This window comes from Pinus tabuliformis, chromosome 1_2 (assembly GCF_031772625.1).
Source record: "Pinus tabuliformis cultivar Carrire ecotype Pingquan chromosome 1_2, CPIR1, whole genome shotgun sequence".
Classification (NCBI taxonomy): Eukaryota; Viridiplantae; Streptophyta; class Pinopsida; order Pinales; family Pinaceae; genus Pinus; species Pinus tabuliformis.
In genome coordinates this window covers 484475464-484547552 of record NC_142298.1, presented here as the reverse complement: position 1 = coordinate 484547552, position 72089 = coordinate 484475464, and positions in this window count along the sequence as shown.

Genomic DNA, 72089 nt, shown 5'->3' with positions numbered 1-72089 from the left:
ATCAGTAGATACTTTTCTGAATAAGGTGGATAGAACTATAAGTGAAATCCACAAGCTCCCATTATTGGATATTTCATTACGTGCATCGCAACACCCTGTGTGAATGTGATAATATCAAGTGAGCCATGAGGGAAATATTTAGACAGGAAGGAGACCAGCCGCAGGAGAAGGTGAAGTATAGAGGAAACTTTGATCCCTAGAAACATCTAGAACACTACATAGAGAATTGGAGAAAATAGCAAGTCCCAAAGGATCTTTGGGTGCACATGTTCATGCAAACCTTGGGTACAATTCCCCAAGAATGGTATATACAAGAGGAAATTTGAAGACAAATGGTAGACTAGGATGTTATGGCTCACCAATTCAGCATCATCTTCTCGTTTAAAGATAGTGATCGATGTTTGATTGAGACCTTGTATACCATTAAAAGAATCTTGTTTACTCCAGGATAGCTACGGGAGGGGTGCATTGATGAGAGATTCCTACAGTATTGCTATGAAGCAGGGTATCCAAAGTGCATGTCTCACGGAAAAGCTAACGTGGATCTGGAGGAGGATGATTTGGAAGGACTTAGACACCTAACATTTCAAGAAACTAAAGGAGAGCAAGATATTCAAGAGGGCCCTTCAGCAGACACCCCCCATTTTCTCCCAATAAAGTTAAGGAAGAAAAAAAAATGGCTTAGAAAATAAACCTAAGATGGCATCCACTGGGATTATTGGGACAAGTAAATAACTAAGGAAATTTTTTATTTGTTTCATGAATATGAAGATTTATTTTCAGCCTTTTGTTGAATTAAAATGAATAAAAGGGGACATCGGGGAGATGAAGATTATGCTGAAGTCAGACACACATCCAGTAAAGCACAAACCATACAGGTTAAACCTGAGGGTAAAAGAGAAGGTCAAGAAAGAGATTAATAATATGTTAGAAGGACTTATATTCTCAATAGATGAAGTGGAATGGATTAGCCCAATTGTAATACATAATAAGAAAGATGCCACTGAATTCAGGGTCTGTGTAGATTACAGGAACCTAAACGATGCATGTGTACATGATCCATTTCCAATGCCATTCAATGATGAGGTCTTGGATAAGTTTGCAAGGAATGAGGCCTACTCTTTCACTAATGGATTCTTATGATATCATCAAGTTCGTATATTCGAAGAAGATAAGAAGAAAACAATGTACACCATAGAATGGGGGTCCTATGCCTATCATGTCATGCCATTCGTTCTGAAGAATGCACCAGCTATTTTCTCCCAGATTGTCATAGCTGCCTTCAGAGATTACATTCACTGATTCTTAGAAGTATATATGGATGACTGGACAATGTACAACTTTCTAAAGAAACACACCAGTCTCCTTCAGGTGATGTTTGAGTGGTGCAGACAACTACAAATCTCCTTAAATCTAAAGAAATGCATCTTTGCAGTTCCATTCGGAACATTGTTGGGCCATATTGTTTGCAAGGATGGCATTTGTGTAGATCTTGCAAAGGTTGTGGCAATTGTAAATATGGATCCACCGAATAATGTGAAGCAACTGTGATTAGCACTAGGCCACACTGGATATTATCACTAATTCATCCGCAACTATGCCTTGATTAAAGCTCCCAAGGAGAAACTATTGAAGAAGACGGAATCCTTCAGGTGGAAAGAGGCTTGTCAAGTAGCACTGAACAAACTAAAGGAAACAATGGTGAGTGCTCTGATCCTTGTATATCTAGATTGGAATAAACAGTTCCATGTACATATTGACGCATCAGGAATTGCACTAGGAGCAGTAATGGCGCAACCTGGTGAAAGAAACCTGGACCACCCAATTTACTTCGCCAATAGGAAACTATCAACAACAGAGAAAAACTACACCACCACAGAAAGAGAAGCATTGACAATGGTCTACTCCCTACAAAAATTCAAGCACTATCTACTGGGAGCACCCTTCAATTTCTTCATAGACCATTCAACTCTAAAATATCTGGTAAACAAGTCAATCTTGGAAGGAAGGATCTCAAGATGGTTGTTAGTGTTCCAAGAATTCACATTTGAAGTGGTTATAAAATCGGGAATGTTGAATGTGGGGCCAGAAGACTTGTCCAGGTTGGAGTCAAGAGAGAATGAAGGACCACTAGATGACCAACTGCCAGACGCCGAATTGTTTTGAGTAGAAGCCATACCAGATTACCTAAAGGAGATTGTTGTGTTACTAGCAACATGAAACTGCCAAGAGGGATACATGATGACGCAAAAAATACACCTAATAGTGAGAGCAACAGATTATCAACTAATTGCAAGACATCTATACAAATTGGGACTTGATCAAGTTCCATGATGTTGTCTGCACCAGCATGAAAGGCAAGATGTGCTATGGGAATGCCACGATGGGGTTGTGGGAGGCCATGTCGGGGGAAAAGCTACTGCAAGTGAAATACTACAAGTTGGGTGGTTGTGGCCTACCCTCCATAAGGATGCTAAGGAGTACACAAAGAGTTGTGATGTTTGTCAAAGAGTTGGGAAGACATCGCATCAAGATGAATTTCCTTTACATCCAGTACACACAGTACAAATTTTCAAGAAATGGGAAGTAGAACTTATCGACCCAACTACGCCATCAGCGCATCATTACCATGCCAGATACATCATAACAGCTACCTAGTACCTTACTTGGTGGGCAAAGTAAATTCCAGTCAAGGACTATACAACTGATATAGTAGCAAGATTCATCTTTGAAAGCATAATATCTAGATTTGGATGTCTGAAGAGCCTAACTAGCAATCAGGGGGCTAATTTCATTAATGAAACTTTCGCTTCTCTCCTAAAGAATTTTTTGATCCAACGTCACAAGAGAAGCCTGTACCATCCTAAATCCAATGGAATTGTCGAATCCTTCAATAAAATACTCGAGAAGGGCCTAACAAAAATTTTATCAACAAATTGAGATGACTGGGACGAGCAAGTTTCGACAACATTGTGGGCTTAGAGAACAACGGTAAAATGGACACACAAGAAAACATCGTTCCAACTAGTATATGGTCAAGAAGCAGTAGTACTAACAGAATTAATTGCCCCAAGCAACTTCATTTATTAGGCCACTAAAATGATAGATGATGCATATTTAAAAGAGAGGTTAGAAGAACTAACTGAGTTGGATGAATCAAGTTTTTTAGCTGAATTCCACCAATCAGTTGAACAACGGAGACAAAAGTCTTGGCATGACAAGAACATCAAGAAGAAAGATTTCATGGTAGGATATCATGTTCTACTATATGATAATAAATTTTAGAAATTCCTAGGAAAACTACAAATGCATTGGTTGGGACCATTCATGGTTGTGGAGATCAAAGACTTTGGTGCAGTGAAGCTAGCGCAACTAGATGGGATAATGTTACCAGGATGGGTGAATGGCGCATGCCTGAAGCCTTTCCACAAGTCCAAATTCATGTCATCAAATTGAAAGGATCTTAGAGATGAGCCCACAAGTAGGTTTATATTCAATAATACATAGTCAATTACATAGTCAGTTGCATAGTCAGTCGCATATTTAGTTACATTCCAATTTATTTTGATTTTTCCATAACGTGTGTCAGTTGGGTTGTGGGAAAAATTCCATGACACCGCAACCCACTTGTGGTCGGGGGGGGGGATAGTCACACATTCTACGAGTCTTTTCCCATTGGGGAAGAAATTAGCTAATAATTATCCACCATTATGGAAACTTTATTAACCATGTGCCCCACTCTATCCTTTCCTGAGCTACGTCATCCTAGCCAGATCCACATTAGCGGACGGTGGCATAACATGATTAAGCTTACATAGGGAAAGTTTTTGTAGTAATTAGTTACCAAGTCTAGTCAGAAACATCATGTCAAATTTGATCTACTTAATTTGCATGGCTACGCAAGAAGTTACAGAGTTTCAAACACAGGTGATAGAAGAACTTGAAATTCAGTCTAAGAACCAACAACAGCAGAGACGTGGAAACTATAAGCCTCCGATAATAGTCTTCTATCAGAGGTGCAACAAGATGACAAAGGAAATTATCTCAGTCCCAGAGGATCGATTGGAAGAACGAATTACAGTTTTGGAAACTCTGTATGGAAAATATGACAAGGCAACGTTAGTGGACAATGATCTCTCAGATTGTTTCCAATTCCCAGCTTTGAAGTGAGAAGTATATACAGAGGAGGTTCCAAAGGGAGATGGCACCATGACCACAAAAGTTAAAGATGATTTCAGAGGCCTCCAGTGATCAACATTGATTAATCTCAGAAGTCTACCAGTCTTTGGTATGCAATTGGCTGCGATGCAATGTACTAAGCTCCTTGCCAGTAGGATGCATGGCAGATCACTATGGCTGGACAGAGAATACCCAATTCATGTCGATGATATCCAACGATTGACAAGACTCTCAGTAGTAGGAAATGCAGTATCTACCGCGTTCCAGGGAGGAACAAAGCGAGCAAAGAAGGAAGGCGACAAATATTACTATGAAAAATACAAGACCAAGCACGGAGGCAAAGGCGCAAATATTGACCTCATCAGCAAGGAAGAAATAAAATTTGTCTGCTATATCATAGCAGGGAAGACAATGAGACATTTTTCCCAGAATGAGTGTACCCTGGACGCAATATCGGTTGCGGAACACTGCTACAAAGGGGAGGTGCTCAACTGGTCAGCCTTCCTACTGAATGAACTCTTCAAAGCTTGTGAAGACATATATAAGAGAAGCACCAATTTCATATTTGGATATATACTCATGATGTTAGAAATGTGGAAATGGCGTCTGCCGACCAGACAAGAAATGGTTCAAATTAGAGTTGATCAACCTATAGCACTCAGGTACAACCCATGGAGAACCTCAGGTGACCCTAGTAGAAAAGAAGTCAATGAAGTATCCTTCAGCGACTGGTATTAAATGATGCTAATTACAATCAGAAAGATAGAGCGAATACCCATAGAGCTATTAGGTGAGTTTTTGTAGGATATCTGGTTTGGGGTTACCCATGGGCACACATATGTTAGGCCAATGTGTGCTCATCCAGAAACGTTCCAAATGAGGCTACAAAAGTTTGCCTTAACAGAAGAAGCATTCCACACTGAAGTTGGTTCATGGCCAGGGGTTGCATGTGAGATCACGGAGGGAAAATATAGGTACCTATTCGAAGGGATGAAACCACAACCATCAATAGGGGAAGCAACAAGAAGCAGCAAGAAGAGAGCAACTGAGGATGATCTAGAGCCTATGTTTATTCAAATGGAGCAACAGATGTCTTCCCTCAAACAGACAATTGCAAATTTCACAAAACCCTCAGGTGAGACAACGCAATCCATATATTTTCAAGGATCTACATTGTTTAATCCAATCATCACCACCCCTTTATCTGTAGAAATTCCTCATGTTGGCCCTCATGCACAACCAAAGCCAACAATTCCTAAGCCGAAATAGAAAAGGGGAACTAAAAATCCAGTCACTAAGAAACCCAAGACAACCCCTATAGTTTTGATTGTCGACCTCATTGGTGAGGCCATCCAATCAATATCCATGCCACCCATAGTCGAAGAGAATCCTCCATCCACATCCACAATCTCACCAGGGTCGCGGGATCCATCGCCACATATAGCCTCCACCTCCGCAACCCTATCTGAATCTATTCCCCCTGGTACACGTGTGGCAACAGAAGAGATGGAAGTAGACTCCACACAACAGTACAATGAGTCTCTCCAAGGAAATGGTGCTCACACATCCTCACTGATATCCCTACTTCTAGGGTCAGGCCCACTACTAAGGGAAGAGTCGATTGTGTCCACACCACAGTCTATGGGAACTGAACATTACCAGACTACCTTCCCAATAAATTTCCCGCTAATCCCAAACCCAGTTATCATTCCACCCACTCCTCAGTTCACCACAGCTTCACAGCCAACAACCTCACCCCCATCCCACTCAGAAAATTCCATTGCCAATAGCCTACCCATTCAGAGTAATTTCTCGGATCTGAACACAAATGCAGGCAGAAACTCTGCAACACTAGTCATCATCGCAGTTGTTTGGATTTATCCAACATGCTGCATATAGAGCATAGAGGATACACGATGACCTTTTCCAAGAACATGAACAGTAGAAAAGAAAATTGAAAGCGGTCACGGAAGAAAGGGATTAACTTAGACAAGAAAACCAGGATCTGCAAGCACACGTAGATCAAGTTATAGATAAGTTTCGGGCTCTCTAGCCGAAAATCTCAGACCTTGTCATTGAAGATCCTAAATATTTTACATCTTGCACATTGGTCAACTGCTGTGAGCACATCCAAGCAGTATGTTTGAGCTTGATAGCCACAACTTCATATATGAAAAAGAAGTTGGAGACATTCAGATTGGATCTGCCTAATCCAATTGAGATTTACGCCCAATTAATCGAAGAAAATATCATCACCATCGCTGCTACAACACAGTCCCTTGCTAAAGCACTTGTAGATGGTTATGCCCGAATGGAGAAAGTGAACCAATGGTCGAGAAGCCTGGTTCAAAAGAATTAGCTTGACCATGCTCTTCATGAATAGCTACAGAGTTTTCGACAACAAGACATGCACAAAATTAGTTCAGTTGCAGAAGATTGATGACGAAATCGCCTCCATTAAGGCACAGGTCCAACTAATAGAGGAAGAGTCTACAAAAACTAAAAAGAAAATTTGTGACCTTAGACCGCCAGTCCGCCTACATGTTCTTTCTCTTAAAGAGGTATGCAACAACAATGAAGCACAGTGGAACATACTACAAAGCAACAGGTTGATTCATCCAACATCCAGCACGATGGAAGAATTCGTCAAGCAGGCTGACTCAATAGTGATTGCATGGAAAATAGTACTCAATGATTACAACAACTACATGCAAGAAATGACCACAGTTGTTCCTGAATCGAGGCCTTCGTTTGGAAAAGAAGGCCAATGTTCAATCAATTTAATGTCTTAAATTGCTAACATAAATTATTGACCGGGGTTACTAAACTGATGAAGTGTGGTGCACAATATGTGCTTAGTTAACCTTGTTTCTTACTTCGTTGAGTATGTTTTTATGTTGTTTTAGGGTTTTGTTTCTTATGCCTAAGGAAATTAATCTAAGAAATGAAAGTTATGCTTCTAGATGAAATCTTCAAATGTTAATGGACAAAATCTAATGAATTTTAATGTTGAAAACTAATTTCTAAATAAGGAATAAAAGGAAATGTTTTCATGAAAGAAACTAAACTAGGAATTATTCTAAATGTAATGATTAAACTACGAAAAAGAAGGAAGAAAAGGAAATGTACTTGAACTAATCTATGAAAAACAGAGCATTAATCTAAATACAATTGCATTCGTATGAAAAGATGAAAATGAAATCACTTCCTTTCTTATCCTTGAAATCCCTTGATCAAAATCAAACTAATCCTATTCATGGACTGAAAGAAAAATAACAATGACAATCTAAAACAAATGGAAAAAACAATTATGATCTATTGTATGATCAAATACCCATGAACCATTCAATTTAGGAAGCAATCTTCTTGAAGTGATTAAGTACTTGATTATACATTAAATGAAAGAAAACATGATCTAGAAAAGCATAAAGAAATCATGTAAAAGACAACATGTAAAAACTTGCAATGACTGTGTAATCTAATGTTTTTAAGAAATCAATTTCGGAAGGTTTACCTTCTTGAAATGTTGAACATGAGATGACACAATAGATAAGAAATTTAATCTAAAAATCATGATAAAAGCATGAGAAAGGAAACTAAATCATTGTCTGTTCTAAATGCCTCAAGAAATCAATTTTGGAAGAACTACCTTCTCGAAATGCTCTACATAAGATTAAACACTGAATGTAAAACTTAATCCTAAGAAAGCATTTTAAAAACATGTAAAGGAAAACTAAGATCATTGCATGCTCCAATGCTTCAAACACAATCCAATTTTGGAAAAAAGAAAATTCTTTTCTTGAGATGCTTTGATTAGCATAAGATTACACAGTAATTAAGAAAGCAATAAATCCTAATCTATGAAAGAAAATAAATCTTAATCTATGAAAAGAAATAAATCTCACACATTGTAAATGGCCAATCCAAAAGTATGAGGATGGAAAGTTGAGAAGCTCCAAATTCAAGCCTTCTTCTTTATTCAAAACATGAGCAATTCCCCAACTTTACACATAAAATGATAGGAGAAAACTTCCCCTATTTATACAAAAATATGAGAAGCTATCTCATTAATTGTTGGGTTGTGTTATATTCTTTCCACATAGTTAACAGGGGGTTTGAAGGGCACACGTAACCCCACTTTAAGGGGTCCGGGGCAACGCCCTAGAAAATTTTGGTTTTGGACCCTATGTTAGGTTGGGCGGACCCACCTATGGTTTTGTGCATGATTTTCGCACATGTTTTTTGGACGCGATGGTTTTCGGTCCATGGTATTGGATGCTTCGGCATGTATAAATATGTATTGTAACATTGAAAGGAACATAATGAAAAATCAAGCTGGTACTCCCGGTTTTGGGATCCAGGGGAAAATCTCTGTGTATATGTGTTATGATCTTGCATTGTTTATTTTCTGTGTTTTATAATTCGTATGCAGGTAATTTCTGTATGGGGTTAAAACCTACATTTGTTATCGGAGTTGTTTTTGCTTCAAGGGGATGCCTTTGTTGTTGAGGGGTTTCGCTCGGGCCTGTGGTGGACCCTGTTCAATGGGAGATCTGCGAGATCGATTCTGGTGGTGAAAGAATATGGCGAACAGTGGAAAGATAGAAATCAAGAAATTTAATGGTCAGAGTTTTGAGTTGTGGAAACTCAAGATGGAGGCCTTGTTGGTGGATAAAGACCAGTGGATCATGGTAGATCTAGGTATTAAACCAACGGGAGTGTCCGATGAAGAATGGAAGAAGTTGGATCGGAAAGCAAAGAGCACAATATGATTGTGTGTCTCAGATTCAGTATTTCTAAATGTATCAAGGGAAGCTACGGTGAAGGATTTGTGGGACAAGTTAGGGACTTTGTACCAATCTAAGTCTCTGGTGAAGAAACTGTTCCCGCGGAAAAAGTTGTATAACCTGAGGATGAAAGATGGAGACTCGGTGACAGAGCATCTGAATGCATTTAATACTGTGGTAAGTCAGTTAGCATCTGTTGATACTAAAATTTCATATGAAGATAAGTGCATCAGTTTGTTGTGTTCTCTACCAGATTCATGGGATAGTCTAGTTATTGCATAGGTAGCAATGCAACTGCCTTGCATTTTGATGAAATAGTCTCATCCTTGCTGACAGAGGAGATGAGATGGAAAAATATGGAGAGCCAAAATGGTGATGCCTTGTCTGTGCGAGGGTAGACCCAGAACAGAAACAAAAATAAGTCATCGAGTGGGAGATCTAAATCTGAAGGGAGATCTAAATCTCCAGGAAAACCTGTAAAGGTGGTGTGCTGGAAATGTGGAAAGGAAGGGCACTACAAAAGGGACTGTAAATCTAAAGCTCCTGACAAAGGAAATGGATCTGATGAGGCTCCTTCTGAAGAGGCGAAAACCACCTCAGATGAAGGTGGGGATGTGTACTTGGCTTCTTCAAGTACACATGTAGATCATGAGACATGGTTGATTGACTCAGGCGCATCCTTTCACTTCAATCCCCATAGAGAGTGGTTCTGCGAGTATGAGAAATATGATGGTGGTGATGTATTCTTGGGCGATGATAAGAAGGCTAGAATCATTGGTCACGGAAAAGTAAAGTTGAAGTTGCAAGGTGGAAGGGTTAGAATGCTTCCAGGTGTTCTACATATTCTTAAATTAGCCAGAAATTTGATTTCTGTTAGCAAGCTGGATGATGCAGGTGTGAAAATAGTGTTCGAGAAGGATACCTGCAAGATGGTTCAGGGAGCACTGGTATTGATACGGGGAGTTCGGATTGGAACTCTATACAAGCTGCAAGGTAGCATTGTTATTGATGGGTGCAATAGTTATGTGGTTCCTGAAAGTGGAGCAGAAAATCTAGTGGTCTCTGGAGAGAAGACCATGCTGTGGCATCAAAGGCTTGGACATATTGGAGAAAAGGGCCTTCGGATACTTCATGGTAAAGGTATGGTAGAAGGTATGAGTAATAGCTCTCTGGATTTTGATTTCTATGAAAATTGTGTATATGGAAAGCAGAATCGGGTGAGTTTCCCCTCTGGTAATAAGAGGGCGAAATAGATATTAGAACTTGTGCACAGTGATGAGTTTGGACCTGTGAAGGTTCCATCACTGGGTAAGTCTGTGTACTATGTATCATTTATAGATGACTTCTCAAGTAATACATGGATATATTTCCTTAAGAATAAATTTGAATTCTTTGATAGGTTTAAAGAATTTAAGGCTCTGGTGGAAAACCAGACAGAGAAGAAGATAAAGGTTCTAAGGATAGATAATGGTGGAGAGTTTTGCAGTAAGGAATTTGAAGAATTCTATAAGAAGTGTGGTATAGCACGGCAGAAGACTACTCCATATACACCTCAGAAAAATGGAGTTGCAGAAAGAATGAATAAGACGTTGATGGAAAAGGCAAGAAGCATGCTCAGTGGTGCCGAGTTAGGACAGGAATTTTGGGCGGAGGCAGTGGATACTGCATGTTACCTGGTCAACAGGTCACCTTCATCAGCGTTGGAGGATAAGACTCCACAAGAGGTATGGACTGGTAAGAAACCCTCTCTTTCACATCTGAGGGTATTTGGATGTGATGCATATGTACATGTTCCAAAGGAGAAACGAACCAAGTTGGATAGTAAATCTGAAAAGTGCATCTTTATTGGGTATAAGGATGGTTTAAAGGGTTATAAGCTTTGGAACCCAATCACATGGAAGGTTGTGTACAACCGAGATGTGGTGTTCAGAGAGGTGAAAGATGTTATTAAACATGAAGTCCAACGAAAGGAACCTGAGAAGATAGATTTTGAGCTAAAGGAGGAAGAATCAAACTCTATAGCAGAGGAGGAATCAAAAGATGAAGAGCCACAAACTCCGACTGTGAGAAGATCAGTTAGAGAAAGAAGGCGGCTTAAAAGGTATAGTCCATCTGCTTTCTGTTCAAATTTTGCTTTATCTATTACTGACGATGATCCCATAACTATGAAGGAAGCAGTAGATTCAGAGGATGGAAAACTCTGGAAAGAGGCCATGGTTGATGAAATGGCATCTTTGCACAAAAATTAGGCTTGGGATCTGGTGGATTTGCTGGCTGGAAGGAAACCCATTGGCAACAAATGGGTGTTCAAAAAGAAGACAAATGCAGAAGGAAAAGTGGAGAAATACAAAGCTCGGTTGGTAGCAAAAGGTTATTCCCAGGTGCCGGGAATTGATTTTGGTGATATTTTTTCTCCTGTTTCCAAGGTAACTTCTATTAGATTACTTTTATCTGTTGTTGTTGCTTTTGATTTTTAGGTAGAACAAATGGATGTGAAGACAGCATTTCTTCACGGGGATCTGGAAGAGGAAATCTATATGAAGCAACCTGAAGGCTTTGCAACGAAGGGTAAGAAAGAACTAGTATGCAAGTTAAAGAAGTCTCTGTATGGGTTAAAACAGTCACCAAGGACGTGGTATCAGAAATTTGATACATTTGTACGGGGACTTGGCTTCACCAAAAGCAAAGCAGATCACTGTGTGTATTTTAAATTAATTGGTGATCGTGTTATTTATCTGGTCTTGTATGTGGATGATATGTTGCTGGTTGGAAATGACAAAGAAGTTATCTAGGATTTGAAGACCCAATTGTCATCCAAATTCGACATGAAAGATCTTAGTGCTGCAAACTATATTTTGGGCATGGAAATTAAAAGAGATCGAGCAAAGAGGAAGCTCTGGTTAAACCAGAGGAAGTATGTTGAGACAATACTGCAGTGGTTTAATATGCAGGATAGTAAACCGATGAAGGTTCCTATTCCTGTAGGTGTGAGGTTATTTGCTGAACAATGTCCCAAGACACAAGAAGAGGAAGAGGACATGTCCCATGTTCCATATATAAGTGCATTCGGTAGCCTGATGTATGCAATGGTCTGTACTAGACCAGACATTGCACATGCAGTGGGAGTATTGAGTAGGTTTATGTCAAAACCAGGAAATGAGCATTGGATAGTAGTGAAGCGGGTTTTCAGGTAGTTGCGTGGCACTAGTGATTATGGTATGTGCTACCAAGGAAGACCAATATTGGACAGAGTGTTGGATATTCATGACTTTGTTGATGCAGATTGGGCTAGAGATCTAGATCAGAGAAGATCTACAAGTGGTATGTGTTTAACCTATTTGGAGGTGTAGTCAGTTGGATGAGTAAGAAACAATCTATAGTGGCACTATCAACTACAAAGGCAGAATACATGGTAGCCACTCATGCAAGCAAGGAAGTAGTTTGGTTGCAAAGATTGTGTTCAAGTATGGGGTTAGTACAGGAAGCTATAAGGATAGACTATGACAGCCAAAGTGTAATTTTCTTGGCAAAGAACCCTACATATCATTCAAAGACAAAGCACATTGATGTTCAGTATCACTTTGTGAGGGATATGATAGAAGACAAAAAGGTGTTGCTGGTAAAGGTGGACACTTTGAAGAATACTGCAGATGCATTGAAAAAATCTGTGAGCTCTGAGAAGTTCTCTTGGTGTAGAGAGACAATGGGCATTTCAGGGCTGGGAAAATGACTAAGCTCTCTTGTGGCCCCCTATGGAAAGAAAACAACAAGTGGGAGAATGTTGGGTTGTGTTATATTCTTTCCACATAGTTAACAGGGGGTTTGAAGGGCACCCATAACCCCACTTTATGGGGTCCGGGGCAGCACCCTAGAAAATTTTGGTTTTGGAACCTATGTTAGGTTGGGCGGACCCACCTATGGTTTTGTGCATGATTTTCGCACATGTTTTTTGGATGCGATGGTTTTCGTTCCATGATATTGGACGCAATGGTTTTCGGTCCATGGTATTGGATGCTTTGGCATGTATAAATATGTATTGTAACATTAAAAGGAACATAATGAAAAATCAAGCTGGTAGTCCCGGTTTTGGGATCCAGGGGAAAATCTCTGTGTATATGTGTTTTATGTGTTAATGATCTCGCATTGTTTATTTTCTGTGTTTTAGAATTCATATGCAGGTAATTTATGTACAGGGTTAAAACCTACATTAATGAGAGTCCATGAATCTCTCCCTATATCTCTAGAGTTACAATCAAAATAGAAAATGATAAGACATATCTTCATAGAGTTTCAATACAAATAGGAAATGAGACACATATCTTTATGATCCCATGATCTTCTCTACTCAAATTCGAATTTGGCCTTAGGAGGCCACATAAGAGTCTTTTAGAAGCTTCCTTTTGACCTACACATGTCAACAATATCATCCCACTTGTTAGGTATAAGCATATGCACATTATTTTCTAATTTGTAACCATAAATTCACTTAAAAATACTAAGAATTAATAAAGTTTGGAAAAACATAAATGTGACCCAATAATGATAATGGTAAGGTAAATGTAATGAAACGGAGGTAAATGTAATGAAATGGAGGTGGAGTGAAGGTGACAATATGGAAATATAAGTGAAAATGTAATGGAAGTGAATGACAATTTCAAGGCCCAACATACTCCCCAGCTGAAGCTATTGCATGTCCTCATGCAATCTATTATATTAATTCTTTTTTATCATTGAGATTTGGCTTAACTTTGCATGATATCGTTTGATAACTTCATACTTCTACAAAGTATCTTAGTTGAATTGCATCATGGTTGGTTCTTGTGTGACAACCATGATTGTGTTTATATCCAATTATCTTTTCAGTACTTTTGAAAAGCTTTTGTATGCTCATAACAATAATGTAATAGTTAATGTCTATTGAAAGTATGCGGGCTTTTGAATGTGGTATGAATATGGATGTATCCCCCCCCCCAACTGATGATATTGGAAATTTTATGAGAAGAGAAATGTTTTTTTTCCAAAAATTATCATTCTAGCTTTTCAAGGAATTTTATTGTAAAAAGTTAGAAAATGACATACCTTAACTTACCCTTTGGAAATGGATAAGTTGCATGTGTGGTGGCTACAAAATTCTGATCATAATCTTCTTCAAGTGGCTAGACAAGTCATGGAGAAAAGAGTCAAGATGATTTTTAATTGCTTTTATTAAAACTTGTTGAATCTGCTGTGGAATGGTGTTGATTCTACTGCTACCATGCGATTCCGCTGTTATTTGTTTCTGCAACTGTTATTGGATTCTGCAAGCTGATTCCATAGCTGCATGTCTTCTACATTTGCTCCAAAATGCTGAAAATTATAGTCTTCATGTCTTCAAAACTCATTGGCACAATTCTTGCTATGTGAATAGATGTTATGATGTCAAACATAGCAGGAAATTGTTGATTTAGTGGCTATTAATGGATGCTGCTAGTCAACACGAGAACTCTCACCATTGTTGGCTACGTGGGGCCTAACCTAGGTTCAGCAGTGAGTTTAGCCAAGCAAATCTCGATACTACTGGCCCCTTCAGCAATAGTGAGTAAAGCGCAGACTGAGTTCTCACCCAAAGTAGTACGGGAGGGTGCTGGAACCAGGTTTCTGCACCCTAGGGATGTTTGGATGAGGGTTCTGAAGGTTCTTGATCCCAACCTATGCGTTGCACTGCCCCGCACAGCTTTCTAACCTATGTGCACCTTCATGAATACAGTATTCTTCCGATCCAATCTTTACTGTGCTATTATATTAGTGTTTAACTTAGTTTGTGCGGGCCCAATGTTCTTATTAACTCATTCAACTTTCAAATAAGCACGCATATTCGAAAACAATATAAATGCATAAAGATAACCAGAAAATAGAAATATAGATCTACAAACAGACACACAATATTCCGAATCAAACTTGTCTTTATTAATACTCAAGTTCAGTTACAGACTGGACTCTGCCCTGTGCACATAGCTGTAGGGGTCCACGCACACAGTTGCAGACTCTACTAGGCCTTCGTGCACTCAACTGCGGAGCCTCTACCTACCACTATGACCCACTACACTTCAAGTTCACTTCTATCTTCTAACCATGCCTTCGCATTTGTCTATTACTTGTCAAAACTCTGAAAAATTGTCTTTACACTTAGAGCCTCGCTCTATTTATACAATCCCATGGTCCGCAAACCATGGGTAGGCCAACACACTTTACATTAAATTATATTATTTTAGGGTGGACAACCCTAGACTCTAGCGCTTCGCGCCCGTATTTCACGGGGTCTTTACATTACATTGACCAGAACCCAAGATTTAAGCCCCAGAAACATGCTATGGGGGGATCTGCTGCCCAACAGGCCCCCAACACAATCATCGTGACTCATCCCAAGTCACTCTACTAGTGCGGCGATCTTTGTGCAAAGTTCTTCCAACTGTGTTTGGGCTGCACGAAGGTCCGTAATGCACTACTCTGTCGTCCTCTAGATCTACTCCATTTCTGCTTCTAAATCATTTGCATCTGACTTGATTCTCTACTTTGATGTCGGCTTCTAGTACCTATGTTTATAGTCCTGCACCTTTGTCCAGCTTTTCGAGTCACAAAGGTTGTGCTTTGGTCGGTTAGTCAGACAGTCGGCCCACCTATGTAGGGCTTCAGGCAACTGCCATTTACTCTTCCTGGGAAGGATTCTCCATTAAGTTTGACTAGATAGACCACACCTCCGACTATGACCTCTTTTACCACATATGGTCCCAACCAATGCATTTTGAATTTTCTAGGAAAATTTTCGAACTTGCTGTCATACAGTAACACTAAATCGTTTACCTTGAATGTGTGCAACTTGATATGGTGATCATGCCAGGATTTCTCGCATTATTTCTGCACTTGTTGATGGAATCCTACCAGAAACCATTTTTCCTCGAGTTCATCCAATTGCGCGAGCCTTTCTTCCAAGGCTTCGCGGTCCGACATGCCTATAAGTGCTACTATCCGCAAATTGGGTACAATGTAGACTAACCTGAAAGGTGTCTGACCTATCAATTTTTTGCACGTGGTTCTGTATGCCCATAATATGGCAGGTATGCACAGGTCCCAGTCGTTTCGCTGTGCATTACATACTTTGGTCAGTGCAGTCTCCAGAATTTTGTTGAATGCTTCTACTGTCCCATTAGCTTGTGAATGGTACGGTGTACTTTGCTGATGATACACCTGGAATTCCTCGGTGAGTGCGCTGATGGTTTCATTCAGGAAGTGCGTCCCACTCTCACTCATTAAAATTTTTGAGCAACCAAACCATGTCAACACGTTGTCGAACAAAAATTTTGCAGTTGTAGTGGTCGTGTAGTCCTTAACCGGCTGTGATTCTACCCATCGAGTTAGGTACTCTGTCGCGGTGATGATATAGCATGCACCCATCTTTCCCTGACATTTGATTGGTCCCACAAAGTCGATTGCCCATTTTTCGAATGGCTACAATGTCATCTGTGGATTGAGTGGCATCTCATCCCTTCGTGATGGTTTCCCAATCCTTTGACATATGTCGCAGGCCCGATAGTGTGCTTTCGAATCTTGATGTAGGGTTCACCACCATCGCCCAGCGTGAAGAATCTTCTGTTCCGTCGCACGTCTTGCATAGTGTCCTCTTGCAGCCCCCCCATGTTCTTCCACGAGGATTTGTCCTTGTTCAAATTTAGGTACATATCTTCGCAATATCTCATCATTTACCATTTTGTAGAGGTGCCCCATGATGATAGAAAATTCGGTCGCGTGCACCACCAATTCCTTCTTCTATTGGACTGAATATTCCTTCGACGCAGTCCTTGTGGTTAAAAAATGGATTATATCTTCAAAGTGGTCGTCCGCGACGCACACTGCAAAGAGTTGTGCTTCAGGTAGTTCTTCTTCCATATTTGTTGGCTCGTTGCCATTCTCAATTCGTGATAAGTGATATAATCCTGCATTTAGGCTTCCCAGCTTTACAATGACCTCAAATTCATATTCTTGAAACAATAACAACCATTGGCATATGCGCCCCCCCAACACAGGCTTGTTCACCAGGTATTTCAACGTGGAATGATCAGTGTACATCTTGAAGTGTCCACCAAGTAAATAGTGTCAGTATTTCTGGAGTGCATATACCATTGCCAACCCTTCGCGCTCAGTAGTAGAGTATTTTTTCGGCTTTAGACAGCCGCCGACTTGCGAATGTGATCGGGTGATCCACGCCTTTTGCGCCTTCCTGCGTAAGTACAGCTCCCAGCGCAATACACGACACATCAACATGTACATGAAATTCTACGTCCCATTTTGGGAAGACCAGGATGGGAGCGCATGCCATTTTCTCCTTGAAAACATCCAAAATTTTCCTACAATCATCATTCCAACAATATGTAGCGTCCCTTTTCAATAGTTTTTCCATTGGCGTTGTTATTTATGCATAGCTCTTGATAAATTTGTGATAGTAACCAGTGTGCCCCAAAGTAGCGCGTAGTTGTTTGACACTTCGCAGCACTTCCAGATTGAGAATAACAACAATATTCGCAAGGTCCACCATCATGCCTTGTTTGCAGGCCACATGGCCGAGCAGGTTTCCAAAGGGGACGAGAAAGGTGCACTTCTTAAGATTCAGCGCAATCTGGTGTCATCAGCAAGTATCCAGCATCAAATGTAAGCTTGTTATATGGTGTTTAACTAACCCAAATACAGTCCAGTCGTCCAGATAGACCTCCAAGAACTTATGGATGTATTCCTTGAATGCGGCCACCACTATGCACGAAGATATCACTGGCGCGTTCTTCAGTCCAAAGGGCATAACGGTGTATTGAAAACAGCCCCATTTGGTTTCAAAGGTTGTCTTGCTCCCATATTCCGGCACGATCTTAATCTGATGGTACCCTGAGAAGCCATTTGTGAATGAGTAAGCTTCCTGACCACCAACATTCTCCAATACTTCATCTGTGAATGGTGTCGGGAATGGATCGTGAACACAGGCATCGTTAAGCTTCCTAAGGTCCATGCATATTCTAATTTCGCCCTTTTATTTTTTCTCCTATACTACCATAGGACTCACCCAGTCAAATTCTTCCACTGGTTCAATAATTCCGGCTACGAGCATTTTGTCTAATTCATCACGGACCTTTTCTTTATATTTTGGATTCAACTAGTAAGGTCGCTGCTTAACTAGCTTCGCATCCAGTTTCAAAGTGATCTTCATCATCCCTAAGTCGCCAATGATCCCCTTTAAGTCCGTGATTTTGGTTGGGAACAAATCTTGATATTTGCGGAGTAACTCGGCGATCTTACCTACCGTGGCATTGTCCCAATAGTCCCCAAGCATCATGTACTTCGGCTCCGCGTCTGTGCCAATGTTTACCTGCTTTGTTTTTAGCGGCGCAATGATGTTGGGATCCTCAGTTGATGGTTCTCGAACTTCACAACAACCTTCAGTTTCTGGAATATTAATATTTCGAGGGTCGTCATCATCCTCCTTTACTTGCACATTATAACATTCTAGGGAACTGCTTAACTGGGTTGCCCATGCTAGTTGACGTACTTGCAGTGGTTCCTGTGGTATTTTGAAGATGGCATCTTTTACTGCTTGCAACGCGTCTTCAATAGGATCCGAACATCGGTCTTCAAATGTGAATTTTAACAAAAATCCCTCGCGCAAGACATCCCATTCGCCCGTACCATGTTGGAGTTTCGTCTCAGTATACCAATTCATGGGTATGATATCCAGGGTATGGTAGAATAAATGTAACCATTCAGGCTGTGGTTCTTCCCCATAGACCTTGGCCCATTTCACGAGGTGCGTGCAAGGGTCATCTCGTCCATCGTATTTATCTTCTATCCATAGTTTAGGTCTCCCAAATCATAAGCGCATCGTCCTTATACATCCACGCTAGTTCTCAAAATTTCCTTGATGTGTCCCCCACCAGTGCGTAGGTGTTGCATGCAGTGCCCACTTCAATGCATCAAACCGTGGTTGTTCCGATACTACACTTTCAAACTTGCTCAAGAATTCATCCACCACTATCAATCCATCATATGTTTGCAGGTCTCGGACCTGGGTTGTTACGCAACGTAGTGATCTAATCATCATGTTGCAATTCAACATTGTCACTTCATTCAATCGATTGTGCTAGCATTCGTCTTCTTCATCTGAATCTGTGGTGTCGGAATTCACATGCTCCCATGAGATCCTTCCATTTGCAGTCGGATTCACCCAATCCTAATCTCATCCAGTTATCTTGTAAATGCAATCTAGCTCACCGTCGCTTCCATCATTGTGCACAGGTTCAGTGTAGCACGCCCCTTCGGCTAGGTCTTGCGGAACTACTATGCGTAGGGACTTTTTCTCGAATACTATTTTCTGCTTCTTGAAGTTGATGACTCCATTCATCTCAGTGGCCCAGTCTATTCCTAGCAACGTAGGATAAGGATTGTTGTCATCAACAATCTCTATTACTTCAAAGTTCGTCTGTGTGCTCGCGCCTTCGATATCGACTGTTACCCCTTGCAACCTCCCCATGGGAAAAATCTTATGTTGGTTCACCATTCGTAATTGAATAGGGGACCACTGCAATGCGGGCCTGCCCATGCATTCCCATGTTTTCTTCGGTAACACATTCACGTCTGATCCCAGATCTAGGATGACCTGATCCATTTCATACTCACCAATATGCGCAACCAACCTCATCTCCCTTCCAGTGTGCAATGTGTGGAGCACTGGAAAGGTATGTTTTTGACAAACAATTTAGTGACTTTTCAGTAACAATTGTAACCCTTTCTGAATAATGAACTTAAAGAAATAAAGCATTTTAGTAGAATGTGTGAGAATTAGTATGGCAAGCTTAATCGCTGATAATTGTTATTTTTCCATGCAGGAAAGGGTGGAAACGAAGGGCTGTCGTTCGAAAGGAAAAGACAAAGGAGGAATAACTGCTGTCCCTTTGGAAGGGAACCGGATGCGAACGAGATCAAACAGATCGAAGCAGAACGACCCAGGAAAGAAAGAAGGGTTATCAATTCGGTGGAACAGGGAAAGAAAAGTAAAGGATTAACGGCTTGGCGAATCCCTCAGGATCTTTGATCCTGAGGGATCGCTGTTTTGCTTATTTTTGCTACCTAGATACCTCCGCCGTTACTTTTATAAAAAGGAACAACATCGTTAAGAAAAGGGACTTCTTTTTCATATATGTAACTGTGAATTTCAGACTCAACTTTGATCATCGACTCTCACTAAGACTTGGTTTGCTGTATATTTGTTGATGCATTAATATAAAAGACTTGGTGTTTATTTCATCTCTGCGTCTGGAGTAATCTAAGGCGGTGTACCATTGGAAGGTCAGGGCACGGCTCCGAAGGACACTTGCTTTTGTATCAATATAATTTGGTTTCTTTGTGGTTTATTTATCTTTATAGTTTTGTAATCCGACATATTTCTTATATGCTATTCCATGCTCTGTTACGATTAATTCATTAATGGTTTCTTCAAGAGATTTATGTAGTGACTCTGTATTGTATGAGTGAATCTTTTCAGAGTTAATCGCATGTTATTAATCTAAGCCAACTGTTTCTGTTACAGAGCCTTCATATTGAATATTGTTGTATTGGATTCATTCGAAATCTCAATTATTGGAATCCGGAAGTAATGTTATTCTATTTTGGAAACATATTCTCTTTAATCATCAGATTGCTATATTAGTGTGGTGTGTGAGTATATGGTTGATGCTTGCTGTTCCATAACTTATCAGTAAAGTATATTTCATCCAATTTGCTTTAAGAGAGAAGATTGCTATTTGATTGAATGTGAAGTTTAGTTCAATAGAGCAAGTTTAGTTCTGACTCGCGAGATTTAGTTTATTGGATTGCCGTTCCATTTACTGCTGTTCCATTTCCTGTTTGCTGTTCCATTTTACTTTCTGCCGTTCCATTTACTTGCATTTGCTGTCTTGGTGTGAGAGAAGGTCTAAGGCTGTAGTGAGCCTCAGCAGTCGCTACCTAGCTCCCAGACCTATGGTCCATGCTCTAATTTCCTTTCCATCAGTTTCTAGAGGGATGGGTTATCGCTTCCGCACCCTTGACTGATAAGCTGCCTTGTGTGATTTTATTCTTTTAGAGCAATTTAGTCATAAGTTTAGCATCCGTTTACTCTTGTATTTTCTGAACACTGTACTACTAAGCATTACTCTGACGAATAGCCTCGGATTGAGATACTCTTTGCAATAACAAAGCGTTCCCGGATTGACTTATTAATGTGGCATAACTAGAGGTGAAAGAGACCCTTGTTACAGCTCTACACAATGTATGCTTTCCCAGTTTCCGGACTATGCACAGTTCCCTTGACCCTGCGCACCTGGTGATCAACTCCTATAGTCCCTTAACTGCCTTATTGTCGCGCAGCAATTTCATGCATGTCTCCAAAAAGGTAGTAAGCATAGAGAGATCCATCCCTGGCTCTGGTTGATCCTTACTACCTGAAGTGGGGGCCTCCACGAAGCTCTTCTTAACTTCCATGAACGTCTCCTTTGTGCGTTCTAAGTCAAACTCAAGTTCCTTTGTAGGAGCCTTGCGAACCCATGTATCTTCCTCGAGCTGCTTCCCCTTATCCTCCCCGGTGGTCGCACCACTTATGAGCACCATGTTCACATTTGGGTCTTCTTCACGCGGTTCAGACCTCCTCATTTGGATATTCTGAGTCAGAGGAGGTTGGAGCACCCCTTTCTCGCGCATCTGTGCGATCAACATAGGACAATCTACTGCTTCATGATCAAACTGAGCACAGTATGAACAGGATATTCTTGTCAGGTTGGTACAATCGCAGGCATAGTTCCCTAGTCCTCTGCAATTGTAACAAATTAACTATCTGCGGCCCCTTCCTGGTCTCATTCCTCCTTGTCCTCGACCTCGCCCCTGAAATCCAATGTGCACTATCCCCGCTGCTGGGTCGAGGTCTCACATTTCTGTCTGCATCCAATAGGCTGGGGTCTAATCCATCATTAACTCATATTTGCGACAAGTACACTCGTCGTGGCCTACTGACCTGCAGAAATTATAAAACAACTGTTGGGGAGTCTGTGTATACTTCTACAACAAATGATAATTATTCGTCGTCTGTTTTCCTCCTATCTGATAGATCGCACACCATAACATGGGTGTCGCACTTGACCCTGCCTGTACCTTCAGTCTCAATGGCATTGGCCCCCCTCCTACCAAGTAGTTCAAGAATACTGGACAGTGGTATTTGTCATGGCCTTGTCCTTTGCATTTTACGCACCATACTTCCTCACGCACCTCTAGCCATGGTGCCCTATCTTGCTTCAAGCTTTGCATTTCTAGGCAGATATTCTGTAGTTGCGAGTGGATTTGTTGAACTCCCAGCCCTAGATCTTGTATCGGTATCTCATGCAACCTCATCGCCATTTCCAACGCTTCGGCCTGGGTAGAAAGTTTCTGTTGTGATAATGTCATCCTCAGGTGTAGTGTCAAAGATTCCACAAACCATGCGCGATGTTGTGCATCTATGAGCATCATATTAGCCTCGCGGATTGTACTCTTCAGTCATTGATCCAGATCCTAGGGGGTTTCGCCTGGAAGCATCGTGATCTCTCTAAACCCAATGATTGACTGTGTCTCTGATTTCAGCCGGCTAAATTATCTGTTCAAAGCATTCAATATCTCTATTATCCCTGCATTTGGGTGGTCATTAGAGTGCTTGATATACCATGTCAACGCGCAATGTAACCTTCTTAATGTTGTCATCCGTGACCCCTTGTGCTTCCCACACTACTCTTACCACGAACCAGAACTAGTCCAGATCCTCACTCGTTACTCCTCTGAATATAGGTAGCTTGATCACGCTCACCATGCTGAACTGCAGGGTTGGTGGAGGAGGAGTGGGTGGAGATGGAGGTGAAGGAGGTGAAGCGGGTGGTGGCGTGGGTGGAGGTGGTAACTGCAAAATGCACTGTCTTATCAAACTGACCACACTTCTCGGAGAGACCTGAGTGAGCTCCTCCTCGCTCTCTCACGAAGGTGAAATTAAGGGACTGTTTCCTAATTCCCCACTACCTTTGTAGATCTTTCCGCTCCGCGTCATTCCAAACATTAATGTATTTGCATAACCCGCTTTTCACATAACAGCATCTTAATCTAGGTATTCAGATATTTAATGTACTTACCTCGCGGTCCCTTGAGAAAACGTCGTTCTACTTCATTGTAGCTCATGGTTGTGTCTACCGTAAACTCAGTGATAAATCCCCCTATTATCCGGTCGATCCAATGGTCCATAGCTCGTACGATCTTATTTTCTGATGCCTCTAGTCTACGCACTAATTCTGAAGTCCACATTAACAGTTGGTCGAGTTTACACCTTCCCTGGCTGTCGGCTAACCTCGCGATCCACTCATACAATTCAGAAGGAAAGGATGTGAAGAAGACCTCGTGGGTTTCTGTATGCACGTAGCAATCCAGCCACCTTTTCTCAGATACCTGCAGAGTTCTATTTTCCTGTGTTACGAACTCGTGAATCTTCTTGTCCAACCACTCTTCAATTTTCTTCTTTGTTGGGTTCCAGTGGCACGACATCAGACATCCCTTAGGCAGATCTTGGTCTCGGCAACGGAACCATTTTTTGGCTACGTGGCACCTGACCCAGGTTCAGCAGTGCGGAGTAGAGTAGTCTGGTAGCTCGCAAGGCTCATAACCTTGAGGTCACGGGTTCAAATCCTGTCTCCGAGTTTAGCCAAGCAAATCCCGGTACTACTGGCCCTTTCAACAACAGTCCCCGGAGTGTGGACTGAAGTCTCACCCGAAGTAGTATGGGAGGGTGCTGGAACCAGGTTTCCGCACCCTAGGGATATCTAGATGAGGGTTCTGGAGGTTCGCGATCACAACATGCACGTTGCACTGCCTCGCGCAACTTTGTAACCTATGCGCACCTTCGTGAATACAATATTCTTCCAATCTGATCTTTACTGTGGTACTATATTAGTGTTTAACTTAGTTTGTGCAGACCCAACGTTCTTATTAACTCATTCAACTTTCAGATAAGCGCGCGTATTCGAAAACAATATAAATGCATAAAGATAACCAGAACATAGAAATATAGATCTACAAATAGATGCACAATATTCTGAATCAAACTTATCTTTATTAATACTTAAGTTCAGTTACAGACCTGACTCTGCCCTGCGCACTCAGCTGCAGGGGTCCGCACACACAGCTGCGGACTCTACTAGGCCTCCACGCACTCAGCAGCGGAGACTCTACCTACCACTACGACCCACTACACTTCAGGTTCACTTCTATCTTCTAACCATGCCTTCGCATCTGTCTATTACTTGTCAAAACTCTAAAAACATTGTCTTTACACTTAGAGCCTTGCTCTATTTACACAATCCCATGGTCCCCGGGCTGACATACTTTACATTAAATTACATTATTTTAGGGTGGACAACCCTAGACTCTTGCGCTCCGCGCCCACATTTCGCAGGGTCTTTACATTACATTGACCAGAACCCGGGCTTTAAGCCACAGTAACATGCTATGGGGGGTCTGTTGCCCAACAACCATTGATGACAATGAGAGTCAAGATGCCCAAACACATCTTGCTAAGTACAAATAATTTTGTTGTTGTCGAGTACCTAAAAGATCCGATGAACAAGGGACATTGATGTATTCCCATTGTTCACTGGCATGAGGACTTTCCATTAAGGCATGCAAGCCTCAAGGTGTTTTTGCAAGGAATTTAGACTCAAAGGACTATGGATTGAATAATTTTCATTGAAGCAGGGTTTAATTGCGAAATGAAAAGTATAGGAAAAGGAAAATGAAAATGGAAGATGACAATGGAAAATAATAATGACAATGGGAAATAAGCATGAAAGTAAGCTTCTTGATTTTATTTGTGGAGTAGACGGAAAGTGTATGTGAATGAAGGAAAATGAACAACTGACTCTTGCTGGGAAAAATAATTGTGGCTTGCTTTAAATTGCTTGGTTGGATTTATAATTCAAAAGGGAGGAAGAGTAATGGTTTTGATGAATATGGACATGGACTTGTTCTTATGTTTCTCATGAGATTGGTCTTTTGAAGACCAATTGTCATCACAATTTAATCTCCTTGTTGATCATTCAATCATCCTAAACCTGCAAAAAAAAACTTGACACAAAGAACATAAGTGTGTTAAAAAAGAAATAGCTAATTTCTTTCTGATTCTTATGCAAAAATTGAATGTCAAATGAAACAGATTAAGGAAAATCAAAAGTGTTATATTTGGTCCAATTCATGATATCGATAACAATCCATTTTTAAGAAATAACCATGAAAAATAAATCAACTCCCTGTTGTTGGATGACTTCATGCATTGTGCTCAGTAAAACAATTGGCATCACAAAGATTTGTTGTGCCCTGCAAGTTAAAACTTCATAGAAAATACACAGCAACAATATTAATGCCAAATGTTCAGAAATCGTCTAAATAATTTTCCAATTGTTCTACAAGCCATTATTGAATCGTCATCTGTGCTACAAAAATAACATGTTGAACAACAAATTTAACTTTCTTTAACTTGTCTCCACTTGCACCTTTTAGAAAAATCTCATAACTATGTGGCACCATAACTATCTGATCTGAATGAGAGCTGATCAAAAGGCATCTGAGGCAGCATGGATCAAATGCCGTGCAAAAATGTAGAGATCATATGTGCATCTGCTGGCTGGAAATCTGGTTAGATAATTTATCCCGCAAGAACCTTCCAAGGGATACATCAAAGCTTCCATAGTACTTGATACGAGAGATCTGGTTCCTCTCACATACCGTCCCCTTCAAAATACAACATCGAGATAATGAAACCAAGATACTTGGATGATCAAAACAGGTAGGCGTTAATGCTGCATTAGAGAATCCCTATTCTTTCTTATGTTCAAATGTGTATTGAGGCTGTAATGAAATAGAACAGGCCTTCTTATCAGTTATTCCTTCATTCTTTAACTACACGAGGTATCAAATAGTGAATATCTGATCCAGAATTAAACAGGAATGCAATAAAGTATAGAAGTAACCATAAATATAGACATGCAACAGAAATAATACTTCATTTCATTAATGTAAGATACTGAAATATGCTTACAAACAAAAATGGAACTAAACCAGCTAGGGCCATGGTAGCTTATCTCTGAGAAGAGATGTGGCGGATACATGCCTTTGAACTGTGTTACAATGAGGCTTGAAGGCCTATTTATTGTTGAGAAACAATGGAGAACCCTAAACATCCAAAAACCTAACCCTAGAAGATGAAACGCCAAACTGTGGGCCTCGTTTGGGTAAATTGGTACATCAACTTCCCGGGGCCGTAACTTTGGCATACAATCTCTATTTGACGCACAAAATATCTCGTTAGAAAGATCTATCCGAGAAGTACAACTTTGGGTAGAGAAACATCAGTCCATGTTCCCATGTTGCTCCAATATTTCCCAAAAAAACATCGTTTAGGGCCTAAAAATGGCTCTAGAAGTTCAGGACCCGAAAAACTGCTAAAAATAGTAACTTGTGCTACAAATAAGGAAATTGAAAAACTGAAAGAGACAGTTGTGGGGGTCCAAGTGAGATAGGTGGGTGGCCACCAACATCCACCTAGATCATTCCTCCCCCCTTAGGAAGAAATGGTCCTCATTGCGTTGAGTTCCTCCATCTGTTGAACTTGGTCCCTTGTGAGATGTTCTGCAATCTCGAATGTGTCCAGTAATGGTGGGAAGCATTGTTGAGGGAGATACACATTGAATACTTGGTGCAGGCGAAGGAATGAGAGAATGTTGTGCTCCAAAGCATTGTTTTCCATAGCCTTGGTAATGGTGTAAGGACCATGTTGGAGTGGTCTGAGCTTCTGATGGGTTTTGGTAAGGCGTTCTTTTTGCCAATGCAACCAGACTTTGTTGCCCACCTGAAACTTGTGTGGTACACCTTTGGGTGAGGAGAAGTTGTTCATGTCTACTTTCATGACCGTATCCATCTGTTGTTACTGCTGTGTGGAGGAACACTTCGCAGGGGTCATGGATGTGGTAACGATCTTCCCCTTACTTTGGGAGTGAACCAGACAGAAAATGAATTTCCGAGTCTGGGAGATGAGCTTGATGTATTTCTTAGTAGTGATCAAAGAGGTGGCGGTAGGTGGAGCTACCTTCGGTATCCTATATAATGAATTACCCAAAGTAATAATAATAGCACGAGGCCTTGATTCATACACAGCATGTAACCTCCATAAGTATGGTTGGCCTAATAGTACATCACAAACATCCAAAGGTGCAACATCACACAATACCTCGTCTGTGAAGGACTTGATGCTATAGGGAAGGTGACACCGCTGGCAGACTCGGAGATCTTGTCCTTGGTGAAGCCACCCGATATTGTACGGCTGCAGGTGTGGTGTAGTCGGTAGGCCCAACCGCTTCATGACCTTTGCTGAAATGAGGTTCTTTTGGCTACCACTGTCGACAATGAATTGCAGCGACAAACCCTTCACCCACATCTGTAAGTGGAAAAGACACTCTTCCTCTTCTAGATCTTCGGGCTCATTCTTTTGGATCTTGGCGGTAGCAACAATGGCGTTGGGCTCTACATCAATGATCTACTTCCCTTTGTCATTCCCCTTGTCGGGTTCTAACTCAGGGTTGGAACATGCATCTAATTCGGAAGCCTTCAACTCGGCCATCAGCCTCTGCTTGGTCCGGCATTCACTTGTGTTATGAGTGGGGCTCTTATGGAACTCACACTACTTTCCTGTGTCCTTCTTTGACTTCATGGTGTTGTTCTTTTCTTGCGGCTTCGATGAGTTGTCTTGGGTCACCCCACCTTGGCTTTGTCCTTTGGTCTTCGGATTTGTAGATCCAAAGTATCGCTTCCTTTGTTTCAACTTTTGCTCGATTTTGAAAGCGTATCGGTACATCATGCCGAGCGAGAAGATGTTCAAGAACTCCATCTCTTCCTGGATTTACCTGTGTAGGCAGCCGCGGTATTTGAGTACCAAATGTAGCTCAGAATCCTTGGTACCCAACTGTGTGCGAAGGGTATGAAAAATGTTTGTGAACTCCGGCACATCTTGGTCCCTTCCCTGCCGCAGCTTGGTCCACATTATGTATTTGTCCTCATAGCTTTTGATAGGGTAGTATTGCTCCTTGATGGCATCCCGGAATGAATTCCATGTGGGTGCGGCTGAAAAGAGTGAGCCCATACTTTCATCCTTCTGCTCGCAGTTGGTTTCCCACTAGTCTTTGACATGGGGGGTTGCTTTGAGAAGAGCGAAAATAATCTTTTCTCGACTGGAAAAATCAAGAACAGAAAATAACCTTCTAGCAGATTTAACGATTTATCTACAGCATCCGTGTCTATTTTACCCTCAAAGATGGGGATTTCAAAATTAACTTGTACCTTAAAGGGTGTGGTGTTTCCAAAGTAGTTGTTGGAAGTCAATGTGTCACCTCTGGGTAGCCACTGAAGGATCTGGGCAAATTTATCCATCATCGCATTCCTTTGTTGCTCGAGGGCTTCTTCAAGCAAGATTTTGATAGGATCTCCTACCCCCTCATCTTTCTTCTCATCGCCATGGGAGGTCGATAGGATTTGCGAGGCTAGTCTTGCAAAGGTTCGACCAGTTCAAGCCCTAACTCCTTATATCTCGACCTCGTTGGGGACATGCAAAGAAAAACAGAGAAAGAGCATACCGCTTTGATACCACTGATCCAGATTTAAACAGAAACGCAATAAAGTATAGAAATAACCATAAATACAAACATGCAATGGAAATAATACTTCATTTCATTAATGTAAAATACTGAAATATTCTTACAAACAGAAATGCAACTAAACCAATTAGGGCGACGGTAGCTTATCTCTGAGAAGAGATGTGGTGGCTATATGCCTCTGAACTGTGTTACAATGAGGCTCGAAGGCCTATTTATTCTTGAGAAACAATGGAGAACCCTAAACATCCATAAACCTAACCCTAGAAGATGAAACGCCAAACTGTGGGCCCCGTTTGGGTAAATTGGTACATCAACTTCCTGAAGTCGTAACTTGGGGATACGATCTCTGTTTGACACGCACAATATCTCATTAGAAAGATCTATCTGAGAACTACAACTTTGCAAAGAACAACATCAGTCCATGGAACCATGTTACTCCCATATTTCCCAAAAAATGTTGTTTAGGGCCTCAAAATGGCTCCGAAAGTTCAGGACCTGAAAAACTGCTAAAAATAGTAACTTGTGCTACAAATAAGGAAACTCAAAAACTAAAAGAGACAATTGTGGGGGTCCAAGTGGGATAGATGGGTGTCCACCAACATCCACCTAGATCAATATCACTGAAATTTTATTCGTTCTCTTGAAATCCCTTCTCATTCTCTCTTATGATGGCTCCTTCAACAGAGGAAATTAACAAGGCCAACGCATAGTGGATGACTTGGCACAAGCGATTGGGGCACCCAAACTCAAAGCGTTTTCTCCAACTGTCTCAAGCTGGAATTTAGCCAGGGAAATCAGATTTGGGTGGATATTTCTCTTGAAGATCAGAGAAATCGGATCATGGCCACAACTGTGCATTAAATCCGAAAATCCGTTTTTCTCACGTAATCTGGAAACTAAGGCTCCGAAGAACCATATAATTCGCTCAAATGGTTATGAAATTTGGCAAAACTCTTTACTGATTACCTAACTCACCCTGTTCCCGAAAAAACCCATGTCTTGGATTTTTCTAATTCACCTAGGTTTGCTCAGAAAATGTGTTTTAAAAACATGTGTCTAAACTGGTGTGATTTCTGGCAATGGTGATCCGGCAATAAAATTCATTTCTGGCAATGGTGATCTAGTATGTTGTGCGGGATGTGCAGGTCGAGACACCCCGAGCCGTGGAGGTTAAGATACCGCACCCATCATATGCTATGGAGCTGGAGCATGTGTGCAGGCTATGCTGAGGATAGAGGCCTTGTAGCCATTCTGAAGACCAATATCTCTGTAGAGAACAAAGTTTATCAAAGGCCATGGGCCATTACGTTGGTTGTTTTATTAAAATTTATTTTTTATTTTTTTTATTTTTTTTTAACATTTATAAAAACAAAAAAAAAAACTTTTTCTGATCCTCTAGATCACACAAAGCGAAGGAGGAGAGCATACTTGAGAAATTATTAATTTTTTTTTAGATGTAAGAAATAAGGTCTCCTAATTACACTTCCCCGGCAACGGTGCCAAAATATTCAGTCAATTTAATGTCTTAAATTGCTAACATAAATTAGCAACCGGAATTAGTAAACTAATGAAGTGTGGTGCACAATATGTGCTTAGTTAACCTTGTTTCTTACTTCGTTGAGTATGTTTTTATGTTGTTTTGGGGTTTTGTTTCTTATGCCTAAGGAAATTAATCTAAGAAATGAAAGTTATGCTTCTAGATGAAATCTTTAAATGTTAATGGACAAAATCTAATGAATTTTAATGTTGAAAACTAATTTCTAAAGAAGGAATAAAAGGAAATGTTTTGATGAAAGAAACTAAACTAGGAATTACTCTAAATGAAATTATTAAACTATGAAAAAGAAGGAAGAAAAGGAAATGTACTTGAACTAATCTATGAAAAACAGAGCATTAATCTAAATACAATTGCATTCATATGACAAGATGAAAATGAAATCACTTCCTTTCTTATCCTTGAAAGCTCTTGATCAAAATCAAACTAATCCTATTCATGGATTGAAAGAAAAATAACAATGACAGCCTAAAACAAATGGAAAAGATGATTACGATCTATTGTATGATCAAATACCCATGAACCATTCAATTTAGGAAGCAATCTTCTTGAAGTGATTAAGTACTTGATTATACATTAAATGAAAGAAAACATGATCTTGGAAAGCACAAAGAAATCATGTAAAAACTTGCAATGACTGTGTAATCTAATTTTTTTAAGCAATCAATTTCGGAAGGGTTAACTTCTTGAAATGTTGAACATGAGATGACACAATAAATAAGAAATTTAATCTAAAAATCATGATAAAAGCATGAGAAAGGAAACTAAATCACTGTTTGTTCTAAACGCCTCAAGCAATCAATTTTGGAAGAACTACCTTCTTGAAATGCTCTACATAAGATTAAACAGTGAATGTAAAACTTAATCCTAAGAAAGCATTGTAAAAACATGTAAAGGAAAACTAAGATCACTGTATGCTCCAATGCTTCAAACACACTCCAATTTTGGAAAATAGAAAATTATTTTCTTGAGATGCTTTGATTAGCATAAGATTACATAGTAATTAAGAAAGCAATAAATCTTAATCTATGAAAGCAAATAAATCTTAATCTATGAAAATAAATAAATCTCACACATTGTAGATGGCCAATCCAAAAGTATAAGGATGGAAAGTTGAGAAGCTCCAAATGCAAGCCTTCTTCTATATTCAAAACATGAGCAATTCCCCAACTTTACATATAAAATGATAGGAGAAAACTTCCCCTATTTATACAAAAATATGAGAAGCTATCTCATTAATTAGAGTCCATTAAGCTCTCCCTATATCTCTAGAGTTACAATCAAAATAGGAAATGATAAGACACATATCTTCTTAGAGTTTCAATACAAATAGGAAATGAGACACATATCCTTATGATCCCGTGATCTTCTCCACTCAAATTCGAATTTGGCCTTAGGAGGCCACATAAAGGTCTTTTAAAAGCTTCCTTTTGACCTACATATGTCAACAATCTCATCCCACTTGTTAGGTATAAGCATATGCACATTATTTTCTAATTTTTAACCATAAATTCACTTTAAAATGCTAAGAATTAATCAAGTTTGGAAAAGCATAAATGTGACCCAATAATGATAATGGTAAGGTAAATGTAATGAAATGGAGGTGGAGTGAAGGTGACAATATGGGAATATAAGTGAAAATGTAATGGAAGTAAATGACAATTTCAAGGCCCAACAACCAACATGGAGTAGAAGTAGCCGAAGCAGTAGCCCCGCAGAAGGGGACGAGTCAAAGAACTCTGGTCAGGGCCTTCGTTTTGAATTTTGAAATTTTTGAAGGTATTAAGGCAGAAAATAGGTGGCTAGAGCAATAGTCAAGTTGTGGAGAGGACAGTCGGGAAGGGAAGAAAGACCATGCAGTAGATGGGTAGTTGTGGCAAGGTCTCAAGAGCAAGCATAAACAACTGAGCGGACAAGGAGGACAGTGGAAAGCACCCGAGGCAAAAGACAACTGAACATAAGTGAAAATGGGAATAGTGGAAGAGAAGATAAAAGGAGAAGATAGCACAAATAAGGGGTTGGTATCTAGTAGGAGCTAGAAGCACATAGGAACAAGATCTGAGGACCTGAGCAGTTGCGGAGTGGCCAGAGCTAGGCTTGGCCTAAGGTCTAAGGCATCTTGTGGCCATGGTATTTTATGTATTTGATTAAGGCTTTACACCTGATGTATATTGTAATGAGTATTCCTTTGAGTTAATATGAATGAATGAATGAACCAGTTTGCATGGCATTATGATTAAGTGTATTGTTCTGGTTTACAGACCCGCTCAAAATTTTATATGAATGGTCTTTTCTTGGATGAATATGGTAACTATAACAATATGATGTTGTGATGAATGTATTATTTAAGATACTTATGAGTTAATGTTTGGATCATCCTTGATATCCCTCTAATCCTTCTTATTTCTAGTCACGACACGCCTCAGTTGAAACTCCTTACCCTTTGGGTAAGGTGAAAATGTCGGCATTGTCCTAGACTATAGTGGATCCTTGTTAGCCCCTTGTGCCTAAACCTAGGGTCTTTCCATGATGACATTTTTGTGCCAACAATTGGGACTTCAAGAATATCAAAGCCAAGAGGAATAATCAAAGAATATGAATATGTTGCTCAAAGGATGAGAAATAGTTTCAATAGGGGATATGATGGGCCTCCCAATTAGGTACAACATTAGGCCTATATAACCTTTCCTATGCACATTAAAACTCTCCTTCTACACTTAATAACACATTTCTCAAGCTTTCATAAGTTCTTAGGAATGTTAGAGATGTTTCTCATAATTTGTGTGCATAATGTCACTTATGATACATGATATTAAGGATATTTGGAAAAAATCACAAGGATATCTAGTTAGATATTTATGGTACCTATCCCCTACTATAGGATGAACAAACTTGGTTGGCTTAAAGCACTTATTACTCCTTGTAGTTGTGAGGTCATTCAGGGAGAAAGATCCTATTTTCTAGGCCTTTTGGAGGGAAAGTAATCCTATTTTCAAGGAAAGTAACCCTTATCCATTTTGTATAAATAGAGGGCTCAAGTAGCCCATTAGGGATCAAAATTTTGAACTAGAAAGTCAACAGTAGGCAAGTGAAGGCATTAGCCTACAAGTTCTAGTTCTACAATTTCTCATGTAAAAGAACTTTTTTATCAACAAATGGAATTTATGTTTCTTAGACTGTTATATCTTAATGGATCTAAGCTTCCTTAGGTTAGGTCCCATCCCAAGTGCTTAAGACCCCTCACTTTACTATTATTTTTCATGCACTAGTTCAGATAGTCATTTTTGTAATTTCATTTCTGGATATTGTTTTTCTGCAAGGTTAATGAATTAGCGTGCTTACAAGTCTTTTTGTGAATCATGTTTTGGTAGACATAGAAATAGTTATTTCATGAAATTAACATTCCTTTTCATGTGATAGTTAACCTTAGTTATTGTTCTTCATTTGTTATTCATTCCTTGTTGTATGTTGTTACTACATAGTTTCTTGTTTTGTGGAGCTACAGGAAACCCTACCATTGCTAATTTGCTAAATAAACTTGTCCATAAGAGGCATAAGAACATGGAAAGAAGTTTCTTACCATACTTTAGCCTCCCCTTAGTTCATATTTCCTTCAAACCACATATTTAGTGCATTTTTTTGCTCATTGGATTGTCTCATGTAGCAAAACAGGGACTCATGTAGTAGCTCACTTTTTGAATCAATAACTCATCTATATTTGCATAAAAAGCATGGCTAACCTTCCTTGACATGTCACAATAACCCCAAGACTATGAGGATGGAATTTTGAATCCAATAGATCTCATAGATCCTTTAACCTAGTAGTTGTAGAAAAATTGGGTTTTTTTTCTGTCAAACTAAGGTTTGATGTTTTTATGTTTTATTTTAGCCACAAGTTTGTTTCCAATGAACAATAGAGTAGACCTAATTTTATTTCAACATTATTAAATTAGTTTGTTTCCTTCCTACACATAGTATAGATTTTGTTATTGTACTTTATTTCCTGCAATTATGAATATTTCTTGTAGCATATATAACAAAATGCTCTTTGTGTAAGTCAAAATAATACATGCCGTACACATAGTGTTGACCCCTCTTAAGTTTGTAGGAACCCAGATTGACAATTAAAGTCGAGAATTTTGGGAGTTGCAACATTCTTGTTGCAATACTGAGAGCCATCACCTATTGAGAGAAAGATGGCTTGACGAATGAAGGGGAGGTGGGTGGACAAATGGCTAGTATATTTCGTTGTTGATAGTGGTGATCAATACACATGGGAAAATTTTCAAACATATTATTTTACCGTTATCATTATAAAATGGATTTGTCAAACTTATTTATTTAGATTTACTATATATTTTTCAATATTTATTCCATATAATTTTTAACTATTTTTATTATATATTTATAAAAAATAGTATAATGAATTTTTAAATATTTTTCATTCAACATATCTAAAATTTATAAACTAAATAATTAATTTAGTTAAAAATAAAACAATTTAAATTATCTATCCCTTTAATTTATAAGATTAATTAAAAATTTATTTATTTCAAAATTTCATTAAAAAAATTTTATTACATTAAAAATAATTATAAACAACTTTTTTACTTGAGAAAAAAAAATGTAAAGTCAATCTTCCAATTAACCAATGATTTAAAAAGTGAGTGTGAATGCCTTGGCACTAAAGCAGTGCTAGAATTTGATGGCTAGTCCTAGAATTTGACGGTTTGTAGCATGTATTTCACCTTTAAACTTGTATTTGATATGCTCATATAAACTTCACACATTGACTATTACCTCTAGTGAAATTCTAAACCTATTATGTTGACATTTAAGTGTGTGATAACTATGATAAATTATAGTAGGTATTATAACTCATGGAGTGGGAGGGAAGGTGTAGCATCTTAAGGGGTTGGATGGTAGTAATTGAAAAATAAAATGAAATTGTATGTGAGTTGTCTTGACTCTCAAATCCCAGTCACCAAATGCGGGTGCTAATAAGCCATAATTTATTTTACTTTGTTTTCTTTAATGATGGGTGTGCTCCTCTTTGGTGTTTCAGCATTGCTCCTTTAATTTTCAAGGATTTTCCTTAACGTTGGGCTGATCCATTCGAGAGGGAGTTGGGTTTTGTTATCACTCTAGGAAACTCTCTGAGGTTGTAAATCAGAGATGCCTGGTAACATATAATCTTCAATATTGTTCTCTGAACTATTGGAATGAAAGATGGTTTGGATCAAGTTAGACAACCATTCCAGCTTTATTCACACTCAAGACATGCATGAACACCTCCAACAACACAAGGCTTTAGACTACTAATGCTCAATAGTTTGTAGATTAATGGATAGATGGAGAACACTGACTATGCCGGCAGATAGCATACATGGACCTATATGAATGGCTAGCTACAAGCAGTAAAAGAACTCACTGACTATACTGGCAGATGCACATATAATCACACATATAAATGGCTATCCATACGCAGCAAAGAAGCTTGCAAATCTAGTATATCAAAGCAGAGATAAGATGACAGTTATCTGGCCTTAAACACACAAAAAATTGAACAAACTGTTCAAGTGCAAGCATAGAACAGAAGAGAAATGGACATTAAACATGTAGCAGCAAAAGAAGCTTGTATTACTAAAGATTGCAGATGAGAAGCTTGAGAAAATACGGGAGGAATAATCTCCAAAAGTGGAACCCTTGTTACATTTATTTTTCTGCCTTTTATAGGCCCTTTACAATGCTCCTAAGCTCTCTAGAAGGCTCGGAGTCTTAAACTTGTCTGATCTGTCCCATAACCATTTGATTCCCTCAATAGGCAGGCATGGCTCGGAGGTTTTCCTCTTCTGACAGAGGAATAACCATACTCAGATATTTTGGGCAGCCTGCTGTGATGTATGGGAGCTCCCTCGTGCCAAAGATGCCCCATCATGTTTGTTAGGATGACTGCTGCACTGGCAGGGTCGTTAAGCTCCATGATTTTATTTGATTTGGTTTGAGGCGTGTAGTGGCCCTTCTCCTTCCCTTTTCGGGTTCTGTTTGCCGGCCGTTGTCCCTCTGCCGAATCCTTCTTCTGGTATGTAATCATAACTGCACGATTTCTTTAAGGATGGCTTGCCGCTTGAACCTGCAATGGAGTGGCTATCGTTCCTATGAAATCCCTGCACCGGTCCCTTTCAGACAATAGTTGCAAATGTTTCTTTTCTGTTATTGTGTCTGTTTGGGTCATAAACAGCGAAAACGCTGCAATACCGCTAAATCCCACCCATTTCTGCTTCATTTGGACTTTAAAAGTCCTCAAGCCTAGTTCAATCATCTATCGGGTTCGCCTTTCAGGTCGCAATGCATATCTTAACCGACCAATCCTCTGTTTCTTTATATTTGAAAATACACATAAAACTGCTGCAAAATCATGAAAAATGGCTTTGGCGGACTTGAACAATATATATATTTTACTTCCGAACCCTTTCGGATCCGAGACTCATCGCAATCGGCACCTGCCCAGGCTTCCTTTATATTTACTTATATTTCCTTATACACAGAAAATGCGCCCAAAACCATTGAAAATGGCTTAAGCATGGATTTGAAATTTTATAAGAAATGATTCATAAAATATTGGGTCCCACCCATCGGGTCGCAAACATATATGTGCGAAAGGCCCTGCCCCCTTTGAAAGCGCCGATGTGATACACCGATGCGATATTGCCGCAGACCCGATAATCTATGAGAAATAACTTATAACGCCATCGGGTCCGGCCCATCGACGATCTCTCATATATATGCAAAAGGCCATGCTCCATTGGAAACGCCGATAGCGATACACCGATGCGATATTGGCGATCGCTCATCGCACAATAATAAAGCCCCTTTGTAAATCCTCCATTGCGATACGCCGATGCGATATCGGCGATGTCTCATGTCGTTGCCGCTGCCTCCCCCGACTTGCGATATGCCGACGCGATCTGGACCGTTGATCGGCCAGATCCAACGACTGAGATTAATGCGGATCCTTAAGCCTGTAATTTGATTTTTACATGGTTTTTTGGGGTATTTTCGCCTCCCGATAGTGTATTTCTGCCCTCCAAAGGGCTTTCCTCTTGCAAATTTTTTGATCGGTGGAAGACTTTTAGCCAAAATTTGAGGATTTCGACAGCATCAATGGTTCCTTTGGCATGATTATAAGTGTGTTTGCAGCCTTTGAGAGTGTTTGAATCCATTTTTGATGCTTTTGCACAGCAAAGCTAACACTGGCTCCTTCTGGGGATGAGATCCTCCCTGTGAGGTCTCAAGAACCTGCAGATCAATGCCTTTCCAGCAACAAACAAATTAGCCAAAATTCCTAGTGTTCCATTGGGCATGGAGTCTACTACAGCTATACTAAAAACTGATAAAAGCAGAATATTTACAGCTTTTAAGGCCAAAAGACCTTAAATCACATAGTTTTTCAAAAACCGCCCATTAACAGGGCCATCAAAAACTGGTTCTTCTTCCATACTTTTCAGTATGAAGGTGTTGTTTCCTTGAATCTGTGAAATGATGAAAGGGCCTGTCCAGAGAGCATCAAACTTCCCATGATTGCCTTTCTTTTCTTTAAATGCATCCCATTTTAGAACCAAATCTCCAACCTGCAAATTATTTCTTTTTGCCTTCTTGTCAAAGACTTCCTTGATCTTTTGTTGATGTGCTGTAGCTTTTTCAATAAACTGCTCTCTGATCTGATATAATTCTGTTAAATCAGTGATTCTATTGGCCATAACGTCTTCTTCATTCTGCGCTGTTTGGAGCAACTTTGCCATAGGGAGGGTAAGTTGAATTGGAAAAATAGCCTTAGTACCATATACCAGCTTGAAAGGAGAATAGCCTGTGGATCTTTTAATGGTCACTCTGTCTACCCAAAGTGCATATTTGAGCTTGGAATCCCAATTCTTCTTATTATCCTCTAACAGCTTCTTAATAATCCTGCTCAGACTTTTATTAGAGGATTCTGCTAGACCATTCCCTTGGGGGTAATAGGAGGTGGAATGAACAAGTTTAATGCCCATTGAATCACACATTTCCATCAACTCTTTTGCCTTGAAGGCTACTGCATTATCTGTTATAAGCTTATGTGGGCAACCAAATCTGCTGAAAATGTTTTCTGATAAAAATTTCATTACCACATTATGATCAGCCTTCCTTGTTGGGATTGCCTCAATCCATTTTGTAAAATAATCAGTGGCAACTAATATCCACCTGTGTTGGCCACTGGAGTGTTGGTTGATTTCACCAATGAAATCCAAGCCCCACTGCTGAAAAGGTCCTTTTGCAATTATTGGCTTTAGGGGCAGGGATTTTAACTGCTACTTACCTTCAAATCTTTGGCACCTGTCACAAGATTTAACAAAATCAAATGCATCAGAAAATAAAGAGGGCCAATAGTACCCAGCTCTGAGAATGTTTTGGGCTGTAGTCCTCCAATAATGATGTCCTCCACACATGCTGTTATGGAATTGCTACATAACTTCTATTGACTGTTCTTTGTCCAGTTATCTTAAAAGCACTCCAGATGGATCCCTCCAATAAAGCAAGCTATCATTGTCGCACGGAATGAGTCGATATTGCAGACAAGATAGACCTTCCTAGAATCTAAAGAAGACCTAACGACAAGCAAACCAACCAGACACTATCTTTCTCTAAATATGGGTTAATTCTAGAGTTTTCTAGAAGGAATTTTGACGTGGATTGTTCGCTCTGAGGTGGTTCATGCATCCCAAAAGAAAAGGAGCTAATCCCTTGACTAAAGGAGCTATCCCTTTGAAGGAGGGCTTTATCCCTTTGAAGGAGGACCTAGTAACTTCCCTCCATTGCACTATAAATACAGGCATTGGGGTGAGGACTAGAGAGGTTAGAAGCTGAACATTTTGAGGGTAAATGCTGGTGAAATTGAGACACTTTGGTTGAGCTTGAGAGGAGAGATCACATACCTCTTTAGTCCTCACCCCAATGCCTGTATTTATAGTGCAATGGAGGGAAGTTACTAGGTCCTCCTTCAAAGGGATAAAGCCCTCCTTCAAAGGGATAGCTCCTTTAGTCAAGGGATTAGCTCCTTCTCTTTTGGGATGCATGAACCACCTCAGAGCGAACAATCCACGTCAAAATTCCTTCTAGAAAACTCTAGAATTAACCCAAAGTGAGTTTTTTAAGATAAAAAATGCACCTTTTGACTTTCACAAGGGTCCGCACCTACACCGTTAGGAACAGAGCGGGTAGGTACGCAGCTTTTGTACACAGAAGGTACGGGACCACAGGTGACCATGAGAGAAAGTGCGGAACCAGAGTTTCATTGATTTTTAATGTCTTTCTCCCACTTCCAAAGCTTGATTTGAAGAGCTGAGGTCTTAGACTTGCTTAGGAGGACAATACAAGTGATGATAGACCCATACTGAATGCAAATAATCATGGTGACGATATTTTTGTGTAACAATCATTTATGCAATATTTCGTTGCCTTGAGCTTTAATGTTCTTGCTTGAATTTGAGATAATTCTGAAGGAACTTCTAACTTTAGTAGGAAATTAATTATTGCAGCATACCAGCTACATGAAGCTAGGTTCTCGGCCACTGACTGTCCTCTCTGCGTTTCAGCAGTTTCATGCTCTTCTATTTGACCATTTTCTGCTACATTGAACAAGAAATCCATGTCCAAAGACCTGCAATTTTCTTCAGCCAACAGTTTAGCAAGCCCCTGACCTCTTACCAGCTTGGTGGGCTTCAGCTCTATGTTGAATTCTATCATTTTTGCAATCCATTTCACTCTTTTTCCATCAGCATCAGGCTGCGTTAAGACATCCTTTATTGTAGCAGAAGGCACATATGCAACTATTTTGGAATGCAAGATGTACACTCTGAAAGCTTTCAAAGATTTGATAAGAGCATAAGCTTGCTTTTCAATAATATCATACCTTAGTTCAGCATCCCTCAGATTCTTGCTGAAAAAGGCCACTGGATGCTCTTGACCTGCTTCATCTTGCTGCAACAGGACAGCTGCAAGGGTGTCGTCAGAGGCAAAAGAAAATATGCGGAACTCCTTGCTATAATCTGGACTGATTAAAGTGGGAGCCTCCATAATTGCCTTTTTAATGGACTCAAATGACCTTCTCTCTACACCATTCCACTTGATCTCTGACCCCTTCTTCAACATAGAGGTAATATGCTTCATAAGTTCTGCAAAATTTGGGATAAATCTCCTTACAAAATTAATCTTGCCTAGAAAAGACTAGATGTCCTTCTTCGATGTCGGGACAGACAAGGTCTGTATCACTTTTACTCTTTCTGGGTCAATTCGAACACCTGCAGTAGAAACAATATGTCCCAAAAACTTGCCTTCTTCTAACGCAAACTATGACTTCTTAGGATCTACTGAAATCCCAAACCTTCTGCACTTCAAAAACACTTTCTTCAAATGTTGCACATGGTCTTGATGGCTGCTGGAGTATACTGTTATATCATCCAGGTAGATAAGGAAAAATTTATCCTTTTCTCCCACAAATGCTATATCCATAGCTCTCTGAAAGGTGGCTCTAGCATTCATCAACCCAAAAGGCATCTTGGAATACATAAAGGTGCCCCAAGGAGTGGTGAATGCAGTCTTCTCCTGATCATCCGGATGCACAGCAACCTGATTATACCCTGAAAATCCATCCAAGAAAGACATCATTTTGGCTTCTGAGACCTTCTGCAGCAAGTGCTCCATCTTGGGTAGAGGATAATTGTCTTTCTTGGAGCATTTATTTAAGTTTCTGAAATCAACACAGAGTCTGATTTCTCCACTTTTCTTTCTCACCACTACTAGGTTGGCTACCCACTTGGAATATCTGAGAGGGACTATGATTTTGGCAGCCAGCAACTTTTTTATTTCTTTTTCGATCAGAGGGATAAGCATAGGATTTATTGGCCTCAGCTTCTGTTTGAAAGGTATGGTGCCCTTCTCTAAAGGGATTTTATGCTGGATGATATTCTTATCATAGGTTTTCAGGTCACTATATTCCCAGGCGAAGACATCAGCAAATTGCTTCATTAATGTGCAGTATTCAGAACTTTGGTCAGCAGATAGATGAGAAGACAGCTTTATATATCTAGGCTGACCTGGACTCCCTATATCATGCTGACAGACTGCAGATGGATCTTCTTTTTGGGCAGCCTTGTAGGGTACATCGTTTTGGTCAAACAGTCTTTCTAGAGGAATTAGACCCTTAGGAATATGATTGCTGGGAAGCTGAACAATGCTATCTTTGCCAATTTTGTTTCTAAGCTGGGATTGGGGGTTCTCTTGCAAGGCTTCGTTTTCTTGGTCAATTTGCATTTCGGAAAATTCATCAATGACTTGCAGAAACCTATTTATCTCATTGTCATCATCAAAAACTTTCCAATGTTGGACATTATCAGGCAAGGATGGCCTATATTTCATTTGGACTTCTTAAACCAACCTGGGTGGCATGGGAGGGATAAATATTCTAGCAGACACAGTAAGGGAATCATCAAGCTGATTCTGGGCTCTAGGAATATATGAAATATGGAAATAATCAAAATATTCTTTGATCCTCCATACCTCATCTCTGTATGCTTTCGGTCTTGGGTGCTTCGCTTGAAACGTTTAATTTACTTGCTGAATGATCAAATCAGCATCTCCAAATACTTTCAGATTATAGATTCCTCTGTCTTTTGCTGCATTAAGGCCCAGTATCAGAGCCTCATACTCTGCTATATTATTGGTGACTTGGAAGGCTAGCTTAAAAGACAGTTGTGTGCTTTCTTGTTTTGGAGATATCAGCGCCACCCCTGCTCCTGCAGTCTCCTTGGAACATGCTCCATCAACGAACATCTCCCAAACTTGATTTGTTTGCTTCCCCTCAGCCTGAACAATTGGTTTCTTGAGCTGCAACGAGGCCTTCTGAGATTCTTCAATTTGGAGGATACATGCTCCAAAATCAGTGTCCACCGCATAAATGGGATGATTAGAAGGATTATTTTCATCACTGATGATGTATGCCAACTGTGCTTCTCTATACAATCTCCTGCTTTCTCCTCCAAAAATTGGGACAGTGGCATAAGATAGGTCATTTTGCAATGTCCCACCTAGTCTCTTAATCCACCCTCTGGACAACAGCATGCCAAACTTAGGAGGGACATCTGCCACCACAATATCCATCATTATGCTCTTCATGGGCAGCTGGGTTAGGGAAATGGCTAAATCTTTAAACAATCCCAGACATTTCACCTTCCTCGAATCAAATGAGAATATGTCATGATATGGTCTGGTGATGTCAAGGCCTAACTCTTCCATGATAGTTTTAGGCATCAGATTGCGACTGGCGCCTGTATCTAGGAGGCAGTTGTGGAGAATTTTCTCATGGATGGTCAAGGAGACATAAAAAGATGGGGAATTATCATTGGCAGGTTCAGTTATTGGGCTTAGCACAACTGTAGGCCTATCGTCTTGCAAATTGGCAAAGTCAGTGGAGGTTCATGTGATCTTCAGCTCGAGAGCCTCAAGGACAGGCTTTCTAAACATTTCACTCTTCACCAGTTCTGTCAAAGGCACAGTTATTTTTAACTTCTGAACTTCTGATTCGAAGCTGAAAGAGAGAGGTAGCTTGTCAGGACCTTTTACCTCTTGAACTGGTGCTTTGAGGGTGACTGGATCAGCTGCTGGTCTTCTCTGTCTGCTATTCTGGGTCTCTGTTTGGACGGCAGCTTTTTGGGCAGGATTCTCCTTGGTATTATTTGCATTTGACCTTAGATTATATCTTTGCTGCTCCCCAGTTTGTAGAACAGCCTCTCTATCCCACCTTTGACTATCTTGCTCCTGCAACAAAGACTCTTCGTATGCAGCCAATGTCAAAAAGGCATCACTGCCTTTATCTTCCATACAGAGAATTTCATCCTCATCTTCAATCTGTTCCTCTTCCATGACCACATTTTGGAAAGGAGCCTTAACTTTTTGATCTTCGTTAGTTTCTTTGCCCCTCTGAATGATTTGAAATTGTTCGTTGTTTCTTCTAAATGGATTCGGATTTCTTGGTGCAAATGTGACTGGGAGCCTTGTCTTCCCATAGTTCTGCTCAACCTCCAGCTTATAAATTTTAGCAGACAGTGACTCGATCATTCTAGTCATTTTATCAAGTTTGGTATCTGAGGATGGAGCAGAGGAAGAAGAAGCCTCGCCTCTCTGCCTCCTCCTATCAGTGTGGCTTTTGAGCTTTTCTGCAGCCATAATGTTAGATTCGACATCTAGTGCCGCATCCTGCATTTCAGCTAGGGTAGCACATCTTCTTTCTCTTAACAGCAAATAGAAATCCGAGTCAAAGGCACTGGCGTAGGCAAGTTTGGCAGAGGTGGGGGTAGGATTTACCTCGGCTGGTATTTTACTATACATATGGTTGAATCTTTTATTAAAATCAGACAAGGATTCCCCATTTTCCCTCTTCAGGTTTCCAAACTCCGTATGATAGTATAGCAGGTCCTTTTTATCTCCCCAATGTTTTAGGAACGTATCATCTAAAGCTTCGATATCTGCTATAGATCTTGGGGCTTGTTCTCTAAACCATTTCCTAGCCTCCCCATCTAGACTTTGGACAAAGACTCTCATCCACACATCATCTTCACTAATATCCAAATTATCAGCATAGCTATAAAATGACTCAAGGTGTTCTTCAACAATGACACCTTCAGTCCCAGTGAACTTAGGCATATACTTCTGATATTCTCCAGTGGGCATAGCATTCAAAGGAGCGAGCAGTATTAGAGGTCCATACCTAGTGGCTAGATTCTTTCCATTTTGGTGGGTGCTTGCGGACCTGCAATAACTGTGGTGGCTAAAAGGGTACCAGGAGTCTGAAAGACGGAAGGCGGAGGAGTGATTGGTAAGACCAAAGGAGTATGGTGAATACGAGGTGGGGTTCCCTTTGGGCTAGCAACAAAAGGAGAAATTATAGAACAAGGAACTTTATGAATCTATGAGAGCTTTTCTTCCCTGCTAGTATTTGAATCTGTACTCTCAACCTGTATTTGTTCTATTGCAAGATCTTTCTGAAGAGATATAGAGTATTGTTTAGGTTTACCTGAACTCGATGCTACTTTCTACAATACTTTCTTCTCCTTGATGGTCTTTCCCGGGTCAGGTGCTGGGTCAGCTTGCGATTTCTAAGGATTTCTCCAAGTATGCCTCACAAACTGAGCCAGAATTATGAAGTGGAGTCGCCAAGAGGTTCGGCCTCCAGTAGAGTCGCCAGATAGATGATTACAACCAAAAACGTGCCCAGACTTTGTCTATCATCAAAGTCGGGTCTGTGTCGTTTCCCAGGGAAGTTGAGCTTCAGTTTCCAGTTCCCCGGCAACGGCGCCAATTATGTTATCACTCCAGGAAACTCTCTGAGGTTGTAAATCAGAGATGCCTGGTAACATATAATCTTCAATATTGTTCTCTGAACTATTGGAATGAAATATGGTTTGGATCAAGTCGGATAACCATTCCAGCTCTATTCACACTCAAGACATGCATGAACACCTCCAACAACACAAGGCTTTAGACTGCTAATGCTCAATAGTTTGTAGATTAATGGATAGATGGAGAACACTGACTATGCTGGAAGATAGCATCCATGGACCTATATGAATGGCTAGCTATAGGCAGTAAAAGAACTCACTGACTATACTAGCAGATGCACATATAATCACACATATAAATGGCTAGCCATAGGCAGCAAAGAAGCTTGAAAATCTAGTATATCAAAGCAGAGATAAGATGACAGTTATCTGGCCTTAAACACACAAAAACCTAAACAAACTGTTCAAGTGCAAGCATAGAACAGAAGAGAAATGGACATTAAACATGTAGCAGCAAAAGAAGCTTGTATTACTAAAGAATGCAGATGAGAAGCTTGAGAAAACAGGAGAGGAATAATCTCCAAAAGTTGAACCCTTGTTACATTTATTTTTCTGCCTTTTATAGGCCCTTTACAATGCTCCTAAGCTCTCTAGAAGGCTCGGAGTCTTAAACTTGTCTGATCTGTCCCATAACCGCTTGATTCCCTCAATAGGCAAGCATGGCTCGAAGGTTTTCCTCTTTTGACAGAGGAATAACCATACTCAGATATTTTGGGCGGCCTGCTGTGATGTATGGGAGCTCCCTCGTGCCAAAGATGCCCCATCATGTTTGTTAGGATGACTGCTGCACTGGTAGGGTCGTTAAGCTCCATGATTTTATTTGATTTGGTTTGAGGCGTGTAGTGGCCCTTCTCCTTCCCTTTCCGGGTTCTGTTTGCCGGCCGCTGTCCCTCTGCCGAATCCTTCTTCTGGTATGTAATCATAACTGCACGATTTCTTTAAGGATGGCTTGCCACTTGAACTTGCAATGGAGTGGCTATCATTCCTATGAAATCCCTGCACCGGTCCCTTTCATACAATAGCTGCACCGGTTCCGTTATTGTGTCTGTTTGGGTCATAAACAACGAAAACGCTGCAATACTGCTAAATCCCGCCCATTTCTGCTTCATTTGGACTTTAAAAGTCCTCAAGCCTGGTTCAATCATCTATCGGGTCCGCCTTTCAGGTCGCAATGCATATCTTAACCGGCCAATCCTCTGTTTCTTTATATTTGAAAATACACATAAAACTGCTGCAAAATCATGAAAAATGGCTTTGGCGGACTTGAACAATATATATATTTTACTTCCGAACCCTTTCGGATCCGAGACTCATCGCAATCGGCACCTGCCCAGGCTTCCTTTATATTTTCTTATATTTCCTTATACACAGAAAATGCGCCCAAAACCATTGAAAATGGCTTAAGCGTGGATTTGAAATTTTATAAGAAATGATTCATAAAATATCGGGTCCGACCCATCGGGTCGCAAACATATATGTGCGAAAGGCCCTACCCCCTTTGAAAGCGCCAATGCGATACACCGATGCGATATTGCTGCGGACCCGATAATCTATGAGAAATAACTTATAACGCCATCGGGTCCGGCCCATCGGCGATCACTCATATATATGCAAAAGGCCATGCTCCATTGGAAACGTTGATAGCGATACGCCGATGCGATATCGGCGATCGCTCATCGCACAATAATAAAGCCCCTTTGTAAATTCTCCATTGCGATACGCCGATGCGATATTGGCGATCGCTCATCGGCGATGTCTCATGTCGCTGCCGCTGCCTCCCCCGACTTGCGATATGCCGACGCGATCTGGACCGTTGATCGACCAGATCCAATGGCTGAGATTAATGCGGATCCTTAAGCCTGTAATTTGATTTTTACATGGTTTTTTGGGGTATTTTCGCCTCCCGATAGTGTATTTCTTCCCTCCAAAGGGCTTTCCTCTTGCAAATTTTTTGATCGGTGGAAGACTTTTAGCCAAAATTTGAGGATTTCGACAGCATCGATGGTTCCTTTGTCATGATTATAAGTGTGTTTGCAGCCTTTGAGAGTGTTTGAATCCATTTTTTATGCTTTTTCACAGCAAAGCTAACAGGTTTTCTTCCATGTTTTTTCTCTGTTTCGTTAATTTTGAAGGATTTTACTTAGTACTAGGTGAATTTAGTTTTTCTTTCCATTCGGTGTTGGGCATGCTTAGGTGCTTTTGCTTACTTTGATTAAGTTTAAATGTTTTTACTTAATACTGGGTATCCTAAGGTCCTTGGATTATGTAGACAGAATGGTGATTCTGCCTACTACCAAGATCAATATGCTTGAAAACAATAGAGAAAAAAAAAAAAAAAGTGTTATTAAATGACAATAACATATCATTTTTATGGGAAAGGTAAACAAAATCAAGTATGGTAAAGCTACTGGAGTAAACTTTGAGGAAAAGGTCAATGAAGATACCATGAAAAAAATTGTCTCACTCATGGAGGTAATTTTGCACATATATTCATGTGTTTTTATGGGGCAACCCCTTCTTCTATCTAAAATTTTTTTTGTAATAATTTTCAAGAGTTTTAATCATTGTTGGGTTTGTGTTGCTCTAATGGGTTAGTGCATCTTGATGGGATATTCTATTTCAGTAAGTTTCTTCTGAAAAAAATTTAGATTTGTAAGGTCTGGTTTGAATAGATTATAGATTTTGTTATATTTTTAGATTTTATTGATCAAACAAATAAGATTATTTTCTAGGTGGTAGAGTTTCCTAGATTGTGTAGGAACCTTTTTTAGGGTGGGGATAATTTCATAATTTCACATATGGGGTTTTATCTATTTGAAATGTAGCATAGTTTTTACAATTTTCTATTGATCCATATTGCTACCAGACCTTTTACGATAGATGTTTCACTACCCCTACTACTCTTAATGGCGGGGTTTCTCTACTTGGTAATGTGGAGAATGAATGAATATGAGGAGAATGAATGGATAGGTATTGTAGGATATAATGTATTGTATACTTGAGTTTAAAGATGAGTTTCTATACAAATACCTTACGCCTTCTTCCTAGCATATCCAATCCCTAATAGGTACTTATGGAAGTGTTAAATCCCCTGTGGGTAAATGGGTGAATTGTGCTTGTCTTGTGTGTATCTATATTTGATGATTACCATTCATTTACTTCCTATTGGCATCCCTATTTATCGACTCCCCTCTTTTAGGTATTCCTTGGACACCACTAGTCACCCTCTACTAAACTAAGGCAAGGAACGGTTCATCATGGAAGTGAAAGGAATATAATGGATTTCTTTCCTCTCCCGCTATTCCCAGAAGTTTCATCCATGGGGCATTTCACTCCTTTATGCATACACACATAGAAAAATTACTTTTCCATTATAAAAAATATATATATAATCAAAATATAGTAACAACTAAAAAATTATGGTATTGAAATTTGTATATAATATCACAAAATAATTTTAACTTTTTTTCTATTAATTAGGCTACTCTATTTTACATTTATCATTCCATATAAAAATTGAAATGATAGCCATGAAAAAGGAATGACTATCATGTAAGTTACTCAATCGAAAAGTATGACCTACTTTTCAATTAGCCATTCTTGGAAACCCACTATCTACTTTTTTCCTCTAAGCCTAATCCCCCTCACTCTAACTTTAGTTCTCATTTCCCTTAGCTTGCCACTCTGATTTTAGTTCTCGTTTCCCATTTCCCTCTCCTTTAATGTCTCCCCCCCCAACCTCTTTTTTCTCTTTTCTAATCTAAACCTTTAACTTGTTTTTCTTTTTTCTAATTCTCATGTCTTATTATTATTCAATATGATATTGTAATTATTTGTTATTCTAATAATAATTTTAGCTCTTTATTGTACTTTAATTTTAATTTAACCAGGTCATTAAAAAAAAAATTGGTGACCTAGAGGAACATGGCAGCCCGCCTGTTATAAAAATATTTGGGCACTGCAACCCCAATCATATATGTCCATAAACGAAGGGCTTCTAAATGCCTAAAAGTGTTGTTTCATACCCTAAAGAAACAAGGTCAGCTGATTACATCATTTCCTAGATGTTTTCCCTGAAAAACTGCTCAAAACTGGAACATACTGACTACTCCATGCTGAGGGTGCAATGCATCTCACCTGTTACACACAGAGGATGCGATGCATACTAAAAATCTCTTTTGTAGGGTGCGATGAGTGAGAGCAGACAAATGGCAGAGGCAGTTTGCTAGGTGGAAACCCAGAGAATCTTCTAGAAACTGCTCATTTGACACTTGCCTCTCTGAATTCGCCCAGGGATGAGTAAGAGATCATGAAATCTCCAAGTGGAACCAAGAACTATCAGTGAAATGACACTAATCAAAATCCCAGAAGCTGACTCACCCACCTGCAAATATCTATATATGGATCCCTCATCCTAGAGATCCAGAGGCTGGAATTTTGTATTTTGTAAGGAAGTGTTGTTGGTTTCTTTGTGAAACATTATAGTGTTGGGTGATCTAGCTTTTCATGAGGTGAAGAGGGCTTTCATGCTGGGAGGATGGCATTGGATCAGACCGCTGGGTTGTAATCCTCTCTTCTACTACTTCTATTAATAAAGTTATTTGAGTTTTCCTCCATATACTTGTATATTTTTTAATCTTGTATCGGTGTATGCATTTGTATGGTTAATATACATCTGATCCTATATTGTTTATGGTTATAGATCACTATGCTTTGATAGTATTATGCTGCTTTGACTCTACAGGTGTTCTTTGAAGCAGGACAAGTGAGGAAGGAGTGGCAAAGCTCTGTCAAAGGAGGGAGGAAACAAGCAAGGAGACAAGCAAAAGACTGAGGTTGGTAATCTTTGCTTCTCTCTCATCTATCTCTCATAAAGGAAAATGCAAGTAACTTTAGTTTGTTTGTTTCTAAGATAGCTACCCGTCTTAGTGGGACTAGCAACTTTGAATGGACACTAGTTTTCCCAATAACAAAATGGCAACTCCACTGGGGAGTGAATAGTTTGTTTATTTGTTTCTATTTGTTTGCTTTATAAACTATAGACGGAGCCTGAAGTTAAGCCAGCTAGCCTTCGAACAGCATTTGCTATGCAAACGCAAAGTAGATCAACGCTTCTTCAGTCAATCTCTAGGTTTGTTTATGAACTAAACAACTGACTTGCAAACATCCTAAGAGCCCCGGTGGTAGCTCAAATAACCTCATTAGATCAGCCCCTATACTTTCTATTTATTTTCTATCATTAGCTCAGCCTAAATCCCTGAACTTAGCTACAAACTGTGAGTGAAAACCAAGCTCAGTCTCTTCCCTGGACCATAGCATTGTCTCTCATTGGCAACCTGGATGCATCGCACCTCCTGTGTGTTGCAGGTGAGATGCATCCCTGTTTCCTTGTGTTATAGGTGCGATGATTGAATGAGACTGTTTCTGCCTCCAAATTTTGGTTTTTCCTTCATTGTTTTCAGCTCTATTCAATAGTTTTGCTATCTATGATCAGTATATCACTATTGAAACTCTCTTCCTTTGCATTATTCAGCCTCCATTGATAAGGAATTGTGAATGTTTTTTATGTATTTTTCATCATTTACAGTTCTCCTTTGCAAACAGTAGCTTAATTGAACTGTCGTCTTTTGATTTGAAAGTGTCGCAAGTGTCATTTTCAGTCAAAGAAAAGAGTGTCGTAAAGTCTTCCTCTTTTAGATAGTCGATTACACTTTTGCCATTGTATTTGATTTGAATCATCAATTCTTTGAAGTGTCGAAAGCAATTTTCAAGTCGAAATTGAAAGTGTCATCTTAATCTTCCTTTCATTTTTTGAAAAGAAATTGCTAAAGTGTCGCTTTGAAGAAAAGTAATTCAGATCTACACTTAGTTTTATTTTTGTCATTCACACATTAAGGAAAATGAAAAACAAACACATACATGTGCATTTTCATTTAGACTGCATGCGGAAATTGATTTAGGACAGTGCATCTTAGTGTGTGTTCTCTGCTCTATGTTGAAAGAATTTTACTTTTCTTTCCTTAGTAGCTAGGATTTTCATTGCAAAAAGAAAGTAAACAACTGTTTATCATCTTAGATTGCATATTTAAGAATTGTATATCTACATCACGCAGTGAACCTTAAAGGAAAACTTCTTAAGAAATATCAACTACAAAATAAACCTCAGTAAACATAAAAATGCTTTGGAACCTAACGCACAACATATAGAAGTCTAGGCTAGAGACGTATTCCGGCGTCGTAAAGTCTGGTAACTATCGTTTTCATTGTAGGTTGGGTGATTCCTCCTCTTTGATGTGACAAGTGCCAGTACGGACTTGTGCTCCCACATACCGTCGAGTATGTATTGGGAGACCACAATAGGCTATATCCTTTATCCTTAGGAAGCTGTGTTTGCCGCCCTATCGATTGCAATGCACTAAACATAGCATTCGGGAAGATTGACTGCCGTACGTAAAAAGTATTATGCAGTTTTGTGATTGGTTTGGTAATCCCTCTGTCTAGATTTCCAGAGTAGTCACTTTCATTCCTTTTCAGACTCCTTAAAAGAAAAGGTCCATCTGAGCACTTGTCACTTCAGGCTCATTAAAAATTTAAGGCGAGTAGAGTCATCTTTAGCTTTTTCTCTAATCTTAAAAATTGAAAAAGCAAGTTGTGTCAAAGCGTCGTAAAATTAATTTAATTTAGAATAACTTTTTCCCCTTTTTATTTTGAGTTAATCAAGTGATCTGCAATCATGGAAGAAAGTCAATCAAAACCCCATCGTTCGCAGAGACTAACGAGTCAACCATCTTTGACTCTGGAAATGAAACCATTCCGGGCCAAGCGATCTCGTTTAACTGGGTCAAAGTCTCCTGGTTTAGTTGAAACTTATGTTTCAACATCCTCAGAGACTCCAGTTCCTCCAACTATTTCTAGTATCCCTGCCTCTACAGAAGAAGTTCCACAGTTACAAGAGGACATTAGAACTGATCCTAGTGTAATGGTAAACACTTCTATTCCTAAACCAGCTCCATCTAGGGCTAATTCGGAAGGTGTCACCCCTCCAACATCTGTCGCTGCAGAGTCTGTACCTTCTTTGGCACCAGAAATATTTTACGGACCTGATGGTCTACCTCTTCCACTTGGACTGATTGTTATAGAAGAGATTACGGAGGATCTTCCATCCAGTACCCCATTGCATTTTGGAACTGGGATCCACCTATATCCTTCTACTACAGAAGTTAGTCACCCTTCACCGCAAGTTCCTGTAGAATTGCTAGGAAATATTTTGGATAGACTCGATATGTCTGAACAACCATTGACATCTAGGACTATGTCATCTGATACAGCAGTAGCAGAACTTCCTGTTACTACTCCGACAATGTTCGCTGGTGTACCATCTGTCCCAACTAGCTCTCAACAGCTAGATGGGGTCCACCCAGGGATTGTTTCGATAGTATGGTCTGTTCCTATTTTTTCATCTGGAACCTTGTCTGGGATTTCTTATGTTGAGTCTTAGCAAATTGATCCTTCGCAATAGTATCAATTTGGGCAGTTCAGTCTCCAAAGGCCAATCTTCCCTTTGAACACTGGATTGCCGCCATATGGGGGGCACTATGCCTTTTCATTGTTCCCTCCGGGAGAACAACCATATGAGAGTTCAAAATAGAATTCAGGTCAAGCTGGAATCACATCCAGTGGTTGGGTACCAATACTGCCTCAACAGCCGAGAGTTGTATATTCAATGCAACAAAATCAACCTATGTTGAACATTCCCACTACACCAGCTATTGTGACAGTGTCGCAAGTACAAGCGCTGCCTGTTGTATGTCAACCTCCAGTCTCTCAAGTTGTAATACAACAGCCTCTTGTCTCCACGACTCAATCACAACCACCGATTAGTGGCTCCTTAACTGAAGCAACTCAGGCTCAAACAGGTACTATAACCCCTCATCTTGGTCAAACATCCAGTATTGGACAACAGCAAATGGTCTCACAGCCATGGCTGGTGCAATATCAACAACTGAAATTCCAGCAAGCTTACCGAGGACCTGAGCAACAAAGCTTTGCAGGTAATGGGCAGCCGTATATTCAAAACGGTTACCAACAATCATATTATAATGGTTACGCCCATCAACCTTATCAAAGTTATCAGCATCAAATACATTATGCTAGTATGCAAAGACCCACGGCTCAAGCGATCCCATCTTATCTTGGGTATGCTTCGCCAAACCTGAATCAACAGTTGCCTTTCATAGCAACTTTAGAATTACCAGATCTAAATCGGCTAACAAATGATCCAATTGCTTATGCCCCTTGGTGGCCAACGATTCCTCATAAAATTCCATCAGATATTCCTAAATTCAATGGAAATCTAGGAGAATATCCATCGAATCATGTGATGACCTTTCATCTCTAGTGTTTGTCCAACACCTTCAATGATGATTCAATTAGGCTCGCCTTTTTCAGTGAATGTTAACTATTCCGGTAGCAAAATGGTACATCGAATTGCCTAGAGCTTCATTCGATAACTTTAGCACCCTTGCCACCACCTTTTTAACCCATTTTCAGTTACCCATAAGGTACGAAACAGGAACGGAGCTTCTTACCAATTTTAAGCAGATGACAGCCACTCACATATCTGATCATATTCATGAGTGGTGACGTCGTCGTAGAATGGTAAAGACATATGTTCCTGATCAGCTGTTAGTTGAATGGTTTATTAAGTCATTGTTACCTTCTATTACAAAAGATGTGGCCAAGGGAGGAGTTGTCACTGAAGAGCAAGTCATTGCTCGTGCGCAATATCTAGACTTGATCTATACTCAGTCTGGCACACTCTACGATAAAATTCCTAATGCTCCTAGACTGGAGTTTTATGTTCCTCCTCCTCCTAAATCAAACAGGGACTCTCATGCTGGTGACGGCGTGATTGGTACTTCAAGTACGCAAACTGTGAAGGCCTCATCTGGTAAAGCCCTTGTAGTTTCCAGTAAAAAGGAAAATGACAAACTTCTTGCCTCGGAGGTTAATGCCGTGTCGACCAACAAAGGGAAAGAACCGAAGCAACCAGGGGGCAAGAAAAAAGGGAAAAGCAAAAAGAAGAAATAGGATGATTCGTCTCCTGAAAAATCTTCTGAAAACCCTTCTGGGCAAAAGAAACCTAGTCATCCATGTTTTATATGCGATGAGGACCATTGGACGAGAGATTTTCCACATAAAGCTGAGATTAAGAAGTTCTTTAAAAGTTCAAAAACCTCAGCGGTATTGACTGATCCGTTTCCAAACCCAGAAACCAATCTGGTTGCTAGCGACAATGCTTCCCCATCCCAAATGCTTATGTTGTCCATTTCGAAGAAACAAAATGATGCCTTGATATCGACAAGGAATAAAGATTACAGGAATCCACAGCTGTCGAACAACAAGGTTGCAGATCAACCTAGTAGTTCGACAACGACTTCGACTGAAGTCATGCCACCCATCATTCCTGAGATAACGATAAAGCCGCCGAAGGGAGTAGTACAAAAATCAACATTTAATCCTCGTGCTCAAGCAACACATAATTATAATATAGTAGAGGATTTGGCCCAATCGCCATCCGCTATGTCGACACTTGAAGTACTACAAAATTGCCCCTCCCAAAAGCAGGCTCTATTATCAGCAATAGGTGGGATTGACCCAGCGGATTCCAATCTTGTGGCCTTTAATCATAAAGGATATGAACCTCAGTTACCGGCTCAACTTGCTTTCCTCTTTCAATTGAAAGCCCTCAAAAAAATTGTTCATCGACCAATTATTGATGAGGGGGCATCTACATGCGTCATGTCAATGAGTTGCTGGAAACGTTTAGGCTCACCACCCTTGTCACGATCGTCAACGACATTAAAAGCATTCGATGGATGAACATACACCCCGTACGGGATTTTAAGTAACTTGCAAGTTGAACTGGGGGGAAAAACAATAGAAATTGATGTCGAAGTTATCAATGGAAACCTCGATTACAACATCCTACTGGGAAGGCCCTGGATTTATGCTATGGCTGCAGTTGTGTCAACATACTTTAGAAAGATTGCATTTCCTTTTCAAGGAGGAATTACAATCATTGACCAACAAACCTTTCTCCCCAACAGTTCACAAGTTACGAGAAGCATCCTGATGATCCATGGAAGCTCTCAATCGCTTCAAAATATCAGATTAGGCCTCCTAAAATACCCTACCTTGATGGGTACTTTTGCTCTACTACCTCTGAGTAATCTGGCGGAAGTAGCCACGGTGGAAACCTACAATATGGTATCTTCTATATCTAAAAAGATTCAGAAGATTTCCAAACATGATGTTAGCATGGATCATCGCCAGGTATTGCCTCCAAGCCCAATAGAAATATTGTAGCAATCAATTTTCTTGGCCTGGGCGGCAAACCCAAATCAACGCTCATCGAGTGTTTGGATAGATAGGTCTAAAGAATATGGTACCTCTTCAGATCCTTGGTCACATGTACATTCTATAGACGAAGCAATTGTTTAGTCAATGACGATAGGAGAGGCACCATGGGAAGATTACCACCATCGTTCTCATCTTCCAAATTACCACGAAGATTGTTCCAGCGACCTTAATCATCCTCCAGTTTTTGATTTTCTATCAAATACTGTAAATGCGGTGGATTTTGAGTGAAATCTGTCCAATATTGAGGAAACTATCGCCATAAATATCTCGACCAAACCAGAGGTTGTAGAGAATATTCATGTTAGCAAATCTTGTTCTTCTTCAGAACTGGAAATATATTACGCTCTCTTTCGCGAGTTCAGAGATGTCTTTGCATGGTCATATTAAGAAATGTCAGGCATTGACTCCAGCATAGTTTAACACGAAATCAAGATGTATCCAGATGTCAAACCAGTACGACAACAGCTTCGGCAGGTGCACCCAAAAAAAGTCGCAGCCATCAAGGCAGAAATTGAAAAACTTTTACATGTTGGTTTCATTTACCTAGTTCCTCTAACTGATTGGGTATCGAATATTGTTCCTGTGATGAAAAAACAAGGAACGATTAGAGTGTGCATTGATTATAGGGATGTAAATCAAGCTTGTCCAAAGGACAACTACCCTACACCCTTCATCGACCAGATAATTTATGAATGCTCCGGATGCGAAATCTATTCATTCATGGATGGATTTTCCAGGTATAATCAAATTAATATCTGCCCACAGGACCAATTGAAGACTGCATTTATATGTCCATGGGGCACATTTGAATATCGCAAGCTACCTTTCGGTTTAAAGAACGCAGGGGCAACCTTTCAGAGGGCTATGAATTATGGTTTCCATGACATCAAGAAAATCGTTCAACCATATCTTGACGACCTACCAGCTCATTCGCGAAAGCGGATTGATCATCCGCAGCATTTAAGAGCTATATTTCTACATTGCCGACACTACAAGATACGACTCAATCCGCACAAGTGTGTGTTTTGTGTCGGTTCTGGTCATTTACTTGGCTTCATGGTTTCTAAGGACAAAATTTGATTCGACCCATGTAAGGTGTAGGCAATCATCGATATGCCTCCACCTTCAAATTTGCTTCAGATTTAGAAACTCCAAGGGAAAGCAAACTTTCTGAGGAGGTTCATTCCAAATTACACTGAACTTGCTAAAGGTTATACGCGTCTTTTGAAAAAATAAGTACCCTTCAACTGGGATCAGGTTGCGCAAGCTTCCTTTGATGCTCTAAAGGAATCCCTAATAAAAGCATCATTAATGTATCCTCCCGACTATCAAAAATACTTTAATATGTATCTGGCTGCAGCAAATACGACCATCGCAATGGTTTTAGTTCAAGAAGACAATGGAATTGAACATTCTGTCTATTATTTAAGTAGAAACTTAAATGATATAGAAACCAAGTACTCCTATGTTGAAAAGCTGGCTCTTGCAGCTGTTCAAGTAGTACAGAGATTTTGACACTATATCCTCTTTCGCAAAACTACCATTTTGTCATATTGCAACCCTATGACTTACATTTTGTCACGTCAGTTACTTGGGGGTAAATATTCGAAATGGATAGCTATTTTGCAAGAGTTTGAACTGGAATTCGTAAAATCCAAATCAAAGAAATCTCTAGTTTTTTCGGAGTTACTATGTGACTTCCCGTCGTCATCCAACGATTCAACATCCAGAGCATCAATCGTGGATGAATCTTTGTTTCTGATATCTTCGAGCGATCCATGGTATGGAGATATAATCATCTATCTCCAAACCCAAGCATATAAGCTTAATACCTCTCGCTCAGAACAACAACGTACTCGATACCAAGAAAACGACTACATGATCGTCGGTGATACACTTTACTGTCGTGGTATCGATACAATTCTGCGAAGGTGCCTCACCCATGAGGAGACTGAAAAATTCCTGAATGATTGTCATTCGGGCGCATGTGGGGGGCATCAATCTGGTTATGCCACGGCACAAAGATTTTACGAGCAGGTTACTTCTGGCGAACAATGTTCAAAGATTGCATAACCACAGTCAAAAGTTGCCATGCTTGTCAAATCTTCGACCGCAAAACCAGAATACCACCCGCACCTCTGCATCCAGTAGTTGTTGTTGGGCCATTCGCAAAATGAGGCATAGATTTCATGACATGTAACCCCACCTCGGCCGGGGGGCATGGGTGTATCATAGTCACAGTTGACTATTTTACGCAATGGCTGAGGCGATGCCTACATTAAACAATAGTGGCGAAACGGCTGCTCTTTTCTTTTTCAATCATGTAGTCTCTAGATTCATTGCTCCACAAGCTATAGTCACAGATCATGGATCACATTTCTGCAATCACATGATGGTCAAATTAGTTGCCAAATTAGGACTGTCCCACGACAGTTCTACTCTATATTATCCGCAAGCTAACGGACAAGTTGAGGCCATCGGTGGTGAAAATCATTCAGATCTAGTTAGTGAAATAGATGATGGTCATAGTTACATGCTTCTTAATGTTGAATATGAATTTGTCATGGTTGTTATTGAATAATTTTCAAGTGAAATCAGTAGACTAATAGATGTATGTAAGGAGTTGTTGATAGTGCTAGACCCTCCAACATGTCAGGAGATTTCCCTAGTAAGAAGTCCCAACTAGACCTCAGACCGTTTGGAGTAATTTACACCCTTTTACACCAGATTTACACCATTTTATCGGGTGTATGGCCTGGAAGCGGTCTTACCGATTCAGTGTGAGATTTCATCTCTCAAGCTTGCAGTCGACCTTCTCCCCGGAACTTCAAAGGAAGAGGCTCGTTTCTTGGAACTAATCCAATTGGATGAAACCCATCGTGATGCCACCTTGGCTAACGAAGCTCATAAGAAACAAGTCAAGGCGCAGTTTGACAAGAATGTCAAACCCCGTGTCTTCTCAGAAGGTGACCTGGTCTTACTTTACGATCAGGAATCCGATAAATTGGGAGCAGGTAAGTTCCAATCATTGTGGATGGGTCCCTACATTGTTAAGTGAGTCTTAGCAAAAGGAGCCTACAAGCTAGTAGATTACGATGGGATCCCACTATCGCAACCCCGAAACGGGTTGTACCTTAAGCGTTACTATGCTTGACTAAGTGTAGTAATCTCTTTATATGCTTTTGTTACATTTTTGTTTTCATCAAGAGTGATCGTTTTGGTTAGGTAATCCACTTTTTCATTTGTAACAGATGTCGAACCTATTGGAATCATTTGTTGGATATGTTGATGGAGCTATTCATAGTACGCGGAACCTATCTTCTACAGCCTGGGCCATTTTTGATCCAAGCGGCAAGTTAGTGAGTTTCAGAGGGGTATGTATTGGTCAGTCAACGAACAACATCACTGAGTATAGCACGTTGATAGAGCTTCTCTCTGATGCCATCACACATGGCATATGCCGACTTATTGTCAGGCTAGACTCATAGCTCGTCATCCTACAGCTTACCGGCATCTATTCCGTTCGGAATCCAGCTATCTATCGTATGTTCCTAAGGGTCAAGATTTTGGAAAGGAAATTTGATTCTATTCAATATCAACACATTTCCAGAAACTTAAACACATTAACTGATTCATTAGAAAATTATGTGTTAGATAGACATTTGCAGCATTTATAAAAGAAATCATTTCAATCAACATTTGCATTAGGATCATATAACTTAACCAAAATAAAGCTCCAAAAATCAAAAATATATATAACTGTTTATAGTTTTTTCAAAATTTTTTGTGTCCAGGACAAAATTGGTCATACGACCCAAAAACTCAAAAATGCAGGAAAGCACCCTAGGCTAATGGTGCTGGGGATAGCAAGTCACCGCCTGTGCGATCATACATAAGAGCCTAGTCCATCGACTCGGCACGCCAGTAGTATGGCATTGTAATCTCAGAGGTAACTCGTCAGTCCTCACATCCTGAATACCAAGGGTGAGACCCTCGATCTGATCCTGCAATACTGCAAGGGTCTCAGCTACGTCCAAATCATGAAGGACAGCCCTCCCTATAGCCTCTCCTGCTGGAATGGCAGCTGCTACCCTCAGGCGCACTGCTAGTCACACCAGTCCAATATCTACACAAATATGTGGGTTTGATTAGTCTTGATAACATTTAAAAAACACAAGAACATTATAAAATCAATAAATAGAGATATGATCAGATCTTTTACCTATAACACCCCATTGCTCGCCAGCCGGCAACACCAAATCGGGGTCGCCTCGGAAATTCATCCTGACATATGGATACTTGGCATAGACCATCTGCTGATGGTTGAACCACTCAAAGAAGGCATCAGAGAATGAAATCTGTGACTAACCAGCATGTCTGGCCATAAGATCAACCCATCTCTACATCTGTGGTTCTGTCGGCGTTGGCACTCCGAGTGAAATGTACTGTGGCTGCATCAGTGGGATCTTCTCCAAGGCGAAAGCGGTCAGAATAGAACCATAACCAAAGTTCTTAGATCTTCCATTCTTCACCTTGGTAAGTTGTTCTTTTATCACCGGAAGTACTGCATCACACCAGTTGAATACCTTTGGTTCAAGGCATTCCAAGGCATACTGCATATAGGACCTGTTGGCTAAGTGAAGAGCCACACTACCAGCCAATCTAGCAAAGGTAAATAAGATATTCCTCAAGGACTGGTCAGTGACATCTTGAATACTGATCTTGCCGTCCCTGCTCGCTGAGATCCATATCTACAGAATCGGTGAATATAATCCCTCACGTATTCACCCCCACGGGCGGATCCTGATAGTGAGAGAGGGGCACTGCACCTCGATAACCGGTCAAGAAGTAGATATCCTCAACAGTCAAAGGGATGGATTTACCTCTAATCTGGAACACTTGGTTGGTAAGATCCCATGCATCGAGAAGATATTGCAACAAATTGATTTATTGCCTCATGCTGGATATGTGGAAGAATTTGAGCAAGCCACAGTTCCGCAATGCAGTCACCGTACCCGGATCATGTAAGGCAATCATATCCCCTTCTTCATGCTCGCATTCTCACCATGTAACGACCATCTTGCTCTAATGAATCTCTGAAAAACAAACAAAATAAAAATTAGGATCCTGATTTGGCAAAAAACAGGCTAAATTTCCATGAAAAATCAGTGCATAAACTTTCCTCCTTGCGCCCATCGCACCCTAGCTATGTACTGGGTGAGATGCATACTCACTGGCCAATGGCCAGCCCAGTATGCATCACACCTTTCGAGGTATACTAGGTGCAATGGGGAGAGAATGAATTTTTCAAACCCCAGAGGCCTAGAAGAATAGGAAAGCATGCTCAGAATTAGCAAAGGAGAGAATGCAATTGAAGAGCTTAGGGTTAGCTCCTACCTAGTCTAGACAGCACCAAAAATAGTCCACAGAATCTCCCAGAATCAGCTGATGAAAATCAAGGGGGAAAACACCTCCAGAGCTCCAACAATCCCAAATTTGAATGAAATGGTAAAATGAGAGGTAAAAACTACTTTTATGTTACTGTTCACGTAATTCAAGTAAGGTATTGGTTTTTTAACTCATTTTTCAAGCATGTATTTTCATTTCTAATCAGTTTGATGGAGCAATTGAACAGGTAGTACGACCATCAAGAGAACATAGTGTTGATGGTGAAATTAAAACATCTCTGACTATTATCACGAGCAGGTTTACGCGAAGTTCAAGCTCGTTAAAAAATAAACCTAGCAATGAGCATATGTTCCCACAGAGTTCAAACTCATTAAAAAATGAACCCACCTTTTGGTAAATAACCTTTGTGATCACATTTCTATCAGCTTTTGAGCCTTGGTCGTGTTCTTACTATCACCTCCACCTTTTAGCCGATCATACGCCTCCACTTGATTGTTTACCCTTTTGAGGAACAGCTGCAACGAGTGATTCTGTTAGCCACCTTCTTTACATTTCCATGATTGAAAAGTTCCAAACCTTACCTGGAACCAGCTGCTACCCGAAAATATCACTCGTTCCTCAAAGACGAGTCTCTTTTAAGCTCTTTTTAGACTCGTAAAATATAAAAATATTGCTGAGCAATTGGCCTTTCCAGCTCGTTAAAGTAATTGGAAGTGCCATCCCTCTTGTATTTTAATCTTTTTGGACCTGAGGGATCATTACGCGAAAAGATCGAGCGCTTGTCTTTTTCGGCTCATTAAAGTGATTGGAAAAGTCATCCCTTTCATATTATTTTATACTTTTTTGGACTTAAGGGATTATACTACGAAAAAGGATTACTGGAGTTTCCTTTCCATCTCTTTTCAAAATCTCTAAAACTGAAAAGGACCGAGTTATATTTGTCGTTAAACTCGTTAAAACAATACCGACAAACTTGTCCATTACAGACAAGAGTTAGTTTCACTATCGCTAGGCTCGCTAAAACATAGCGACAGGTTTGCCCGAAGGGAAAATTATAGAACAAGCATATGTTATCCTCCTCAAGCTTGACAAAAATAAAGAGGTACTGGTCAACAAGGACTAGGGAAAATTGGGAAGAAAACTTGAAGAACTTCATTGGTAGCAGGTCGCTCTTGAACATGACACTTTCACTCCATCACCATGATTGAGTCGAGTTGGGTTATTCCATTCACCGGTCATATCACCATTGGTCCTCCGTACCATCCATTTTTGGGTTTAAGGCTACCAATCCATTTTAGTGCCGCCAATATGTTCAAGAGAAGTCGCTCAGAGAATTCACCAACCCAGCTAAGATCTCATCCACTGCAACACCTTCACGCTTCATTCTTTCATGACCCCCACCCTGAACCTTGTATCATCAGATTGTTTTCACCTCCACAACATCATTTGCCCACAAGGCTGAGTACAGGAATAGGTTCCAACTCCGTTTGTGGACTCCAATTATCCTTTGCAGCATGTGCTTCAGGACTTTGTTGATGGCCTCAACTTGTCCGTTAGCTTGCGGATAATACGGAGTAGAAATATCATGGGACAGTCCTAATTTCGCAGCTAATTCGACCATCATGTGATTGCGGAAATGCGATCCATGATCTGTGACTATAGCTTGTGGAACACCGAATCTAGAGACTACATGATTGAAAAAGAAAAGAGCAGTCGTTTCGTCGTTGTTGTTTAATGTAGGCATCGCCTCAACCCATTTCGTAAAATAGTCAACTGCAACTATGATATACCCATGCCCCCAGCCGAGGTGGGGTTACATGTCATGAAATCTATGCACCATTTGGAGAATGACCCAACAGAAACTACTGGATGCAGAGGTGCGGGTGGTATTCTGGTTTTGCGGTCGAAGATTTGACAAGCATGGCAACTTCTGACTGTGGTTATGCAATCTTTGAACATTGTTGGCCAGAAGTAACCTGCTCGTAAAATCTTTTGTGCCGTAGCATAACCAGATTGATGCCCCCCACACATGCTTGAATGAAAATCATTCAGGACTTTTTCGGCCTCCTCATGGGTGAGGCACCTTCGCAGAACTGTATCGATACTGCGATGGTAAAGTGTATCATCGATGATCATGTAGTCTTTTGCTTGGTATCGAGTACGTCGTTGTTCTGAGCGAGAGGTATTAGGCCTATTAGACCTATTTGGGCACTGCAACCCCAATCACATATGTCCATAAACCAAGGGCCTCTAAACCCCTAAAAGTGTTGTTTCATACCCTAAAGAAACAAGGTCAGCTGATTACATCATTTCCCAGAAGTTCTCCCTGAAAAACTACTCAGAATTGGTCAAAACTGGACCATAAAGACTGCACCATGTTGAGGGTGCAATGCATCTCACCTATTACACATAGAGGGTGTGATGCATACTGAAAAGCCCTTCTGTAGGGTGCGATGAGCGAGAGCAGACAAATGGCAGAGGCAGTTTGCTAGGTGGAAACCCAGAGAATCTTCTAGAAACTGCTCATTTGACACTTGCCTCTCTGAATTCGCCCAGGGATGAGTAAGAGATCATGAAATCTCCAAGTGGAACCAAGAACTATTATTGAAATGACACTAATCAAAATCCCAAAAGCTGACTCACCCACCTGCAAATATCTATATATGGATCCCTCATCCTAGAGATCCAGAGGCTGGAATTTTGTATTTTGTAAGGAAGTGTTGTTGGTTTCTCTATGAAACATTATAGTGTTGGGTGATCTAGCTTTTCATGAGGTGAAGATGGCTTTCATGATGGGAGGATGGCACTGGATCAGACCGCTGGGTTGTAATCCTCTCTTCTACTACTTCTATCAATAAAGCTATTTGAGTTTTCCTCCATATACTTGTATATTTCTGAATCTTGTATTGGTGTATGCATTTGTATGGTTAATATACATCTGATCCTATATTGTTTATGGTTATAGATCTCTATGCTTTGATGGTATTATGTTGCTTTGACTCTACAGGTGTTCTTTGAAGCGGGACAAGTGAGGAAGGAGTGGCGAAGCTCTGTCAAAGGAGGGAGGAAACAAACAACGAGACAAGCAAAAGACTGAGGTTGGTACTCTCTGCTTCCCTCTCATATATCTCTCATAAAGGAAACGCAAGTAACTTTAGTTTGTTTGTTTCTAATATAGCTACCCGTCTTAATGGGACTAGCAGCTCTGAATGGACACTAGTTTTCCCAATAACACCGCCTAACATGTGACTTCCAGTAAACCTCTTGGGTGCACGATATGTCTTCCTCCTAGTAGTATGAGTCGCAACAGGGGGATTTGAACTAGGGTCTCTCAAGTTCCAACAATCTCACATGTATCAGATTACCAACTATGATGCACCATGTCGTAACCTTATCCTCTCTTTACTTCGCCCTTTACCTCTTTTTGTTACTAACTATCATTCACTTTTCTCCAACATTTTATTTCCTATTATTTTTAATTATTCTTTCATTCTATATTTCTTCCTCTTCTAATTGATCATTAATACCTTAATCTAATACAATACTACTAATTTTAATTTAATTTAAAAATTTAATTCTAATTTATTATTAATCTATCTTTATTCATCGAACTAATAATTAATCCCTCAAAAATTAAGATCAATTTGACCTTTCTTCACATTCTTCATTTCCTTAACTCTATCCCTAATTTCTAGATTTTTTTTAATTATTGTTAATTATTCTTATTTTATTAAGTCGTCTATTTCTTTAACGTTATCCCTAACTCATCCCTATTTTAAAGATTTATTTTAATAATTAACCTTATTTTGACCATAAGATTACCTTTTCCTAAATAACATAATTATCATTTTTATTTTTAGTTCAACAATGGTGAGGCTATATCATGGTCGTGTCCAAGAATAAAACCCTAATATGACAGGGAATTGAACTGGTGACTTAACATATAGAAGTGCTTTAGTGCCTTAACAACACGCCTATCACTATCTATCCAAGGCCCCCTTGACATAATTATCAATTATTAATAACAAACTAATTAGTTAATTTAATTAATCATCATTGATCATTTCACCTTTCCTCCCTAATGGTCATAATCTATATTTATTTAAGCCTTGTCTAACACTCCTTGTATCATTTTATTTTTACTCTTCACAATAATCTAATTACTAATTTTATTTTAAATCTAATTATAATATTTTAATTCTTCCAAAATTTTAATTTAATTACACTGATAGGTGGCTCCCCTATTGGAATTGGGCACTTTAATATTTTTCTTAATTAATTTTTTTGATCGGGTGGTGTCAACTTAAATATGTTGATGAACCCTAGTATTGCAATAAGAATGTTGCAACTCCCAAGGCTACAAACTTAAATTATCAATCCGGGGTTCATATAAACTTAAGTGGTGTTGACACTATATGTGAAACATACAATGTGTCATTATTTCATTGATCTGATGTAATGGAGTGAATGTGATGAAATTAAATCCTAAACTAATTACAGAAATGGAAATGTTACTTTGAAAAGAAATTAATCCTAGGCAAGAACAACAATTTGTAATTGAAATCATAAGAGCATGAATTCAAATAAATAGGCCTAATCTATTTTGTAAAAAGGCATATCCTAAGTAGTGTTTATTCTTCCTCAATCATGGATTTAGAGCCTAGGGGCCATGATTCAAGCCTCAGAGACAAATACCAAGCTTTTGGAGCAAATCTGGTCAAGATTACATGTGCTACAAGAGTGTTACAGGAGGTTGCTACAAGTGAAACAAAATTGCTACAGGAGGAGATAATTCATCGAATGTCCAAGTTAATAAAATGAAAATGGGATGGGACAATTTTTTTTATTAATTAGAATGTCTTAGGACCCCATTCCAAGTGGAATCACTCCAAAATACCTCTATTAACATGTACTAAAAAATAGTAGAAAATTACTACTCTAAAAAATGGAAATTCAAGAACTAGTGAGCTAGTTAATCTATCAAATGCATAACCTAATCAAGGGAAAATACAATGGGGTAAATATTTTTATTAACATGAATGTTTTAATGACCTAATACAAGTGGGATAAGCTCAAATTAATCTCATTAGCACATTCTAAAAAATAACAAAAAATTACTACTACTTTGCTCTAAGGGACTTCCAGAAATTCTAGATTCATGAACTAGTAACCCAATCTAGGTAGCTCAATGATGAATATGATTTTTCAAAGATATTATAAGGATGCATAATGCTTATGACTCTAAAAATAAAGATAAAAACAACTTACTTCAATCATTTAACCCAATCCTACAACAAAAGAAGCATCAATACTAAATGCAGAAATAGGAAAAACAAGAATAAGAGATGCATGTGAATAAGAAGTGAAAAGAAGAAATGAAAATTATGCAAAATGGCTTTGAGGCTCCTATGATGTCCAATCCCAAGGACACTCAGAGTCCTATAAAGGATACCAATACTTATAAGCTAAAAATGGGACAAAACTTCATTATTTGAATAAATCCAAGTATATCTCTGCCAGAAATGAAAGTGGAGCTACAAAAATACAAGTTTTCTCCACGAGAAGACTAAGAAATACACCCCCCTATAGGAAAATTCGAATTTGTACTTACAAAAAATGGTGAGAAATCATTCTCCTTGAAAGGAGGAAGCTTTCCCCTCCAAAATCCCTCAAATAGGAGATCTAGTTCCCAACCCAAGGAATCTGCATTAACTGACAGGGAACACATTCCTAGATTTTCTCACTCATTGGAGCTTCAGAATTTGTGCAATAATTACATAATATCCTATTTATTTATTATCCAATATTGATCCTCCTATAGAAGGGAGCAAGTCATAAATTATCGCATCCCCCAAATCTTCATAATTTGCCCAATATTCTCATACTTTTCTACAAAAATAAATAATACTAGGCACATAATAAGCAAGGATAAACCAAATTCCTAAGGACCCATTAATACTATGAATTAACTCTATGATGTACAAGTAATGGGGTAAAATACATGTTTTAAGTGTTTATAAATAATCAAATGGGCCTAATAAAATAGACAATTCTAGGGCCCATCATCTCCCCCCTACTAAAATTGTTGCTCACCCTTGAGAAACCTAGCCTTCTTCCTCTTTCCTTCCTTTGTCATGGTGTCCTTTGGTATCTTCTTGATATCTTTGGTGATTGTAGAGGAAATTTCTTCTTAGTAGAAATCATCCATGGATTGTCCTTCTCTAGGCTACCCCTCTCATCTTGGTACTAGTTTAATGGTAAGACTTGGTGTTATTGTCCCATATCCTCTACCTTCTCTAATTTTACAATTTTCATACATATGTGAGTTCTTCCCCTCTCTTTTTCCAATAAGAGGGGTACTGCAAATTTCTTAGGAATAATTCTTCTTGCTTTCACAAATTTATAATAGGACTCCATGTTAGGTTGTGGTTCAAGCTCTTGGAGTTCCTGGGGGTCTATTTCTACCTCTTTTGATGTTGTTGCCTCCTCCTATAACACTTTTTCTAAATTTGTTCCTTCCTGTAGCAACCCTATCTTTCTCTTATAGCACCTCTGCTTTCTCTTGTAGCAAGGTTGTTTGTGCTTTTAGTTTCTTAGTTGTGGTTGATCTAGTGGTTGGCCTTGTCATGGATGTCATAGGTTGTTTACCCTTGGCTTTGGGGGAGGTGTCCTCCTCAATTTTCCCTTCCCCTGGCCCCAATTCTTTTCTTGTTGGCTAGTTGACTCTTTAATTTTGATGGGGACTGTTGAAGGAGGTTGAGGGTGATGAAAATAAGGCTAGATGAAAACGAGACTAATGGTGATGAAAACAAGGTTGGTGGTGATGAAAACAAAGTTAGATGAAGACGAGGCTAGTGGGAGACGAAAATGAGGCTTAGTAAAGATTGAGTTTGGTGAAGTATTTGGTTTGTAGATGGCTACCTTTATTGACCCCCAATACTTAGACACACAAAAGAGAAATTACATAACACTCATGAAGCCCAAAGGATTTGATTACATACCTTGCCTACATGTGGATCAGATTGTTGGAGGTGATTGCATGTTGGAGTTGGGCCATATACATCATGATATCAGATGGAGTTGACTCTTTTTCTTGTTCATGGTGCATGTCTTTAGACCTTGATTATACCTTCATTTATAACTTTGTTGTGTGTGTGTAGGTTCCTCTCTAATGTCTAGGTTACTGCTAGTGGTGGAATCCCTTCCCAAGGATGATGTGTCCCTTATTGATTGCGCACATGGCTTCACCATGTTTCGATTGGTGGAAAAAAAAGATCTCATATATTTCTATTGTGACTGCACAGGTTGCTACAGTTAATTTTTCTTCCTGTAGAGGCCTTTTAATCCTCCCTTGAATTATTTAGATTACATGATCATGTTGAGGGTAATGATGAAAATCCATGAGGATAGGGTTGGAGTCACAATGGAGTAGAGTAGACATTGGAAAAATAGAAAGCAATGGCTTTTGTGGTTTTTCTCTTCTTTTTTTAGAGGTAGGACAGAGTGGAAATTTTGAGGATTAATTTTGGCTAGATGGATTGGATGGGTGATAAAAGAGGAGTTGGTGGAACTCTCTCAACATTTACTAAATAATACATGACCTTTTTACCCCTTCCTCCAATTGGATCTGCCTCCTGTAGCATTTCAGGACAGTCTCCTGTAGTAGAATTGTTTTATCCATATCTCTCAATTAGACTGGATTGAACTTAAATTTTTTATCATGTTACCATCATCGTTATGCACCTACACATAAAAAATCTTGGCCAATGGATGCATGAATCTCAAGAAAAATAAAAAATGGTTGTAGGTGATGGAGGCCGATTTCTCAAAAAGTGTGCACTGAAATTTGCTAAAATTTCTTGACCGTGTTACAATCATCCAATTGTATCTCCCCATGAAACAACTCATCCAATGGATGCACAATTTTCAAGATATGATAAAAACAATTTTCTACTCTGTGTATTTTGGCCTCCTGTAGCAAAACAAAACCCTCATGTAACATTCTGGAATAGTAAGGAAAATGCATGAGAAAGGCTTGGAAATGATGGGTGGATGTGGGAAATGGATGAGGGTGATGGATTGACATGGCCTTGGTCCTATTGGAGAACCTGAGAAAAGAAGGACAAAGCCCAAGTTTGACTTTATTTAACTAGGCTTTTGATAAACTTTTCTTTTGGTAGCTAACTTGTTTTTGTTGCTTGCAGAGGTTGGAGAGCACCTGATTTCATCAGAGAGAATTACATGGAGGAAATAATTTTTTTGATATTTTCATTTTTTTTTCTTTAGGCCTACTAGTAGCCTCAATGAGGTTTTCAACTAGTAAGTCTACCAAAGTGCCTCAAAGGAGGCTTTTGCCTAGGATCTTTTCTTTCTCTCTTTTTTCTCTTTTTCCAACCCATTGACTGCATCATGGAGGTTTTCAATCAATGAGCCAATCTCAAGAACCTCAAAGGAGGTTTTCACCTGAGATTTTATTTGTCCTCTTATTTTTTCATTTTTTTGTTTCTTTTTCTATCCTACTCTACTTGAAAAAACAAAATCTCTTTCAAGTATAGGTATACTTCCAATGGAGCCATAAGCACATCAAGATGATATATAAACTCATGTGTGGGATCGAAATATATGCTTTCACATGTACCTAAATTTTAGAGACCAAATTCTTTGACTTTGATGATATTAAGCACAACTGAAGAAGAGAGTAATGCTCCATCTTGTTGATTTTATGGAACCAAACCTCAATATAGCTTTGATGCCCTTGCTTCACTTGCCCATCTAGATCATTATTCATATCTTCTTCTACCATGAAATTCAAATATTCCTCTTTTTGTAGATTATTCTTTTGAACACATGGAGGATCTGATGGCAAAAATGAGGGAACTTTCTCAATCTCTGATTCTGATGTTTTTTCTTCATCAAGCGCAACCCATGATTCTTTAGTCTTCTCATTTGAATCATCTTTTTTTGAGTCTTGTCCTTCAATGACATCAAGAGAATCTATTTTTTGCAATACTATTCCCGAGCTAAGATGAATACCATTGAGATCAAGAGGAGATGTTAGGAAGTGTTGTACCTCAACATTGTAAGTGGGTTGAGATACTTCCTTATGTGGGTTTGGAAATGGTGGTACAAATAGTTGAGTGGGAGTGGATCTTTGAGATGGATGTGCATAACCTTGAAATCATGAATTAGGTTCTTGCATCATACTAGGTTGACTAGGTCATCATGGTCCTCTTAGAGCTAAAAAACATAATTACTTTGATGATTGGCTTTCTCCATTGTCCTCTTGCTAAAATTCCTTCAACCTTGGTAATGATGGGCAATATTTAATAGCATCTAATTCTGCATGGACAACACAAATATCAACATCTTCTTTTTCCTCGTCTTTCATTCTTAGCATTTCCACTTGTTCACTTAGATTGATAAAACATTATGTTTTAAAGGCATCAAAAAAATTTCCAATTTTAGCTTGACTTACCGATCTTGATGTTGATTTACTTACTCTTGCCCTTCCTCTTGATATTTATTTTCATGTTTCACAAATTTCTTCAAATGATATTTGGTGTAGATCAAATCTACTCATGAGATAAAGGAGATCAATCCACTCATCCTTAATTGTTCCAAGTAAGAGAGCTTTTAGTGTGTCAGATCCTAAATGATGTAATGTTTCCCTCTTAACATTATACATGAACCTCTCTATTAGATCCTATGGGCTTTCATCTTCTTTTTTATTCGTTATAAAGATTTACTCTTTAAGGTCATGATATTTATATTTTTCTAGAAATATTTATTTTCATATCATTCCATGATCTTATTGAATTAGTCCCTAAACTCATGAACCTTTTAAGAGCTTTATCCTTCATTGTTGCTGAAACAATCTCAACTTTTGACTGTTTAGTAAGTAACCATAAGATCTGAAAATGATTTCAAATTCAAAGAGAAAGGTTTCTGAATCATCTGACCTCATACCATGGAAGTTGGGAAGGAAAGATGGAGGGATGTTCTTCATATGAACACTGACATCAGTATCTTGAATGGGAAATCGAAGAGGATCTTCTTCGTTGTCATCATCTCCATCCATTTCTTCTACCTTCTCTGCCACCTCTTCTTCTACCTGAAAAAGTTGATGGTGATGTGGTTCTTACTAAAACCATGTGATCAAATGGGGGGGGTTGGTGTTGGAGAAGTATTTTTATCTTTTATCTTTTGAATAAGAATGCTAATGCAATGCAATTTTCTGTTTTTGAAATGAAATATGCCTAATGCAATTTTTTTTTTGCACAAGTAAAAGAAATGAATCAACTAGGAAGAAAACAATGCATACTTTGACACATCCCCGACAGAGGCACCAAAAAGTGATGATCCCTAGTATTGCAACAAGAATGTTTCAACTCCCAAGGCTACCAACTTAAATTATCAACTTGGGGTTTGTACAAACTTAAGAGGTGTCGGCACTATATGTGCAACATACAACGTGTCCTTTAGTTGGTATGATGTAATGGAGTGAATGTCATAAAATCAAAGCCTAAAATAATTGTAGAAATGGAAATGCTACTTCGAAAAGAAATTAATCCTAGGCAAGAACAACATTTTGTAATTGAAATCCTAAGAGCATGAATTCAAATAAATAGGTCTAAACTACTTTGTAAAACGGCATGTCTTAATTGGTGTTTATTCTTCCTCAATCATGGATTTAGATCCTATGGGTAATGATTCAAGCCTATGAGACAAAAAACAAGATTTTGGAGCAAAACTGATCAAGTTTACACGTGCTACAGGAGTGCTACAAGAGTTTTTTACAAGCGAAACATAATTTCTATAGGCGAAATTTTGTTTCTACAAGACGAGATAATTCGCCAAATGACTACGTAAATCAAATGAAAATGGGATGGGGAATTTTTATTTATTAAGTATGATTTATTAGGACTACATTCCAAGTGGAATCACTCCAAAATACCCCTGTTAACATATGCTAAAAATAGCAAAATATTACTACTCTAAAAACTCGAAATTCAAGAACTAGTGAGATAGTTAATCAATCAAATGCCTGACCTAATCAACTGAAAATTCAATGGGATTTTTTTATTAACTTGAATCTTTTCATGATCTAATCCAAGTGGAATCAACTCAAATGAAGCTCATTAACATGTTATAAAAAATAATATAAAATTACTACTATTTTGCTCCAAGGGACTTCCAGAAATTCTAGGTTCATGAACTCGTAACCCAATCCAAGTAACTAAATGATGAAAATGAATTTTAAAAGATATTATAAGGATGCATCATGCTTGTGACTTTGTAAATAACCAAAAAAAATACCTGCTTGTGACTTTGTAAATAACCAGAAAAAATACCTTACTTCAATCATTTAACCCGATCCTACAACAAAAGAAGCATCAATAGTAAATGTAGAAATAAGAAAAATAAGAATAAGAGATGCATGTGAATAAGAAGTGAAAAAAAAAAAAAAAAAATATATATATATATATATATATATATATATATATATATACAAAAGGGCTTTAAGGCTCCTGGGATGGCCAAACCCAATGAT